The following is a 69,105-nucleotide window of genomic DNA, read 5'->3' on the forward strand; positions in this document are numbered from 1 at the left end:
ATTATGGTACTGGCACAACAGTAGACACATAGATCAACAGAACAGAATAGAAAATCCAGAAATGAACCCACAATTATATAGTCAATTAATCTTCGACAAAGCAGGAGAGACTATCCAATGGGAAAAAGACAGCCTTTTCAACAATGGTGTTGGGAAATCTGAACAGCAACATCTGAAAGGAGGAAACTGGACCACTTTCTTACACCATACATGAAAATAAATCCAAACTGGATGACATACCTAAAGGTGAGACCTGAAACCATGAAAATGCTAGAAGAGAAAACAGGCAGCGACTTCTTTGACATTGGTCATAGCAATTTCTCTCCAGGTATGTCTCCCGGGGCAAGGGAAACAAAAGCAAAAGTAAACTATTGCAACTACATAAAAATGAAAAGCTTCTGCACAGTGAAGGAAACCATCAATGAAACTAAAAGGCAACCCACAGAAGGGGGAAGATATTTGCAAATGGCATATCTGATGAAAGGTTAGTATCCAAAATATACAAAGAATGTATAGGGGTGCTGGGATGGCTCAGTCGGTTATGTCTCTAACTCTTGATTTTAGCTCAGGTCATGGTCTCACGGTTCGTTGGTTTGAGCCCCACAATAGGCTCTGCTCTGATGGTACTTGGGATTCTCTCTCTCTCCCTCTCTTTCTGCCCCTCCTCCACTCTCTCACTCTCTCTCAAAATAAACGAATAAACTAAAAAAAAGTGTCTATTCATTAAAACAAGAAATTACCACTTTTAAGAAAATAATAATTTGTAAAACCCAACACCCCAAAAGTGAATAATGTCATTTAAAAATGGGCAGAAGACATGAATAGACATTTTTCCAAAGAAGACATCCAGATGGCCAACAGACACATTAAAAGATACTCAACATCGCTCATCATCAGGAAAGGCAAATCCAAACTGCAATGACACTTCACCTCACACCTGTCCAGATGGCTAACATCAACAGTATGGAAACCATGGGTGTTGGCCAGGATGTGGAGAAAGGGGAACACTTTTACCCTGTTGGTGGGAAGGTAAACTGGCACAGCTGCTCGGGAAAACAGTGTGGAAGTTCCTCAAAAAGTTAAACATAGAACTACCTGAAGGGCACCTGGGTGGCTCAGTTGGTTGAGCGTCCGACTTCAGCTCAGGCCATGATGTCACAGTCTATGGGTTCGAGCCCTGCATCGGGCTCTGTGCTGACAGCTCGGAGCCTGGAGCTGCTTCGGATTCTGCGTCTCCCTCTCTCTCTCCCCTTTCCCGGCTCATGCTCTGTCTCTCAAAAATGAATAAATGTTAAAATTTTTAATATAAATAAAAATTAAAAATTAAAAAATAATGAAGTCCATTTTGTTGAATGTTACTGTAGGCACCCCAGGCTTCTGTGGTTACTGTTTGCACCATGTCTCTTTTTCCGTTAGTTTGCTTTCAGTCTATGTCTGTCTTTCAGTCTAAAGGGAGTCTCTTGTGACAGCATAATATTGGGTCTTGCTTTTTAACATCCAATTTGACAAGAGTGTTATTGCCTTTTTAAAATCCATTTACATTTAATGTTATTATTGGTGTAGTTGGAGTTATGTCTACGATTTTCCTTTTTGTTTTACATGTGTCTCCTGTCTTCTTTGTTCCACTATTACTCCTTCAATGTTTTCTTCTGCCCTGAAAAAATATTTTCTAACGTAGCATTTAATTTCTGTACTGATTTTCATTGTATTTTTTTTTTACAAATAGTTTATTGTCAAATTAGTTTCCACATAACACCCAGTGCTCATCCCCACAAGTGCCCTCCTCCATGCCCATCCCCCCTCCCCCCCACAGCCATCAGTCCTCAGTTTGTTCTCAGCATTCAAGAGTCTCTCATGGTTTGCCTCCCTCCCTTTCCCCCACCATTTCCGCCCTTCTTCTCCCCCTTGGTCCTCCGTCAAGTTCCTCCTAATCCTCCTATACNGTTTGCCTCCCTCCCTTTCCCCCACCATTTCCGCCCTTCTTCTCCCCCTTGGTCCTCCGTCAAGTTCCTCCTAATCCTCCTATACGTGCAAACATATGGTATTTGTCCTTCTCTGCCTTTTCATTGTATACTTTTGGGTTATTTCCTAATGGTTGCTCTGGGGCTTACCCTATGCACCTAATCAGAATCAGCTTCAGATTTATATTTACTTCCAGTGAGAGACAGGAATGCTCCTCCTGTATAGTTATCTTCCTTATCCCACCTTTTTGTGGTATGAGTTAAATACATGTTATTTCTGTTAACCTCACAAAGCCAACAACATTTTGCTGTTATTATTATCACTTCATAAAATTTTGTGTATTTTAAGGCCTAAATAACAAGAGAGAGTGATCAGGGCGCCTGGGAGGCTCAGTCAGGTGAGCGGCCGACTCCGTTTCAGTTGAGGTCGCGATCCCAGGGTTGTGGGACTGAGCCCCACCTCAGGCTCCGTGCTGAGCATGGGGTCTGCTTCAGATTCTGTGTCTCTCTCTTTCTCTGCCCCCCCCCCCCGCTCGCACTCTGTCCCTGTCTCTCTTTCTCTCTCTCTCTGAAAAATAAATAAACATTAAAAACTTCTTAATAAAAAAAAGGAAGATACTAAAGATAAGGTAGGTGGGGAAACTGACCCTACGCAGGGACAATCATAAGGAAACTTGCCCGCTTTAATGCAGAAAACTGGCGTTTTGAGTAACTAATTAACGTCTTGTAAGACATAACAATCTCCCTTCCAAGAAAGCGCCGTCCTTGCTCACACGGGTGGCTCATTTTCTCACGTATTTTCTGCTGTTATATTATAGCCTGGCTCTTCAGGACTCAGTTCACTTGTGCCAGCAACCACATCTGCAGTGAGACCCGGCGCTCGGGCAGCTTTGGAGCTGACTGGACATAGATGAACATCTTTTTCTGGGGAGTGTGGACTGGATACGTTCGCTGCTTTTCCCGGCAGCCGCTGAGCTGACATCGGAAGACAATTCCACGCTTGGCAGGGTGTCCACTTGTTAACTTTCCTTTTAAAGCCATGAGAGAGCTTGAGGCTGTTGGGGACCCACTCAGGACCCCAGAATTAGTATCAAGATTATTTTTAAAAATTTTTTAATATTTATTTAATTTGAACTACAGAGAGACAGAGTGTGAGCGGAGGAGGGGCAGAGAGAGAGGGAGATTCAGAATCTGAAGCAGCTCCAGGCTCCGAGCTGTTGGCACAGAGCCCGACTCTAACTCACAAACCACGACCTGAGCCGAAGTGCCCCTGTATGAAGATTATTTTAAAAGCAAGACATTTGGGGCCCCTGGGTGGCTTGGTCAGTTAAGCATCCGACTTTTGCTTAGGTCATGATCTCACGGTTCGTGGGTTCGAGCCCCGCGTCGGGCTCTGTGCTGACTGCCGGCTCAGAGCCTGGAGCCTGGTTCAGTCTGTGACTCCCTCTCTCTCTGACCCTCCCCAGCTCACGCTGTCTCTCTCTCTCTCTCTCCTAGAAATAAATAAAACATTAAAAAATTTTTTTTTAAATAAATAAAAGCAAGACATTTGATTCAACGGGTGTAGACAGAAGCCTCTTGCCTTGTCTCCCTACAAGCAGCAGCTTCTGGGAAAATGACTTCCCTGTGGGGTGACTTCTAATCCCAGCAGAGAGAGGAGGACTCGGCCTGTGGAAAACGCCGTCTGCGAGGGTCTCACGGCCTGAAGAAGACAGAAAGCCCGCTCATACCTGCGCAGACGAGCATTTTCCCCGACTTCCTTACCTCCTGTTCCTTTTCCTAACAACACTCGCCTTCCCTGAAGAAGCCCGTTTGTTCTTCCCGTGGAGGCCCCTCCCGCCATCTGCTGCGTCGGGCACACAGCCCTGGGGGTCTCCTCTGAACTCGCCCGCGGGAGGCGCGTTGCAGGCGGAAAGGAACTTCTCTCTCGCTCATCTGTCTTTTGTCAGGTCAACTCAGAGGCCCCAGGAAAGGCCTTTCCTTCCAACCGGGCGGATCCGAGCCTTTCGCCTCCAGAGACCTTTAGGTGCGTTTTGACCTCCTGACGGGAAAGGAACAGAAACGTTGTGAATGGGGCGGGGGTGGGGAGGGTCCCAGTTCCCCGGAGACCCTCAGTCACGCGAGCCTGCAGCTCTTACCTGCCGCCTTCTCGTTCTTCACCCCTTCCCGCCACACACTCCCGATTCCCCAGGTGGTTAGTTCTCAGCAAGCGCCCGAGGGCCACCCGCTCATCACCAGGCCCCGCGTCAGCAGCACACAACCAGAATCGCCGGCAGCGGGGGGGGGGGGGGGGGGGGGGGGGGGGGGGGGGGGGGGGGGGGGGGGGGGCTCGCACATGTTACGGGCTCTCCGGGTGAGTCTCGGATGTGCGAAAATTTAATAATTCCCCAGGCATTTGGAAAGAAGCTTAGGAATATAAAGATGAATGTGTCACGGTCCCCATCCTCAAGGAGTTCACGACATCACGTCTCAAAGAAGAAAAGACGTGCAGAATGACAGCCTGGGGCAGAATGGTGGCAAGTCCCATGGAAGAGCTCTACGGGAAAGAAAACGTAAACATGCATATTTATAACTTGTCCACAAGCCAAGATCTCGTCAGGGTCTTTCACACTGTTTTGTTTTTATTTTTTTTATTTTTATTTTTTAATATTTTTATTTATTTCTGGGAGGGAGACAGAGAGAGAGACAGCGTGAGCAGGGGAGGGTCAGAGAGAGAGGGAGTCACAGACTGAAACAGGCTCCAGGCTCCGAGCTGGCAGTCAGCACAGAGCCCGACGCGGGGCTCGAACCCACGAACCGCGAGATCATGACCTAAGCGAAAGTCGGACGCTTAACCGACTAAGCCACCCAGGCGCCCCCACACTGTTTTGTTTTTAAAGTTTATTATTTCAGAGAGAGAGAGAGCATGCGCGCACAAGCCGGGGGGGGGGGGCAGAGGGAGGGAGACACAGTCCTGTGTCGCATGGGACCTCCGGGCTGTCCATCCCAAACCACCCACGGGGGGACCTGCGGAGGCTCACAGCTCGGGTGTCTTCCCGACGGCGGAAGGGCAGGCCTGGGGGGGTCCGCGCTCTGCGTGGTTCACCCTGAGCTGGGAACACAGCGTTGTTTGAAGAGTAGAAAGGAGCCCGGGAGCGTCCTTGATGTGAAGGCTCAGTTTTTCCTTTGCTCCTGTGTGAGTCTCTCAGATGACCTCAGAGGCAGACAGGGACGAGAAGGAGGAGGGGAAGGAAGGGGAGAGAAGAACGGGTGCAGGTCCCTACGGACGAAGGGGACGGAGGTGAGAGCAAGGACGCTGCGGGGCCGGAAAGCAGATGCAGGAGTGGTGACCAGCCCCGCGGCCCCTCAGGGGACAGCAGCGGGGACCCGGAGCAGGGACCAGGTGGGCCTCGAAGTAAAGGTTCCCGGGACACGTGAAGCCTCTTCTGACCACCTCTCAGAGGAGGCCTGGGGAAGGCTTGCTGCCTGGACGGGGTCGCCGAGAAGGTCTGTCCCCGAGGGGGTTAAGTGAGCGGCCTCAGCACTGTGTCGTCCACACAAGATGTGAGACGCTTGGCAGTGAAGAGTCTCGTGTGTCCTTGAGAAACGTCCAGTTTCCAGGCGAGGGCCCGGGGCGCTTTCCCAGCCGTGCGCCCGAAGGCGAGCACGCGCTCGTAGCTGCGAAAAACCCGCCAGCCCTGCTTCGACAAGTGGACAGCCTGCAACTTCCGACCCCGGAGGAGAGCACCCAACACTGACTTCAGACCCCGGAACAAGGGGGAGAAGGACGAACATCTGGAGGAAATAGACACAATGCGGGGGAAGAAACTTAAATGTTAGATTTCATATCCTCAGAGAGAGAAGAGCAGGTATCGCAAGAAACCGGAACATTCTGAAACAAGGACAGAATGCCCGACACAGGAGCAGCTGGAAGGGGAGAAAGCTTTTGTAAAACAAAACAAAGCAAAACAAAGCAAAGCAAAGCAAAGCAAAACAAAACAAAGCAAAACAAAATAAAACAAAACAAGACAAAGCAAAACAAAACAAAACAAGACAAAGCAAAACAACCTCCAATAGCATAAATGCCAATCTCAGCAGCACAATTGTCGGAAGATGGTTTTTTTTTTAACTCTCAAAATCCGAGGGGGAAAGGGATGAGAAACAGAGACGTTAATAGGACACTCCTGGGCTTTGGTGGCCAGTGAAACGTCTAAGGAGACCGGTGTTCCAGCCGGAATGATGAACCAGACCCCCTCGGGGAGCCAGGAGCACCTCCGGAAGCTGGGGAGCCCCGGCTGCGGTGCGACATCCCCCACTACGAAAACCCTGGACGTCAGGAGATCACGCACGAGGCCCTGACACTCTGAGGGCACTTTCCATCCAGACCCCTTCACCGTCGAGACCACGGATGTGGAGGGTCTCCACGCGCTGACCTTGCACACGCTCTCTCAGGAGGCCTGTGGAGGGACGCAAGGCAAATGGGAAGCCCGGCACCCGGGATCCAGGACAGAGGAACCCAACGCAGGAGACAGGAAGCCGCATCGTGGCTCCCGGGGGGGCCCTGAGCACAGTCGTGCGGACGGGGAAGGAGGAGCGAGGCCCACGGGACCTCATCACCGAGGGGACGAGACAATGAAGGCCGGGTGTGTCTGGGCCCACGGTGCAGTTTGGGGTGAGTCCATGATGAGTGCGTGGAAGGTCGAACAACTGGAAGACCAAGGCAGTTACTCACTTTGGGGAGAAAAAAGGTAAAAGAAAGGAAATGGAGCCATAGTTTCCATGTGGATAATGTTCACACAGAGAGAAGGCAAAGAACCGAATATTTAGGAGGGAGCATGTTGAGAATTCATGGTTGGGACATGTGTGCTCGTGTGCATGTGAGCACCTGCGTGTGTGTGCGCGTGTAAACCTGTGTGTGTGCCTGTGACCCTGTGCATGTGTGCCTGTGTGTGCACGTGTGTGTCTGTGTGTGTGAAAACGCACATATGCAACAAACAGCCAAAATCCCAGCACACGAAATGAAAGTCAGTGGATAACGCCTGAAACAGAAGAAACGAGAGGTAGCGTTATAAATGGTTTTTTAGACTTGAATGGGGTGAATCGGCCTTGTTGATCCCGGCGTGGCCTGGACGTCTCCATGCTTAAAGCTCCTGGGTGATTCTATGTGCAGCCAAGATTAAGAACTCGGTTGAGGGTAGACATTTCCAATGGGCTGGGGAGGCCGAGAAGACTCCACGTGTCCACGGGCCTGGGCTTCTCTCTGATGCGCCTTCACGGGGAGGGGGAACGTCTGCATGTTCTGTGGAGGCGCCTGGCCGTGTCGACTGGGAAGGGAGAGGGCAGAGATCATCAGAAGTTACTGCCACCTGCATGGTCTGAGCCTTGCGTGGGGTGTTCTGCGCTCAGTGCTCCCGTGGAAGACACGCAGGGATGGGTGCAGGCCCTGGGTCCGCGGCTGTCCGCAGGTGCACCCTGCCCCCGAGCACTGAGGGGGGGCCTCCCAGGAAGGACGGAGGCTGTGAGTGGTTAGCGAGGGGGTGCCCGGCGCTGCCGAGCCTACAGAGAAAAGTTCTCAGAAGGGCAGACTGTGTCTTCTTGTGCGGGGTTTCCCAGCGCAGGTCTAGGGCAGGGAGGTGGAAATCAGCCCAAGAAAGATTTCGATCCAGTTAAAAATAAATACATTTCTCCCTCTTCCTCTCTCCCCGCTTCCCTCCATAACTTCGTGTGAGATGTATACACACGTATACTACACAGTCCTTGCTCAGGAAAACTATTCACACAGAGGCTTTTAGCAACGGGGAGAGGTTTAGATTCAATATGCACTGAGCTTTCCTCTGTCTCCAAAACCCTCTAATCCTCACGGCACGAAAACCTCATTAACGTGGAACCTGGTAATTTGTAGTCGGCATGCTGGGCTCAAGCTGTCGTGTGGCCTCGCGCTCATCAAAGGGCTTTCTGAAGCCAGTGATGCTACTTGAGAGCCGATCGAGGCCAAACAATGCAGCTGTTCCAGACGAACAATCTGCATGCTAATTAAAGTAATTCTTAGAAAGTTTCTGAAGAATTTTGTTCTCCTTAGCAGCCCTCTGTTAGCGTGTTTTGGTTATGTACTCGACTTCCCACTAATTCCACTGGCCTTTCCGCCATTTAGCTCCAAACTGATAGGGTTTAGGTCTATGTGGGCATCTTAACTGTAGACGCAGAGAGAAGGTTTTGCTGAGTTTCCTCTGATGGAACAAACACGGGCGAGTCTCTGAGGCGGAGAGGCCGGAGCCTCCTGAAAGCCCGGCGTCTCCCAGCCCCGCCTGCTTTTCTCGAAAAGCCGAAACTCCTTGGGATCCAAGGAGGAGCGAGGCTGACAAGCTGAAGTGATGGAGACGGCGTCCGTCAGAAGCGAGGCAGCCGCGGACGAGAGCTCCCTCACGGTGGCCGCTCCGAGCGACACGCACTGGAGGAGGCGCCGGGAGAGAGTGTGCAGCTGCGTTGACGGCAGCCTGGATGGGGGGCCGCGCGCGGCGCGTGGGGGACGGACACACTCGCACGCACGTTGCTGTGTGTTGTCCGGAGCGCACGCTCGCCCGGCTCTGGGACTCGCGTGCTGGGTCAGCCCGAGCCTGCGGCCGCGTGTGGGGGTCTCGGCCCAGCTGTTAAAAGGCTGCGACGGACGGTAGCAGGTTGAGACAGGAATGAGAAACTTGGAAACTCTGTTTGGGGGAGCCCGTGAAGGAGCCCGTGAAGGAACCAGGAACGGTTTCTGACTTGGGCAGCATTTGAGGTAAACATGATAGATAGTTTCAAATATTTGGAAGGAGGTGGAGAGAAGGACTCACCTGTGCTCCCCGGGGCGGCTCAGACTTGCGTTTGGGCCTCCCGTGTTTACCTTCCTCTCCCGCTTCGGGCGAGTGTGCAAGCGGGATTTCAGTGCCTGGGGGCTGTGCCACGAGGCCGGATGACAAGGGCCCTCCCTGACTTCCATGGAAACCTGTAAGCGATTAAGGAGTTTCGGGTGGGGGAGCGAGGAGGGGTACGGTTAAGAAGGAGGTACGTTTAGGAGAGCGGTGCCGGGGTGGCTCCGCCGGTGAAGCGTCCGACCCTCGGTTTAGGCCCAGGTCATGATTCCGCAGTTCGAGAATCTGAGCCCCAGGTTGGTCTCTGTGCTGATAGCGTGGAGCCTGCTCGGGATTCTCTCTCCCTCTCTCTCTCTGACTCTCTTCTGCTCTCTCTCACTCAAAATAAATAAATATACTTAAAAAAAAAAAGAATTACGAGAAAAAGATATTCTGAGAGGAAGGGCACAGACTAGGTACTTGCCTCACGGTTACGCACTGGCTCCCTGGCATGATGGTGCCCCGGAAGGTGTCAGGACCCGGGTGGCCGCGCGGCTGCGCTCATAGCCGCCCAACGGGACCCTGGGCATTCCAGTGGTATCGGGCATGAACCGAGGAACTAAAATAGTAATGTCCCTGAATACCCACCTCTGCCCAGGCCCCGGGGACCTCCTTGCTGCCCTGGGGCTGTTGGGCGTTTCGGCATTGGCCAGGAATTTTCTAACCACCGAGAGGGAATGTTTCCAGGGACACTACTGGCGGGAGACTGGGATGGAAGTGTAAGCTGACTTACAGAAAGAAATCACAGTTTCTTGCATGTCCATATTTACTATTAAGTAACTGTAGATTTGTTGGGGCGCCTGAGTGGCTTAGTCGGTTAAGCGTCCGACTTTCGCTTAGGTCATGATCTCGCAGTTCGTGGGTTCGAGCCCCGCGTCGGGCTCTGTGCTGACTGCCAGCTCAGGGCCTGGAGCCTGCTTCAGTCTGTGACTCCCTCTCTCTCTGACCCTCCCCTGTTCACGCTGTCTCTCTCTCTCCTAAAAATAAATAAAACATTAAAAAAATTAAAAAAAAAAAAGTAACTGTAGATTTGTATCGCTCAACGGCAGGGCGAGGGCCTGTGAGCACAGTCCCGAAACAAGAATTTTAGTTCATGCTGGAAAGAAATTTCTAACCACTGACGCTGCCCAGCAGTGGGATGGACTGAGGTGAGAAACCATGGACTCTGGTCACGGGGGGACTTGCGAGCTGTCCTTCAGGGCTCCTTTGTACCCTGATGATTGGTACAAACTAGGTTCAGTCATCCCTTCCATCCCTTCCAGATCTGGGGGTCTGCGATTTTGCGAATCCACGGGGTCCCTGGCTCCGAGTGGGAGCCAGAGGGAGAGTCCAAGTAGCTCATCAGTATTTAGAGCGGAGTCCTTGGAAAGCAGTGGCGGGACTCCTGACTGCTTGCGCTCTGCTCTGCATCACAATCGACGTGTTCTTCTTGCTCTGGCTTCTAGAGCAGGTGACAGCCCGTTTTCGGGGGAAAAGTCAGCTGTGTCAGCTTTGATTGTTCTCATAGTTGCTGTGTGTTTTGTTTCTTCCTTTATGTCCAACGAGTGTGTTTTTGTTTCCTTTGTTGTTTTTTATTTATTATGTTTTTATTTTTTCATGTTTATTTATTTATTTTGAGAGAGAAAGAGAGCAAACGAGCAACAGAGAGGCAGAGAGAGAGGGAGAATCCCAGGCAGGCTCCAAGCTGTCAGCGCAGAGCCTGACACAGGGCTCGATCTCAGGAACCGTGAGATCATGACCTGAGCCATAAACCAAGAGTTGGATGCTCAACTGACTGAGCCACCCAGGCGCCCCATTTTGTTGGTGTTTTTTTTTTAATGGTAACTATGGTAACTATCAGATTGTCCTGGACATCTGGAGAGAAGAAAGCTCTATGTGAAAACTGGAAGTTCCACTGGAAGAATATTAGGGGCAAAGGAAATGAAAGATAGAGATTGAGAGGGAGTGGAAACATTGAGAAGAAGGTGTGGAAACATTGCAAGGAGCATTTCCAAGCCAAGCCAAACGTTTCATTACAGGATGTGTCAGAGCTCCAGTGTTGGGTTTGGCTCCACCGTCCTCTGGCGACACTGCTCCGCGTCCCATGAAGTTCTCGGTGTTTGCAGAAACCTGTGTGCACACAGACTCTTCACTGCCCTCACGGGGTCCGTGTCCAGGTCTGTGGAAGCGGTCCACGCCCAGTCATCATTGTAGAAAACGCTGTTTGAGCAAGCTTGGGGAACAGAAATCAGTTCTTTAATTTTAATTACCTGTCGTTTTCTTTTTTTTTTTAATTTTTTTTAATGTTTTTATTTATTTCTAGGAGAGAGAGAGAGAGACAGCGTGAGCAGGGGAGGGTCAGAGAGAGAGGGAGTCACAGACTCTGAAACAGGCTCCAGGCTCTGAGCTGGCAGTCAGCACAGAGCCCGATGCGGGGCTCGAACCCACGAACTGCGAGATCATGACCTAAGCGAAAGTCGGACGCTTAACCGACTAAGCCACCCAGGCGCCCCTTACCTGTCGTTTTCTTGAAAACATAAAGAATTCCATCAGTTTAAATATTGATTCCAATATCAAAGTGTGGAAAAGTAACTTTTCTTTCCCAGACAAGCTTATAAAAATTGTTTTTGTCACTTGAGTGAACTACTAGAGAGTTCTGTGTGATGCTGTGCACATTAAACATGAGGAGGGCGGGTGTGCGCGAGGAACAGATCATTCTGCTTAATCGCCCTTTAAGCACAGCGCGTCAACTCAATCACAGCTATTTGAGTTCTATAATCTGGGGATACTAGGAAGTAGAGGTGACCAAAATTATTTGCCAACAACAGTGAGAAAATACTGTTTCCTCAATTTGTGAGGATTTCTGATTTTTTATTCCACATCGTTTGATGTGAGCACGCTTGCACATCAGGAAACTTGGAAAGTCTGTTTTAGGCCACGACAGAGTTGCCTCAGTTGGACAAACTCTCCTGCTAATCACAACTATGAATTCCATGTTAAATACGAAGACCAAGAGCGTGAAGGCCGCAGCGGCGAGCAGAAGCAGACAGAAACCGGGAGGACACGATCGTTGAAATGAGGGAAGGAAGCTAGTGAATGCCACTCAGCCACATTCATCTGACTTCTCCCCGATGACCGCACTTCCCAGCCCCTCAGGGCCTGTAACACTAGGGCTTGAGCAAAATGTGGCAGTTGTACCAAGACAAAGAGAGAGAATTTGGAGGTTGATGGTGTGAGAGTGGCTGCAAACTGAAAAGAAAACCCAAGAAGGGAGGGCTGCACAGACTGGACATCTCTCCTGAGTCTGTGCAAATATGCTTCACAAGAGGACACGCAGGAGAGACTCAGGAAAGAACAATGTTCATTATGCTCACGGGTCCCAGAAATGGGAGGCACGATGCCATGCGGGGCCACATAAGGAAGCACCAGGTGGTCAGGACCAAGGGGAAAGCCTCCATCAAGACCTTTACTGGGATTTTTGGAGGAAAGAAAGGCCAATGCCAGGGCAGACAGCTTAGGACTGGCCAGTTTGAATAATGCCATCGGGCCCTAAGCTGTAGGGCACGTCCCTGGCCCTGAAATGAAGACTGAGGAATACTGCCTCTTGGGGTGCAGGGCCAGTAGGGGAGGCCTGGCTCCAGGCTGGTTAGTTTGCAGATTGGAGGCATGCTTCCTAAAGAGCCTTTTGGCGTCTTTAAGAATTGGCTGGCTTTGGAAGGGGCAGTCTCTCCCCCGACAGAAAAGTTTTAAAGATGTCAAAATATACAAAGAAATTTAAATATACATGATACAAGAGGGTATACTCCGGAGCAAAGAAACCAAAGCAGACCTTTTTTTTTTTTTTTTTTTAAGTTTATTTCTTTAATTTTGAGAGAGAGAGAGAGTGTGTGTGTGTGTGGCAAAGAGAGAGGAAGATAGAGAATCCCAAGCAGGCTCTGCACTGTCATCGCAGAGCCTGTTGTGGGGTTCAAACTCAAGAATCATGAGATCATGACCTGAGCCTAAGTCAAGAGTCAGATGCTTAACCGACTGAGCCTCCCAGGTTCCCCAAAGCAGAGCTGTGCTAACAAAGATTAAAACCAGGCTTCCACAGGATCAAAGTAATCTGCCACAAATTTAACTGCCTATCAGAATAATAAGCAAATGTCAGTTCTTTATAGAGGAAGATATAAACACAATCCAGAGTTTCTACAGTGTATCATCCACAATGTCAAGTGTACAGTGAAAAACCACTAGATATGCCAAGAAATAAAAGACATAATCAAGAAAAGAGTGAATAGGAGCAGACCAACAGATGACCTAGATGTTGGAATTAGCAGATAAAGACTTTAAAACAACTATTGTAAATATAAAAAACAATTTACGAAAAAAAGTGAAAAGATGGACAGAATATGTGAGTTGATGAAATTCTCACCAGAGAAATGGGAACTATAAAAAAATTAATGGAAGGAAAGTTCTGGAGGTAAAAGAAATACAATATCTGAAATGAAAAATTCAACAGACTTAACAGCATAATGGAGACAGAAGAGAAAGGATCAGTTAGTTTGAAGATACTTCATTAGAAATTATCCAAATTAGAGAGGAAAGAATGGAAAAATAAAAGAATATCCAAGATGTGTGGAACTATAAACTGGTTAAAAATACGTGTTAATGGATCTTAGGGCTCCGTTGAAGGAACAGGGAAAAATAAAGAGAGATTATAATAAAGTATAGAACTGTCTCTTCTATATTTGAAGAGACAATGGATAAGGTTTTCTTTAACTGATGAAAGACACGAACTCATAGATCTGAGAAATTCAGTGAGTCCCAGCAGAAAAAACACAAACCACTCCTAGGTGTATGATAGATTACCAAAAAGTGTAAATCTTAAATATAGCTAGAGAAAAACTGCACATTACATTCAGGGGAATAACTATAAAGTGATAGTGGAAAAAAAATAAAATGATAGCTGATTTCTCAGAAACAATGAAAGCTGGGGCCCCTGGGTGACTCAGTGGGTTAAGCATATGACTGTAGTTCGGTTCATGGTCTTGCGCTTTGTGAGTTCGAGCCCCACATCGGGCTCTGTGCTGACAGCTCAGAGCCTGGAGCCTGCTTCGGATTCTGTGTCTCCCTCTCTCTCTCTCTCTCAAAAATAAATAAACATTTAAAAATTATAAAAAAATGAAACAATGAAAGACCTAAGACAATGTAATGGCATCTTTGAAGTTCTAAAATTCCTTACAAATTAAAAAAAAAAAAAAACTAGCAACCTAAATTCTATACCCAATGGAAATATTCTTCAAACTTAAGGAAAAATAAAGACATTTTAGAAGAAGAAAATCTCACAGAATTTTGCACCAATGGGCCTGCACTACAAGAAATGCTAAGGAAGTTCTTAAAGCTTAAGGGAAAGCATCTGAGATGGAATCTGGATTTGCGAGATGGAATGAAAGGGACCAGACATTCAATATACAGGTAAGTGAAAATATTATTTTTCCATAATTAAAAAAAATGTGTTTAAAAGACTAGTAATGGGAGTGGCTCCGTTACCTTAGAGAGGTGAAGTACCGGGGGAGCCTTTGGCCGCTCTGTGGGCCAGACATGGAAACAACATAACTGTTGAACAGTACGACTGCTTCAGTAGAGAGGTCTGTCGCCACTCTGGTAGGTTTCCCTTTGTATGTTGGGGCCCTTTTCTCCCTAGCTGCTTTCAGAATTCTCTCTTTGTCCTTATATTTTGCCATTTTCACTATGATATGTCGTGCAGAAGATGGATTCAAATTACGTCTGAGGGGAGTTCTCTATGTCTCTTGTATTTCAACGCCGTCTCTTTCTCTTCCCAAACTCCTGTGGCTCAGTGTCCTACGACTTCAGGCCTTCTCTGTTTGAGAGATGAGCGCAGGCGAAATGTACAGTGCTTCCTACTTCTCCGCCATCTTGCCTCTCCACAGTACGACTGCTTTAAATTGCTGGGAATTTCAGGAAGATAGACACTTCTGAAGCTGTTCCAAAGTTTGAAGAGATGTTTGCCTGTAGATTCACAGAAGGTGAGAAGGAGTACGAGGAATACCTGAAATGCCCTCCTGGGTCCCCTCCGATTGTTGAGGAGTGGAATAGCAGAGCTGGGGGGAACCGGGGAAAGAGAGGGGATGGGTTGCCAGGTAACAGACTGTTTAGAGGTCTAAGTGGGGGTGGCCAAGTGACAATAGATCCAGTCAGTGGCATAGACTGATCCTTAGCACAGACATGAACCTTACTACCCCCCAATATGGACACTCCGGTTACAACCAACCAGCTCCCCACAGTTACTACTGATGGAAACGTCAGCAGCTTTTAGTCAAACCGTTTACTCTGTTAGTGTGACAAGAGTTTGTGCATGTGTCTTCTGTCGGTCATAGTTTTACATCCGATTTCAGAGAGTGGATTATTAACTCTTTGGAACTTGTGACTCAAAAAACATGAGTTCTTACTAGAGATGTTGCTGGGCATAAGTATGCCCCTAAAAAGGTTGTGGATTATACTGTCTGACTTCTACCTCAGCTTCTTCTTTGTTTCATGACTTAATAGTGCTTTGTACTTGCTGTCTGTTTTCCTTGTTTGACCTCCAGGAGTTCTGTCTTTGTTTTATGTATAAATGATTTTAAAGTAGAAAATGCTTGATTTTACTTTGTAAGATAAGGAAGTATTCATATACTAGAATGTGCTCATTCCTAACTTTTTACAGAGGTTCGGTCAACTCGTGAACGCACAACTACACTTGCTGCACTGTGTTGTGCGTGACCTCAGCAATTGAAAAGTAAACCGACCACAGATTCTGCCCCTTGGTGTTATGACCCTCGCACTCTGTAATTACTCACTCCAGGTACGAGTCACCTGCACAGTCATTTTGGTCTCAAAGAGTGATGTCAAGAATAAAGCTGTAACTGGGGCGCCTGGGTGGATTAGTTGGTTGGGCGTCCGACTTTCGTTTAGGTCATGATCTCGCGGTTCGTGGATTCGAGCCCCGCATCGGGCTCTGTGCTGACTGCCAGCTCAGAGCCTGGAGCCTGTTTCAGTCTGTGACTCCCTCTCTCTCTGACCCTCCCCTGCTCACACTGTGTGTGTGTCTCTCTCTCTCCTAGAAATAAATAAAAATATTTTAAAAAAAAAGAATAAAGCTGTAACTAAGGAAGGAACTCTTCTCAGGGTCAGTGTCTAATGGTGGGCGAGTCAGAACCTCAGATGAACAGATGCACAGACAGACCAAGATATAACTCTGATGTCACGCACGCGGTGGGCATGGGTGCAGGAGACTTGACAGTCCCAGGTGGGCGGGGTGGGGGGTGGAGAGGAACAGGGGTGTGAGTGACCCACGCTCTCAGGTGTGCCACATGCTCACAGGGCTACAAGACGGCAGATGCGCCTCTGTCCCCACGGCCCCGGCGCTGACGTCTGGCAGAGATACTCGGGCTCTTCGTTCCCCTGAGCAAGCACACTGAGCTTCCCGCTGCGCCCCAGCCGGCGGGGCCCGTGTTGGTCCGGACACGCACTGGGGGCTGGGGCCGCATGCCAAGCCTTGCCGGCGTGGTACGCAGAGAGCAGCCCTTGGAAAGAATCTAGTGAGACCCCTGCCCTTTTATGCCCAATCGTTGCCCAGGCGTCACAGCTGTGAGCGCTGATGGAAATAAGGAATATCAGAGGGAGCGAGTTGTGCGGGCGCCCAGTCTTCACAGTCGGGTCCCCGTTACCTCCCTCCTCCCGGTGGTGAAGGTTTGTTGAGTGACACAAACACAAAGTTGGGCCTGTGAATCAGCTACTGTCCGTCCTTCGGGGGGCCCGCGGGTATCGGGCAGATGGCGCCCAAACCACCACAGTACCGCGTGCGGTCAGTGCGGGGGGGCAGGTGGACAGGGCAGGGCAGGGCGCTTGCCATTGCTGCAGGGCCAGGGGGAGCCTCGGCAGGGGCGGGGCCGGGATGGAGGAGAAGCCAACCAGACGCCCCGGGGAGTCCCGGCCTGAGGATCTGGGCTCGTGCTGTCCCACAGGGATGTAACACAGGCCACGTCGAATTCTGAGTGATCTGGTAACTGCTTCTCTAGAAAGTAAAAGGGGCCTGCCCGGGGGCTCAGTCGTTTGAGCGTCGGACTCTTGGTTTTGGCTCAGATCACGATCTCTCAATTCATGGCATGGAGCTCCACGTCGGGCTCTGGACTGACAGCGTGGAGCCTCCTTGGGGTCCTCTACCTCTCTCAAAATAAACTTAAAATATCTGCATATGCATGTATAACAACCTCTGGTCCAGTTTGGTGGGCGGTGCCCTGGACAGTCAGGATTAAAACACAGCCGTGTGAGGCCAGCGAGGGAGAGCAGCACGGACACAGCCCTGCTGGGAACCGCGCTGGGAGGTGCTGGGAGGTGTCTGGGAGCCTGGCCCAGCCCCCACCCCGCCTGAGCCTCGTCTTCTGGAGGCCGCCTTCGTGCCCTGCCCGTCACTTCCTCGCTTCACTCCCCGTGTTTGCTCTAAGATCCTTGGGTTGGGGTGCACGTCTCACCCTGTGACACACGATTGTTTGCTCTTCAAAAATCTACTATTTTTTAAAAAATTTTAAAATGTTTTATATATTTCTGAGAGAGAAAGAGAGACAGCATGAGCAGGGGAGGGTCAGAGAGAGAGGGAGGCACAGAATGTGAAGCAGCTCCAGACTCTGAGTTGTCAGCACAGAGCCCGACATGGGGCTCGAACTCACAAACTGTGTGATCATGACCTAAGCTGAAGTCAGACACTTAACTGACTGAGCCACCCAGGCGCCCCCAAAATCTACTATTTTGAAAGCATTGGGTGAGGCGTCTGGGTGGCTCAGTCGGTTAAGCGTCCGACCTTGGCTCAGGTCATGATCTCAGAGTTCGTGGGTTCAAGCCCCGCGTCGGGCTCTGTGCTGACAGCTCAGAGCCTGGAGCTGCTTCGGATTCTGTGCCTCCCTCTCTCTCTGCCCCTCCCCCGCTCGTGCTCTGTCTCTCTCTCTCAGAAATATATAAAACATTTAAAAACTAAAAATAAAGTAAAAGCGTAGGGATTGGTGGGTATGAGAGGCGGAGAACACAGAGCCCATTGCCGTGGGCTCTCACTCTGCGGCCCAAACCCCCGGCTGCCCGGTGTGCAGAGCTGAGCACAGTGGGTGCTGGCCCAGCACTGAGTTGGCCTGGGCTGGGTGCCCTCTGGCTCGCGGGCCTATTTCCTGACTGGCTTTGCTCCTAAGTCAACAGACAGGAAAGGTTAAGCACAAGCACATTGGCGTGAACTCCCATCTCCGGCTCTGGCCCAGCCCTTCCACAGCGGGAGGTGCGTCTACGCAGGCAGCAGCCTGATTCTGCCACCTTCAGGGAGTGCCGCCTGGGTGCTGGCTCCGTGTCCCCCTGCTTGGTCCCTGGCAGCCACATCTCTGCCAGGCAGCACCTGCCACAGGACTAGGGAACGGGGGGGGGGGGCAGGGGTGCCAGGCCCAGGGGGTGGCCCCACGTAGAGGGTCTGGCCCCACAGAATGGGAAAGCCTGACCCGACCCGGGAGCCTGGCAAGTTCAGAGTCTGACTTCTGTGCGGTGAGCACTGGGCGGGATCCGACTCGGGGTGGTTGCAGGGCAAGAGTCTGGAGGGGCTTCGGGGGGACAGATCCCACGGTAACCAGGCTCTCCGGACGCCGAGCCGAGGCCGACACACATGCTCAAGAGCGGCGTCTTTCTCGACGCCAGCGTTTCCGAGATGGATTGTTCTGGAATAGTCCAATGATATCCCGAAACCCATTAGCGGAGTTGGGGGAGCTGCTGGCAAGAGTCCAAAGAACAGGCCCGGGGGGGGGGGGGGGGGGGGGGGGGGGGGGGCTTGGGAGGCGCCCCTGGCCCGTTTGGCCCCGGGTCACCTCAGAGTCCTGGACGAGTTCGTGTTCACTCAGACTCCAAAGCGGATTTGAAAACTGGGCTGTTCGTAGTTGGAAGTGTACTGCGGCCCCTTCCCGAGACCACTCTGATGTTTGCCGCAAAGCGCTGCCTATCGTAGCAAAGAGTTTGTGGGACCGTCAGACGTGTGGGCCAGGGGTGGGATCCTGGCGTGGCCGTGGCCACGGCTGACCTGGGGCGAGTTTCCGCTCACCGGGCGGCCGAGGGCACCCACCTCCCCACCCAGGTGAGCAGCATTCGCCTCTCGGCGCTCGCGGCCCCTTGCGCTGACCTCGAGCAAGAGTGTGGCGAGAGGAACGTGGCCATCTGGCTGTCCTCCGGAGCGTGGAGGGGACACCCGCCCCCACATCCGGCTGAGAGGCGGCTCCCAGCTGCTCCACCCTCGGGACCCGCCTCCCGCCACGTGGGTCACAGCAGGAGTCACACGCCGCCCTCGCTCATCACCCTCTTGGTCTCACTCCCCAAGCCCAAGAGCCGGGAGCACACCTGCCTTCCCTTTCTGACGTTTGGTGTGGAGTCTTGCGATCGGCGCCCGCTGAGGCCTGGCACGCGCGGCTCTCCCCGGTGAGCGCGGGTTTCAGCGCAGGTGAGTGCACGTCGTGCACAGTGACTCTGTCGCTGCAAGGCGGCCGCGCGGCCCGGTGGGAGCAGAGCCCCGCGGCTTGTGGGGACCCAGAGCCGTGACCGCAGATGCGCCGGGGCGGCCCCGAGGCTTCGCTGCCACGCAGCTACGTAAGGCTAAGTGACTAATACCCACACAGAGGCTCCTTTTAGGCAAAAAGTTTGATCATCCTCCCCGGGCACGGATTCTGCTGCCTAACGTACGTTTCTTCCGTCAGAGTGGGAGCGACGGGAACGTTCACCGCAGAAGCACGATTCTGCACGGCAGGCCCGGGAAGCAGCCTACCGCGGACCGCTCGCCCCAGCTGGCCGAGGGCGCCCGAAAGCACTGCAGGGCGCCTTGGGGTGTCCTGCGCCACGGCCAGGGCTCACTTCCGCCATGAGGCTCACCCTCTGAGGAGCCCTAGTCACCGGACACCTCCAAACCGTGGAAATCGGCTCAAGAGCCGGTGACCTGTCTTCACCGCAGGTGGCTTTTCTGACTCTCCTCTGAAAGGGCCCCCGGACACCAGCAGCCTCTGGGGGGCCTGGGACACACACCTGCCCCCAGGAAGCCACACGAAGCCAGGCAAAGGGCAGGTGCCAAGGAAGGACGATCATGCAGGTGGTTGGCACCGCCCCCCGGCCGTGCGCCTCCGAGCCTCCGGGCCTCCGGGCCTCCGGGCCTCCGGGCCTCCGGGCTGGGGCACGCAGGCATGACCTTGCGGCTGACCAGCTCCTGCCAGCGGCCTTGTTTGCCCACAGCCCCTCTCCCAACGTCACACCCATTGATGCACAATGACAGGAAGGCGTTTCATACATCCCTCTGTTCACATGCTTGGTCTTGTCCCTTGCAAAGCTAGCAGATAACTCAGGTTCTGCATGACGATGCGCTCTGACGAATGACTTCATTGCCACACGTGGGAACCAAGAATCTCTGATAAGAAATCTGGCATTTAGGGGCGGCTGTGTGGCTCAGTCGGTTAAGTGTCCAACTTTGGATCAGATCATGTTTTCACGGTATGTGGGTTCGAGCCCTGTGTCGGGCTCTGTGCTGACAGCTCAGAGCCTGGAGCCTTCTTCGGATTCTGTATCTCCCTCTCTCTCTGCCCCTCCCCTGCTCTCTCTCTCTCTTTCAAAAATACGTAAACATTAAAAAAAAAAAAGGGATGCCTGGGTGACTCAGTCAGTTAAGTGTCTGACTTTAGCTCAGGTTATGATCTCACGGTTTGTGGGCTCAAGCCCCGCACTGGGCTCTGTGCTGACGGCTGGGAGCCTGGAGCTGCTTCAGAGTCTGTGTCTCCCTCTCCCCCGGCCCCTCTGTCACTCACACTCTGTCTCTTTCAAAAAATAAACATAAAAAAAAAAGAAATCTGGTATTAAATATACTTCATGACAATGAAGTATATTACTTTGTGCCGACCCAATAAAGTTTCCATATAAAATTATATTAAAGTCAGTCATTATATGAACACTTCTTGCTTTATGCCTCATGCTTTTGCGCACATGTCATAACTAGTCACCGTGAACAACCCCCACGTGGCGTAGAGGGGCCAGGGCCAAGTGGAGCTGAGTCAGCCACCACGGTACGTGCAGCAGATACTTCGCCATGGCCAAGTGTTTACTGTTTTTGGCAAATATGATTCCAAATTCGTGAGAGAACAGTAAAAATACCAAAGGCCTGTTATCTTTTTACTGATAAGATTTATAAAATCACCTCACATTTATTTTCTGACACACATGTTAATGTATTTGCTCTTCGTCAAGAGTCCTGTTTCAGGTTTCTTTCGAAGAACGGCTCCTCTCCTGTCCTATATGACCAAGCAGACTTCACTGTTGTGCATTAAACCAACATCACGTATATTGACTTTATATTATCATTACCATTTTAAAGATGTCTGTCCCCTCCATATATTGTCTATGTATAATGAGCGCATTTACAAGGCGGTGAGGTCCCATCCTGTTTATACCGCTTAGAGCCATGTGATTTGGGGGAGAAGCAAGCCTATAATCCTATGTTAGCCCCACATCACAAAGTTGTTGGGAATATTATTGATACTGGAAAGTGTAGCACTTTGTAAATGTTAACAAAAGTTGTTTAATTATTGCCTAGAGTGAGGAGCTCAAGAAAGGATAGTGTGTGTCTGAAGCCAAGGATTGGTTGGACTTACCTAACTGTTGGATTTTTAAGGAGGAGCCGGCCACATAGGCTGAGGGCGATGGGGTGGGGGGGTCTGAGGGTGGGTACGGGCAACCGAGGGAGGGGAAGGCCGTGAGCAGGGCTCTGCGGGCTGTCCCGTGGTTCAGAGGTGACTGTGGCCACAGAGTACTGATTATCCCAGAGACTTTCTGTGCAAGTGCCACCAACACATAGCAGGCATGCTTATCTAACCTCCCGACAACACAAAAATGGCCATTATAGTTAATAACCGAGAGAATCATGATTCAAAATTATTTTTGACATCAGAACATAGAAGTTTATGTAACAACAATAGGACTTGTTGAAAGGGTCCGAGAAGGTGACAGAGAAGCAGAATAGCTAATGCTCAAGAACAGAAATGCTGGGCCAGGCCATCTGGGTTCAAACCCAACTCTGCCACCCGTTAGCTGTTTAACCACGGGCTAGTAAGCAGCCTTGCTGTGCCTCGGTTTCCCCACCCACCTTGCGGGGTTGTAGGAAGTGAGTTAATATGTAGCTAAGTGCTTTGAGCAGTGCTTGGCACATGGTCACACCTACATAGGTTTGCCACGACATGAGGTCCCCCGTTACCCCAGGGCGCGGCCACACTGTTGAAGAAGCTACAGTAGTAAGTGTCCAGATACGCCACCCTCCTCAACCTTCTCCTCAGTCAGATGCCAGGGGCCCTGACGTCCCTGAGGCACTTTGTGGGGCTAGCTGCAACCCTCTGCCTCAGATCTGGCTTTTTCCTCTCCGCGCCGTGTTCCTGGGATTTAGCAAGTCCTTTTTCTGCAGTCGGCGGGGGCGTCAGGGCGCAGGCCGCCCCTGGCACAGCTCTGTGAGGATAGATCTGCTTACACGGAGAAGACAGGAGTTTTTGACTTTCAGAAATGCTCAGTATGACACATCTGAAATCATGCAGGTGGGCATTTTACAATGGAGTGGAAATGTCAGCCCGGCATTGAGAAAGAAGGCGGATTGGAAATGTCTGTTTCTTCAGAGGAATCGATGCAAGGCAACCAGCGGGGGTGGGGGTGGACCCTACAAGAGAGACTTCAGGGAGGAAGAGCAAGGGTGGGGGCGGGGTGGGGAGGCCGGCCCCAGGCAGGGCGGGGGGAGGGGGGGGACCGGCCCCAGGCTGGCCGGGGGGGGGGGGGGGGGGGGGGGGGGGGGGGGGGCAGCAGGTAAGTCAGCAGACAGCCGGGAATGGAGGCAGAGGGTTTTGAGCAGATGGGAGGGGGAAAGTGAGGGGCAGCTGACGCCAGTGGGGGGAGGGGGAGCCCAGGAGGCAGGGATCAGACACCCGTGGAACCTCTGACGGGGGGGGGGAGGGAGATTGGTCCCCCCACCCCGCTGAGAACTCTGGGGCCACGTTACTCATTCACTAAGATTTCGCTGCATTCACGCGTCCAGAGTCCGTGTGGGCCACGACCCCAGGGCCCTGAGTCCTTCGGGACCCGAGAGACCCTCCCGCCCCCCGCGAGGCCGCCCCGGACCCCCGAGAACCTCCGAGGTGCAGGGCCCTGGGGCCCCTCGAGACTCCAGACGCCCCGAGTCCTGGAGTTCCCCGCACCCCCGAGATCCCCAAGACCCTGAGACCTTGCGAGTCCTCCGGGGCCCCCGAGAACCCCCGAGTTCCTGGGCCCCAGGGCTCCCTAGACCCCCGGAGTTCTCCGGAACCCCAAGCCCCTCTACTCGGTGGGATGGAAACAGCACACCCCCTGGGCGGCCGGTCGGGGCCTCCTCCTCCCCTCGCCGCCCCACCCCCACCCCAGCAGGTCCCAGCCACCTCCTCAGCGGGGACCTCCGGCCGCGCGGGGGCGCCACGCTGCGCGGCAGCCGTGCGGGGATGGGGGCGGGGCTGCAGGGAGGAGCCGGAAGCGACGCGCCGCCGGCGGAGATCCCGCCCGCGCCGGCGGAAGTCCCACCCTCCTGCCCGCATGCTCTCGTGTGTGTGCGGCCGCAAGCATGGCGCACTACAACTTCAAGAAGATCACGGTGGTGCCGTCCGCCAAGGTAGGCGGCCCGAGGGCTCGTCCGCGCTCGTCCCTCCCCTTGCCGCGCAAGCCCGGAGGGACCTCTGGGTGGGACAGGGGTCGCTTCCTCCGGCCGGGCCCTCCTCCTGGGTCACGTTCTGTCCGGATGTGGGCCCTGCGGGGTTAGGGTTTTCCTGGGCAGCGACGGTCCTTCTTCAGGCTCCTGTCTCAGACGCGAGGGTCCTCCCTCAGGCGTCAGGGTCCTCCCTAAGGGGTCAGGGTCCTTCCTCGGACATTGAGGGTCTTCCTCAGAGCCGTCAGCGTCCTGCTTCTGAGGTTAGGGTCCTTCCTCAGAGTCGTCAGGGTACCTCCTCCGGGGTGAGAGTCCTCCCTCAGGGGTCAGGGTCCCTCCTCAGAGCTGTCAGGGTCCTGCCTCAGGGGTCAGGGTCCCTCCTCAGGGGTCAGGGTCCCTCCTCAGAGCTGTCAGGGTCCTGCCTCAGGGGTCAGGGTCCCTCCTCAGGAGTCAGGGTCCCTCCTTAGAGCTGTCAGGGTCCCGCCTCAGGGGTCAGGGTCCCTCCCCAGAGGGTCAGGGTCCTGCCTCAGGGGTCAGGGTCCCTCCTCAGAGGGTCAGGGTCCTTCCTCAGAGTTCATGGTTTTCCTTGAGCGTCAGATCAGACCTTGGGATCCTTCTCAGAGAGGAGAGGTTTCCCTTGAGAGTGACCTGACTGAAGCCTCAGAGGGTTCTAGGTACTTGGAAATAAAGGTAACGTTGAGAAAGTGTGGGATGAGGCCTCTGGGGGCTCAGTCAGTTGAACCTCTGACTCTTGATTTCAGCGCAGGTCATGATCTCACTGTTTATGGGATCGAGACCTGCATCAGGCTCTGCGCTGACGGTGCAGAGCCTGTTTGGGATTTCTCCCTCTCTCTCGCTGCTCCTCCCCTGCTCACTGGTGCCCTCCCTGTCTCTCTCTCTCTCTCTCTCTCTCTCTCTCTCAAAATAAACATTTTTTATAAGAAGCATGGGATAAAATTTAGCTGGAAAAAGTGTTTGTAGTTTATATGGTACTGTTAATTGTTAGTCTTTTGACGTTTCAGATAAGTGGATAGAAAATAAACATTTTTGGTGTACTGTCTCTTATTTAATTGCAGGACTTCATTGACCTGACATTATCGAAGACTCAACGGAAGACTCCAACGGTTATCCATAAACATTACCAAATTCATCGCATTAGACATTTTTACATGAGGAAAGTCAAATTTACTCAACAAAATTACCATGACAGACTCTCACAGATTCTAACAGATTTCCCCAAACTGGATGTAAGTGACTCTGGGGGACACATATTGTAATATAAACATGAGCCTTCAGATACTTGGTATTTGTAGCCCGTTTCTGTACTTACCTGACAGACAGTGAAGGAAAAAAATTATTCACTTGTCAGCTTGGTGAGTTGGTGGCAAAGCTGGGAACAGAATACAGGTTTTTTGATTCCTTACTGTTCTTCCTGTCCCCCAACCAAGCTCTGTACGAGAGGGCCTGACGCGGTCTCCTCGGGCTTGCTTTGTGGCTGATAGGCTTGTAGGTACCAACCCAAGCTCTCTCAGAGCTGCGGGCTGTGAACCTGGCGGCTCACCGGCCTGTACGGGCTTCCTCTCGTTCCTCTTTCCAACGCTCCTCTGCCTCTGGCCTCAAGTTGCAGCAGTGGCCTGACGTCCACCAGTGTTTATGTTCCTGTCGCTTCATCACAGTGATGGTCACTTCAGCACTGACCTCTGTTGACTGGTGGGAAGAAATTGCCTGGGGGAGCTATGACTTCTGCACTAAGCTAAAAAGTGAAGTCTTCGCTCTCTGACATCGTACAGTTTGCCTGTTTATCAAGCCGTGGAAAGCAAGAGCAGACGCTGCTTAGAATAAAGTCCCTGTGTAGGAGCACACAGCGGCAGAGTTACCTGGTGGGGTCAGCAGTGCAGGGTGAGAGCCTAGATTGGCCACTGTCCCAAGATAGTATGTAAAGCTAGGTTCAGCCAGAGGGGAAAAGTTGGTTTACGCGACAAGAGTTTCTTTTATATTTAAGGTAATAGTAGTTTGTTTTAAAAAGAGTAGAGACATCTGCTAGTGGACAGGAACGAACTTCACACGTGTCTCCCAGGTGTGCTACAGGGGCTCAGTAGAGGCTCGTTGGATGGGTGGATAGTTTCTTGGGGAAGGGGGGGTACCCTAGAAATTACCTGGAGGAAACAGAAGAATGAGATTATTGGAAATGGGTGTGATATTTGGAAACACCTGATCGGAGCACACAAAATGCTTTGATCTAATTAGTGCCAGCTTTTTGTGGTTCTTTGTAAGAAGTTTTATCTTTTTTATCCTTGGTATCATTTTTAATGCAATACAGGTTTAAATTGTGAACACTCTATTCCTTGTTTTTTAAACCAAAGCTAGCTCTCTGAGAAGAATTTTAGAGCGGAAGGTTGGTATAGTTACGTTCATGGAATCATTGGTGTGTCTCGGGTACTGTTCTAGGCTCTGGAAACAGCAGTAAGAAGTCCTTGTCCTTGTCTAGTGAGGGGAAATCTCTGGTGTGTTGAACGAGAAAGAGTTTGCGGCAGGGACCTGAAGGAAACGAGGTAGTGGGCCGCGGGGCTGCCTCGAGAGAAGCACTGTAGGCACAGAAACAGCAGGTGCAGAGGCTCAGAGGTACAGAGCGTGAGGCCTCGAACCGGCAGACCCAGGAGGTGGAGCTGGGTGTGTGAGGGGAGGGTCCCGGAAAGGAGTGTGAGATGATGTGCCAGTGAGCCGCCTGGTGCGGGGCTCGAGTTCTGTTGTCCGGGAAGCCGTCCAAGTTGAGTGTGGGACGTGCCAAGCCGTGACTTACCAGTTAGGGGATGCGTGGCCTCTGGGGGCAAGAGCCTGCTTGAAGGCTGACGCGCTGTCGTAAGCAGCTGGTGGTGGTTGGAAGAGCTGATGGATTTGCTCGTGGCATCTTGGGCAGTGCAGTTGCCATCCGTCCGGACAGGGAAGCAGGGCGGGTTTGAGGACCAGGAGGAGGGTGGTTCGGATGCTTTGATGGGAGATTTCAGGAAGACATCTTGAGCAGAAGTGCGAGCAGTCTGGAGCTCTGTGACAGGCGTGGCCTAGAGATGTGTGGTGGGACTCAGGAACACGTCCGTGCCTTTAGATCCACATGACATCACCTAGGAGCTGAGCGTGGAGAGAGAAGTGCTCCCAGGAACTCTGATGTTGAGTGTTGGGTGGGAGCACAGGCCGGCAAGGGAGTCTGGGGAGCGGCGGGGGCGAGAGAAGAGCCAGTCAGTCAGTCCAGAGGCCAGTTGAATGGAGAGCGCAGGAAGCGTGAGTGGCCAGCTGCCTGGTGCTGTACAGGGAGCACCCTGGTGAGGTGAAAGTGGGGAGGGGGCTGTTGTGATGAGCTGCTCTGATGGACTGGTGGACGCGATTCTGACTACACCGGGTTCCAGGAAAGAAGAGGCAGTACCTCTCTTCGTGACGTTCCCTCAGAAGGACCGAAGGAACGGAACGGTTGTGGGTTCACGGAGCTTTCCGACTGTTAGAGCTGGGGGGGAATGACACCATGTTTGCAGGCCTGGATTCAGGTCTTGCGTAGGAGCGGGGAGACTGGTGCACAAATGGAGACCCACGGGTGGGGGTGAAGGGGGCCCAGGCCAGGTGGGCAGGCAGAAGTGACCCCTGAGCTCTAGACAGTCCTCAGTCAGGAGAGGACCAGGGAGGAGGCGATGGGATTTAAGGAGAGAAAAAGTCGGGCAGTATTTCCCTACAGAATTATTTTTCAGGTATCACTGACACGTTGGGATGAGAAATGTGCCAGAATGACGGCCTTGTTTCTATTGTAGGATATCCATCCATTTTATGCTGATTTGATGAACATTCTCTATGACAAGGATCATTACAAGTTGGCCTTGGGACAAATAAATATTGCCAAAAACTTGGTGGACAAGTAAGGTATCTTCTTAATAGAGTATCTTTTAAATTATTGTCTGATTTGAAAGGTACCTCATATCTTTTTACTTCTTTAAGTGTGGCTAAGGATTATGTGCGACTTATGAAATACGGAGACTCCCTGTACCGCTGCAAGCAGCTGAAGCGAGCCGCCCTCGGCCGGATGTGTACGATCATCAAAAGACAGAAGCAGAGTTTGGAGTATTTGGAACAAGGTACCTGTTGTACATAAGCAAGGACAGGGTTTAGTGTGTGCTGTTAAGGTACTTGATTCTTGTCAAGACTTCTTTCTGGAGTGCTCTTTTGTTTTATTTTAGACTTAACAGAATCAAAATACTTTTTCCTACCGACCCTTTAAGAAACTGCAACAGGCTAGTTATTACTGAAAAAGCAGGTAGAACTTAAAATGCTTATGAGTTATTAGTACTACATTTTAAAATGTTTACTTTTGAGAGAGAGAGAGAGCGAGAGCGAGCATGAGTAGGGCAGGGGGAGAGAGAGGGAGACACAGAATCCAAAGCAGGCTCTAAGCTCTTAACTGTCGGCACAGAGCCCGACACAGGGCTCGAACCTTGAGCTGTGAGATCATGACCTGAGCCAAAGTCAGAGGCCTAACCAACTGAGCCACCCAGACGCCCCATGAATTGTCAGTTCTATTAAGAGAACATGGGGTGCCTGGTGGCTCAGTCGGTTAAGTGTCCAACTCTTGGTTTCAGCTCAGGTCAAGATCTGGCAGTTAGTGGGATCGAGCCCCATGTTCGGCTCTGTGCTGACAGGGTGGAGCCTGCTTGGGAGTGACTCTCTCTGCCCTGCCGTGTTTGTACTCTTTCGGTCTCTCAGAAATAAACAAACATTAAAAAATACATTTTAAAAAAACGTTAAATTTTTTTTAAAGTTTTGTAATATCTGGGGTGCCTGGGTAGCTCAGTTGATTATCTGATTGTTGCTTTTGGCTCAGGTCATTTCATGGCTGTGGGATCAAGTCCCACATGGGGCTTCGCACTGAGCATGAAACCTGCTTAAGATTCTGTCTGTCCCTCTGCCCCTTCCCCACTTACATATTCGCTCGCTCTCTCCCCCTCCCCTCCCCCCCTTCTCTCTCTCAAATTAAATAGGAGCACCTGGGTGACTTGGTTAAGCGTCTGACCCTTGATTTTGGTTCACGTCATGATCTTGTAGTTCATGAGCTCGAGCCCCACGTCAGGCTCTCTGCTGATAGTGCGGATCCTACTTGGGAGTCACTCTCTCTCTCTCTCTCTCTCTCTCTCTCTCTCTCTCCCCCCCTCTCCCCCTCTCCCCCTCTCTCCCTCTCTCCCTCTCTCTCCCCCTCCATCCCTCCCTCTCCCCCCGGCCCTGTCCCACATGTGCATGTGTGCGTGTGCACTCTCTAAAATAAACTTTATAAATAAATGAAAGCTTTGCAATATGTGTGTATGTGTTAGTGTGAAATTGGTACTCCAGCTTTGGTACATGATTATTTTAAGAGGACTGTTCAAAATTAATGTAGTATTTTTAATGAAACAGTTACTTGCCTGTACATATAATTTATACACTGTAAATGTTCTCAAGTCCTTTGGTTTTGTTTCCCCTTTTCCTGGCATCTTACAGATAATTTGCGACAAGGTTGGAGTACCTGACTGCTTTGCCAGTGCTTCCAGCGATCTGTTTGTTTGGTCTTGAGGGTGGCCTCGTGGCGTCCCTGCCTTGCAGACGACCCATTTGGCGTTGCGTGGAAATAGCCCAGTGCCTCAACAGGAAGTGGTGGCACGCACACTTGCTTCAAAAATGCTTCCCAAATATCCCATTAAGAGTGGTGTGGGCACTGCTTAGACTTGTATCTGGCCTCACTTTTGACCTATTGAATAGGATTGTGGGTACAGCCAGATTTGGGAAGTACGTTTCTATTATGGTGCATCTGCAGCTAATCCATTTTCTATTCATGTTTTTTCTGTCACTCATACTATAAATGTTGGAAGAGGGTTAATATAATCTTGGGCCAGGAGTACAACTAAGTGAAACAGATCTTTGAGTTTCTTAATTGCTCTTAAGAAGTTAAGCACATGTTATGTAAACTTCCCGCAGTGCGTCAGCATCTGTCCCGTCTGCCAACTATTGACCCGAATACGAGGACCCTGCTCCTGTGTGGGTACCCGAATGTCGGCAAGTCCAGCTTCATCAATAAGGTTAGTTTGTCTGATGACAACGCAAGTGACAGAGGACCTGAAACCTGACAGCTACTGTGTCCTGCCCTGTAGGTTGGAGGGTGGCCAGCCAGTTAGTCTGACAGCACTAGCCCTGCTCTAGGCTTAAATAGTCATTTACTTAAAGAGAGGACTGACTGTGTGAATCTAGATTTCTGTTACTGTTTCTATTCTAGTATCTGTTCCTTAGGTTTCTGAGGGATTTGAGATGTTGGGCCTGGTTTTGTTCACACCCGGAGTGAACACACGGTCTCAGCCTCGTCTGGGGGTGGCAGTGCCAGGGACGCTGGGGTCTGCCGTGACGGGCTGCACTTGCTGAAGCAGGCTTCCTGAGGCACTCTGTGAACGTCATTGGTTGGTGTGTCACTGCTCACATCAAGTATTCAGTCCACGTAGTGGGAAGTGGCTGAGTTGCTCTTGATTTGAGTAAGTTCATTAATTGGACTTGAGGGCACTATTTATTTAGTAATAATGGTGCCTCAAGACAGCTTGGCTGAGTTTGAGAGACCTGAACAGGGTCACCTGGGTGGCTCAGTCAGTTAAGCGTCCGACTTCAGCTCAGGCCATGATCTCACAGTTCGTGGGTTCAAGCCCTGCGTCGGGCTCTGTGCTGACAGCTAGCTCGAAGCCTGGAGCCTGTTTCAGATTTTGTGTCTCTTTCTCTGATCCCTGCTCATCCTGTCTCTCTCTCTTTCTCTCAGAAATAAATAAAACGTTAAAAAAAAATTTTTTTTTTTTAAAAGAGAGACCTGAACAGTATAGAAACTGCATGTAAAATGTCGGTTCATAAATAAGTAGATAAAATAAAATGTCAGTTGACAACCAGCAACAGCTCAGGTGCCAGACAACAACGGTTACATGTGTGTGGCGCTTGCTGACAGGAATACTTCCTCTTGAAGCCCATATGCAGGCTCCTACCGTGTCCCCGAGTTGTGCTGATGTGACAGACAAGCTGACGCTCTGCAGTGTCTGGGCCCGTGTCTCAGATGCTTGTGAGCCAATGCTGCGGGGCTAATCAATTAAAATTAACAAACAGTTCAGTTCATCAGTTGCACTGATCACATCTCAAGGTTACATGGTGACGTGTGGCTGGAGGGCCCTGCATTAGCAGTGTAGATAGAGCAAGTCTGTTCTCACAGCAAGTTCTGTGGGGCGTTACTGAGACTGGGCTGGAGCAGAAGCTGACGGATACCTTCCAAGTGCTGGGCCATCCTCACGTCCCAATGCTGTATTTGAACTGTTGTGTCCTGGCCCTGCCTGGTGGCATGAGGAAGTGGAGCCTGTGTGCCTGCGAGAGGGCGCCAGCCTCTGACCTCAAGAGTGTAATCATGGGAGCTCTCTCGCTCGCTCTGTGTTCTGTTGTTTTGTCTTAATACCAAAATTGTTAGTCTCCGTGATGTATAGGTGCCACATTTACCTTCTGTGACAGGGAATAAGGTGCGGAGCTTGTGTGATTGTGGAAGTTTTCGTTTTGTTTCAGGTGACGAGAGCTGACGTGGACGTCCAGCCCTATGCGTTCACGACTAAGTCCCTGTTTGTGGGGCACATGGACTACAAGTACCTGCGCTGGCAGGTGAGAGTTCCCGCCATTCAACACAGGGCTCACGTCTGGGTGGTTTTGTGAACGGGGTTAGATTTCGGTGGTCCCCAAAACACAAGAATGTCTCCCCAGGTCCCAGTGCACTTACAGGGAGACTCCAAAGGGGTGGGACAGGTTCTTGGGGTCCCCGGGAACATCTTCGTGAAGAAAACTCCCGAGCTTCGCAGCTGCCTGAGCGCAGTGCGGGAGGCCAGCAGCTATCAGAGCAGACGGGTGCATCACGTTAGCAGTGCTGCTTCTCATGAGACCAGAGTCTCATTGTCATTTCTGACCCTGTCATCAGGAAGGACATGGATTAGCCACCTAAAAGCATGGGGCAGTTTCCACAGTTGAATTTTATTTTATAAATGATGAAGTCATTCCTAACACCGGGGAGCATTTGCCAGTTCTGTTCTGCTCTGTCGGGGCGCCTGGTGGGCTCAGTCAGTAGAGCAGGCAACTCCTGATCTCCAGGTCATGAGTTTAAGGCCTACGTTTGGCATAGAGCTTATGTTAAAAAAAAGGGGGGGGTCCTTTTCTCAAGGTCATTGGCTGGTTCTTCAGTGAGCTCTGCAGGGTCCACTCATCCCCCTTTTAATATTTAAAGTCTGTGTACTGTTCCGTCATTGCCTTATTTCATTACATCAGTTGGGAGACCTACGTTTTATTGACTAGTATTGTGAGGGCTGGCTTGGGTATGTGAGTCACCTCCAGGATATTCTGGACAAGAAATTTGTGGGTGTGTGCGCTCTGGAGTAACAGACCCGATGCTTAGGTTGTCGATACTCCCGGGATTTTGGACCACCCTTTGGAGGATCGCAACACCATTGAGATGCAGGCCATCACGGCCCTGGCTCACCTACGCGCCGCGGTCCTGTACGTGATGGATCTGTCCGAGCAGTGTGGGCACGGGCTGAAGGAGCAGCTGGAGCTATTCCAGAACATCAAACCTCTCTTTGTCAACAAGGTATGGTGGGGACCGGCGTTTGCGGTTCACAGCCTATACTACGAGGGTAATCATTTCATTGTCTTTCTTCCCTGCTCCAGCCTCTCATAGTTGTAGCAAACAAATGTGATGTGAAGAGGATAGCTGAACTTTCTGAAGACGATCAGGTAAACCCTCTGAATGTTTTACGTCTTACTTAGTCATTGCAAATTTCATTGCAGACAAGCGAAGTTGAAAAGGAACTTTAGCAATACTAGTCCAGATTTTTATTCCCTAGTTTAGATCATCCCCTCAGCGGTTTGTTAGTGGCAGCCTACACCTGACATTTCCCGACCTCTGCTCTTGGAGGACCCGTGCATTTGGCAGGATGGCACGTTTAGCCCTGGAAAGGATCTATGGACTGTTCTATGACCTCGGTGCCTGGAGGTTGCAAAGCGCCTTCAGACGGGCTTTGCCCCTTCAGGCCTCAGGTGGCTGGTTCGCCGGAGCTGTGCTCGTAGAGGTTTCTAGGTAGGAGGGTTCTGCGGGGGTCACATGCCTGCTGCCCACATTTGTGAGTAAACGAGTTTGGGAAATAAGTAGAGAGAGAATGATGAAGAAGGAGTGCCTGTAAACCGGGCAGAACTGTGAGTAGATGGTGTTCGCTGTTTTCCACGAGGCAGGTAAGGTTGTTAGCCCTCATCTTCCGCCCAGACTTGGCCTTGCAACTCTCTACAATAGGCACTTCCAGGATAACTACCTGGAGAAGGTTGGCAGTAGAAACAGAGGGTCTCAGATTCTTGGGCACGTCCAGGCTGACAGGGCCAATCTGGGAGGCACCCTGCGTGGTGGGTCACAGTTGAGTTTTAAGAACTATTGCACTAGAGTAATCTCAATGTGTCCTCATTGCCTGGAGCACGTGTCACTGACCAGCTCCATGTAGAGGGTCTCTTCACGGTGCCTCTGTCTTGTGCTGGTTGGACATCTGATACGTGGTTAGAGGGTTTTAAACAGCTGCACTGCTTTAATGGGCACTGTGCATGTTCATTAAGTTACTAAGTAACTGCTGATATCATAATTTGCTTGTTTGAGAGGACCCAGATTCCTATTAGTAATCTCTGTTTTTTAGGCTAATTGCTTTGGAGAGTGCAGATGAGGGTCAGGTAGTGAAGTCAAAGGTTAGGGGGTGTGTGGCACCAGGTGCTCAGGTGTCGAGGTGAGACATGTCTGGGTTTCACCGTCTGCTAGCCGTGATGGGTGAGGTCCCCACCCTGGGGTGGCTAGTGGTAACTGCTGCATCCCTGCGTTGTCTGTCAGTGGTGTCTTCAGGCAGATCAAATGAAATCTGAAAGCCAATGGGTGGCGGATGCCATTGGGACATGACTGTTGGGCTAACGCGAGGGTGTGGCCTATGGTCTACGCTGTGTGCACTGGTGCTCTGACCGTGGGCGTAGCACTGCATGATGAACGGGGTCACGGCCAGCTCAGGTAGAGGCACAGTGCCTCAGATCACATGCTAGTTGGTGGTGGAGTTGGCTCTCAGACCCCGCCTTTCCCCAGGACCACTGCTGTTTCCAGGAGAGGAGGAAGTCCAACTGGTAAGTGGGAGCCTGTAGTAAAGGTGTTTGACCTTGTTCATGACAAGCTTACTTGTCACGGGATTGGCCCCCTGCATCTGAATGAGGCAGTTAGTGAAGAACCATGCAAGTGAAGCCTCTCCTTTGGAGTCAAGTGATTTATTCATTTTTTGTGTTGTTTTCTAAGGAATTGTCTTAGGCTGAAGACCACGCATTTTATTTAAAAATAGTATTGAAAACATCCTAAAGAAAAGTTTTGTATTTTGATCTTGCCAAGCTCCTTTTTAGGTAATCTCACAGAATGTTTCAGATAGCCTCTGGTTTGCTTCTGTAGTCTGGTTTGATCCTCCCAGCAGTATTTTTTTTATCACAGAAGAATATTGGAGGGGGGGGTCGGAAATCAACATTTTGGGGAAACATCCTTTAGAAGAATTCAAAAACGAGCTACGGCCGGGCTAATTAGTAGTTCTGATCACCATGTGAAGAACAGTAAGAATTGTTTGTAGGGAAGTAGAAAGTAATAATGGCCCTCCTGTTTTTCTTCTGTCTTTGCAGAAAATATTTGCAGATTTGCAGGCCGCAGGATTCCCTGTGGTTGAGACTAGCACCTTGACGGAGGAAGGGGTTATTCAGGTGAAAACCGAGGTCAGTGCTCCGTCCATACCTTTGCCACCTTTCTCATGAGATGTGTCTGCCGTGGAAGGGCTTTCCGTCTAGGTTGGGGACGGTGTGCACCACACTGAGCCCTGGTCCCCCCTGCCCCGTCCAGACGAGGGGTTTGGAGAGATGACCTGACTCCTTCTGCAGGGGACTTGAATTTCATGTACAGCCTGCTATCCTTGACCTGCCGGGATGTCTGTGCCAGCTATACTCTTATGGAACTTCTTCAGAAGCAGAAGGAAAAAAAAAGCATGGAAGAGACATTTCCTGTTAGATCTCACTTGTGATTCTGATCATTTTTGCATCCTTGTTATTTTTACCTGAAATGAAAAGAAATGGCAGGTCCGATGCTGTCAGTTGGCTTGGCTTTATTGCTCCAGTGACCCTGGCTAGGGAGCCTGGCACGAGGGTCACTGGTGGTGGAAGCAAGCCCAGGTGGGATGTGGGATGTTGCCCCAGCCTGGGCCTGGCCTAGGAAGGAAGAGGCCTGCTCCCTCTGAGTATGTGGTCTGCCCCCAGAGTCACCGGGACCTTGGGGTGATCCCCAAGACGGCACCAGCGGATGTGACTCCTGAGGCAAAGCGTAGAGCGGGGCTCGAAGCTTGGAACAGAGTCTGCTGGTTACCGTGGAGTCTGGTTCCTCTCCCACACCCCCATATCCAGCCCTGAAGGTGGGTGCCCTGTGAACCATATCCGGTTTTCTCACCTTCTCAGGCTTGTGACAGGCTTCTGGCTCATCGGGTTGAAACCAAAATGAAAGGAAATAAAGTGAACGAGGTGCTGAACAGGCTGCATCTGGCCATGCCGAACAAGAGAGACGACAAGGTGAGACTGCCCTTCCCAGGAGCTCGGGAGTGAGACACCTGTGCCATCTGTCGACACAGGCCAGCACCCGCTTCACGTGGGGCTCATGGGCAGGGTCCACGGGTGCCATGTGCACACACGCCCATGCCCGCCCACGTGGCTGTCACAGTGAGCTTGAGTTTCTCTTCCAGAGTAAAGGTTGTGTCCTGAAGTATAAAAGTGCCGAGGTAACCCTGTTCACTCCACCAGACGTGGTTACTGGTAACTGTCTTGTTGATCCCATAAGTCCTTCTGATGTGTGAGCGTAGTTTTACAAATTTTTAAACGTAGACGTGTATTATATTCTTTAAAATAGTTCTGTATTCTATTACAAACCATGCTCAGCTGCGTGTCTTTGTTCATCATAAGTCTTTATCTGCAGAGTGAGTTTTCAGTAAGACATTGAGAGAGCATTGTCCCCAGAAGTGCCTTCCTGGGATATGCTGCACGTCCCCCCATCAGTAGCTGCTGTCAGTCTAATCGGTGATTTTCCACTGCTGGAATTTCTTTTTTTTTTTTTTTAATGTTTTATTTATTTTTGAGAGAAAGACAGCATGAGCAGGAGAGTGTCAGAAAGAGAGGGAAACACAGAGTCCAAAGACAGGCTTCAGGCTCTGAGCTAGCTGTCGGCACAGAGCCCGACGCGGGGCTTGAACCCACAAACTGCGAGATCATGACCTGAGCCGAAGCTGGATGCTTAACTGACAGAGCCCCCCAGGTACCCCTGGAATTTTTTTTTCTTTTTAAAAACAAATTTTTTTTTAATGTCTTTATTTTGAGAGACTGAGAGTAAGCGGGGAGGGGCAGAGAGAGAGGAGACACAGAATCTGAAGCAGCTCCAGGCTCTGAGCTGTCGGCACAGAGCCCAAGGGGGGCCTGAACCCACAGACTGTGAGATCATGACCTGAGCCGAAGTCGGACACTTAACCAACTGAGCCAACCAGGTGTCCCTGGAATTTCTTTAATGATCGGTTTAGGCAAGCATTTTTTTAATTTTTGAACAATTTATTTTTGAGTAATCTCTACACCCAATGTGGGGCTCGAACTGACAACCCTGAGATCAAGAATTGCAGCGAGCCAGCCAGGTGCCCTGCCAAGCCTGCATTTTTCATGTGCTGATTAGCCTATTAGTTCTTCAGGTCATTTATCTTTTCCTCGTTTAATTTATGATTTTTATGTTAAGGAAATCAGACTCTCATGTGTTCTTTTTTAAAATAGGCTCCATGCCCAGATTGGGTCCCATTGTGGGGCTCAAACTCACAACCCTGATACCAAGACCTGAGCTGAGAGTGAGTTGGATACTTGACTAAGCCACTCAGGCACCTCCAGACTCTTCTGTGTTCTGTGGGGTGTGTTTTTTTTTTTTTGATCATTTGCTTTTTGATTTCGGTTTTCTTTCTCTGCTTCAAAGAAATTTTACATTTTTAATACAGGATATTTAATATTTAACAATTTTAATATATGCTGTTCACTAATGTTAATATTTTTTACAACAACTGGGTTTGTGTTCTGCATAGGAAATATTTTTTTCCTATACTAGGATGGTTTGATTATCTTAATTTTTCCTGTTTTGAACAGAAGTTTTTGCTCAGACTTCGCATTTGAATTGTTTTTAAGAAGCACATGGAGCACGGGGCGCCTGGGTGGCTTAGTCGGTTAAGCGTCCGACTTTCACTTAGGTCATGATCTCGCGGTTCGTGGGTTCGAGCCCCGCGTCGGGGTCTGTGCTGACTGCCAGCTCGGAGCCTGGAGCTTATTTCAGAGTCTGTGTCTCCCTCTCTCTCTCTGACCCTCCCGTGCTCACGCTGTCTCTCTCGCCTAGAAATAAATAAAAATATTAAAAAAAAAAAAAAAAAAGAAACACATGGAGCAGCTACTGAGCTCAGTTTGCCTGGCTAGTCCTTAATCTCAGGACTGGTGATCGAATACTGTATGTTTCCATTGAATTCTCATATGGACTGGCTTCGTGTCTAGATTTCTGTGGTCTCCTTTTTTTTTTTATTTTTTCTTTTTTTTTTTTGGTTTTATTTATTTTTGAGACAGAGCACAAGTGGGGGAGGGGTAGAGAGAGAGGGAGACACAGAATCTGAAACAGGCTCCAGGCTCTGAGCTGTCAGCATAGAGCCCGATGCGGGGCTTGAACCCACAAACCGTGTGACCATGACCTGAGCTGAAGCCGGATGCTCAACCGATTGAGCCACCCAGGCGCCCCTCCTTTATTTTCTCTTGTATCACTTTTTTGTTCATAATTTTTCTCGAGAATCATGGTATTTATTTTTTCTAGATAAACTTCAGATCAGCTGTGGAGTGCTTCTGGTTTCCGTGCCCAGCTGGCCCTCTCCACCCTAGGGTCTGTTCGTTCTGAGTTGGTCTGGCTTCGCCTTGCCCTTGCAGACGGAGAGTGTGCCTCTGGCTTTTTACTTTCCTGTTTCTTTTGCATCCGGCAAGGCATTTCATGTCATTCTTTCCGGTGATGTGTCCTCAGGAGAGGCCCCCCTTCATCCCCGAGGGAGTGGTGGCACGCAGGAAGAGAATGGACACTGGGGAGCCCAGGAAGAAGCGGGTAGGTCTGCTCCAGGGGGCGCATAAGTCCAGGTGTGCACCGAGGGTGTCCTGGCCTGTGTCCTCAGGCTCTGGGACCACGGCTGTGACCGACGAAGGCCCCTCACCTCATGGGTGGGAGGGAGGTGACCGTGAACACCGCGCAGATGGGAGCAGCGGGTGTGCCGGGAATGGGAGCTGGGCCGCACAGGCCTTAGAGTGATGGGCTCTCGGCCTGGAGCAGAGGCTTCTCCCAGGGCTTGGGGGGCCCGGCCTTCGTGCACCTGGAAGGCCGGCAGGAGCTCATGAGAGTTGTCTGCTCTTTGGTTGCAGGAACGAGACCTTGAAGTGGAGCTAGGAGACGACTATATCTTGGACCTTCAGAGTAAGGGCCGGCGACCCCGTCAAGACGCTGTGGGGGGTTCAGGGCCCGCTCGCCCTGTGGTTGCGCCCTTGTCTCTTTCTCAGAGATGAGGCCGCGTGCGGGTGCTGCTGTGGCCTCAGGAGGAGGGTGGTTTGTAGCATGTGTGGCACAGGTGCTGAGTCCACTGCTGCCTTTGTCCCCCCTTCCCCCCCCCCACTCGGCCTGCGGTCCCGAGGCGCTGGGCAACCCCGGGGGTATTTGGAGTCCCTCTTCCGAACTGTCTCTTTGCTGAGGTGTTAGGTGCAAACACTCTATCTTCTTCATGGAGAGATGTGTGTAAGAACGCGTTTTGGCACATGGCGCTTGATGGTATTACAAAGTGCAGGGAACATAACTTTTTTTTTTAACCTCAGAGTACTGGGATCTCATGAACTCTTCTGAGAAGCACGATAAGATACCCGAGATCTGGGAAGGCCACAATATAGCTGATTACATTGACCCCGATATCATGCAGGTTTGTGTCTCCTGTTCCATTGTGATTTGTATTCCTTCTGCCTGCTCGTCCCTCGTCCCTTCTGCTCCCCGTGCCGTCTCGGCCACAACCGATGTGGGGCAGGTGCGCTCCGGCAGCCACGGCCCCCATCCTCCTCTCCTGGAGCTTTGCTCCTCCGTGGCTGCCTCCTGTTCACTGTGACTCAGCCTGTAGTGCCCGTGGATCCCTCCACTTGAAAAACAAAACCCTTCTTAAGCCCCAGCTCCTCTTTTCGTTGCTCTGCTGCCTTTCTCCCCCTCAGCGAAGCCTTTTGAAAAACACAGTGTTTCCTGTCCGCGCTCGCTCGTTTCCTGCTCCTTCCCACATGCTGCCCTGGCTGTGCAGCTTCAGGCTGCGGGTCTCCAGGGAGGAAACCCTGCACGAACCTCCTCCTCCTCCCTGTTCCTCCTTCCCTTGAATTCTCTGCTCTCTGTGGCCTGCTTCTCCTCCTCACCTGTGCTCTGCTCACGCACGGTGCACGTCCCAGCGCAGGGGCCCGGTCACGGCTGGCTTCACGCTCTGCTTGTGCCTCGTCGTTGCTCTGAGCGTGTGGGTTCACGGCCTGCGATTGGCCTGCCCGTCCCTGCCCACCTCCCTCCCCCCGTGCTTTTCCCATCAGCTGAGGCATGGCCGCATCTGCCGCGTTGCCATCGGGGTTTCTTCGGTTACGGTGTGCATACGTGCATACGTAATTCGCCTCTAATGTCGTTTTCTAGATTTTAGTTTTTTAAGTAATCTCTAAAACCAGTGAGGGGCCTGAACATAGAACCCCGATATCAAGAGTCACACAGTCCACTTGCTGGGCCAGCTGGGCACCCTGTAACTTCTTTTTATTAGCTCTTCAGTCAGCAGTGGTGTTGGCTTGTGTTTGAGTCATCATTGAGTTTAATTATAATTCTTTTTCAAGAAATTGGAAGAGTTAGAAAAAGAAGAGGAGCTGAGAACAGCGGCAGGCGAGTACGACAGCGAATCTGACAGTGAAGACGAGGAGATGGTGGAGATCCGCCAGCTGGCAAAGCAAATTCGGGAGAAAAAGAAGCTGAAAATTCTGCAGTCCAAGGAGAAAAACACGCAGGGGCCCAGGATGCCTCGGACTGCTAAGAAGGTAAGTTCTGTGCTTCCAGAGTGGCAGGACCGGTTTCTGCGGCATTGGTTGCTTGCACAGCCCTGCTAAATGTAGCACATCTGCCCAGACCTGGCTGTGGGATAGCACGTATTTGGTTTGGTGACACGTACTGACTTTTGAGGTTGGTCGAACCCTGATCTTTTGATTTTGCTGATGGCACTGTCACGTCAGCAAGAGCTGACATCCAGGCTCAGTACTGGAGGGTTCAGCCTCTCTGCAGTTGTACAGATTGAGGTTGTGAGTCATGATTTGTGGCAGTAAAGCCGTCGCTTAACGTGTTCCTATTCTTTAGCTTCTTTAGTATATTTTGCCATTTATAGAAACTTTTAAGCTGAGCAGCTTAAATCCTCGGGCAGCATATGAGGCAGCTCCTGTGACTAGGACAGGGAGAGTCGCACTTCAGCCACAAATGGGTCAAATGATGTCAGAATTCGTTCAGTCTCTGCTCTGTCTTTGTAGGTCTTTCTGTCCTGCCCCCTGCTTTTGTCAGGGTGGCAGGTAAGGCCAGGTGTCACCCTCAAACCACAGGATGTGACAGAAAGTGGGGGGAAGCTTCCCAAAGATAGGATGACGGTCAGGGCAGCTAAAATATAATGGGAGAGGAAGGAAAATAATGGCATTCCAGATACCTCTCGTATTAATGTGTCTGAAGTACTATTTTCACGTGATGGCAGACGAGTGGTTCTTAGTAGATAAGACCTCCATCTGTCTGCCCAGTAGTGCTCAGTGGGTTTGGGAGAAGATGCTGTCTCTGGAGTCTTGGGGCATGTCATGCGACCTCAGTGTCAGTGACCCTTGCATGCAGAGACCCCTGCAGGGTAGTGGAGAATTCAAGGGCATGAAGTGTATGTCGTCTTGCATGTAGCCACGGCCTGGGATATACTGGTTTCCATGAGCTTCAGTGAACCGTCCAAAAACATGAACGTTGGGCCTAGTTAAAAGACACCATTTCTAAAAGAAATGTATCATAGATCATTGTAAAAGGTACACTTTCCTTTTACAATTTTTTTAAGCATTTTATGAAACTAATTTTGCCTATAACAGATACCTTTTCCCTTGTGTTCAGGTTCAGCGGAAAGTGCTAGAGAGTGAGATGCGTAGTCTTGGCGTTGACATGGATGACAAGGACAACGTAAGTGCACGCACACGGTCTCAGTTAGAAAACGAGACTCGTAGAAACCTGGGAGGCTGCAGACATGATCAAAGAAGAGATGTGGACTTTGAGTATGTCTGTTGAGCATCACTGGAAGTGGCTGGCTGAGAATGGAACGTGTTTGTCCCACTGCTGTCCATGTGCCCCATGGGATGGCTCAGGACTGTCAGCTCAAGGGACTGTGCGCTAATGCAGGGGCTGTCTTCAGACTCCGTTCCTGTTCACCACATGAGAATTTAGGAACGCTTTGCACACTCCCATCACTTTGCATTAAAACTTATCCCTGAGCATGGAACGGCTTCCGGGCATTACTCTGATGTGTCAGTAATAACATCAGTGATGTGAGATGGCCTTAGTGCATCTGTCTTTTTTAATATTTCATTATATATACATCGTGTTCCGTTTCAGGTTAGTATATGAAAAATAGAATACTATTAGTATATAGAAAAATAGAAACTAGAAAGGAAGAAAGAAATCACTTGTGTTCACAGTGCACAAAAATAATCTAGGTTAACATGCAGCGTATACCTTTTCCAATTTTCATGCAGACGCCTTACTTAAATCTTTAAGATGTAACTATAACCCTATTCTATATATTGTGTCTATATTTTCATTGAGGCATAAGCCATTTTTTTGTTGTTTATTAAAGTTTATTTTTTTGGGGAGAGAGTGTTTGAGCAGGGGAGGGGAAAAGAGGGAGAGAGTCCCAAGCAGGCTTCATGCGACAGAGCCCATCTCTGGGCTCGAACTCAAAACTGTAAGATCATGACCTGAGCGGAAATCAAGAGTTGGACGCTTAACCAACTGAGCCAAATAGGCGCCCCAAGCATTTTTTATTTTTGGATAATTTTTCACATTTTTTTTGAGTAAAAAATTTTAGTTTCTTTTAGACCTCAGTTTGGTTGCAGTTCAAAAATTCATTTGCTGTTAGAACATAAGGTGGTGTGTAAGAAATATACAGTAAATTAAGAGAATTCGTGTCTGGTGAGCATACAAATTGCAATAGAATATCAGAAAACAAGACATAAACTTATTTTAAAAATGTTTTACTCGAACTTTAATTTTGGTGACTGAAGTCTTCATGGAGCATCTTAGCTTCAGTTTAGTGACCAGAAACCTGAGGGTTTGTTGAGTCAACACGAGAGGGGCTCGGGTTGTAAATAGTTCAGCACTGTTTTCCTGGAAGCCCAAAGATTAGAAGGGGTTTCAGATAACTCAGAATTCCGATCTTTTTTCTTGATGAATTAATGCTGGAGCATATACATTTTTGTGTGAAATAATTTTCTCATATTCTGGATTATTTCAGCAAAACATTCCTAGAATTGGAATAATCAAAATCAAAAGATAAGATTCATCGTGTTAAAGCTCCTTTCTGAAGGGGTTATACTAATTTGGATTTTTAGTAGCCACGTATTAGGCCTATGCTGCTTGCCTGGAGCATTATTTTAACAAACATCCGTTAGCGTCTGGCTTCTGACCATTGGTGCAGACTGCCCACGCTCCTGTCCAGGTGTGGTGGTGTTCTTTGGACAGGACATGGGTGAGCGAGGCGCCCACCAGCGGGAGCACTGTGGCCTCACCGAGGGGCAGTCAGCATGGCTTTGCTTCGCTTCAGCTTCCTGAGGGCTGTCCCCTGTGTTCAGGTAGATGGCCCCAGAGCTGGGAAGAGAGGACACATTACAGTGAAAATAGCAGTTAGGATGCCAATCTCGTGACCTAGGGGAAGGGACAGCATTGGGGAATGGCCAGTTTTAAGTAAATGCTTTCTAATGGAGTTACAATCATTTACGTAAAGCAGCCGCATTGAGTGGAAAAGAATATTTGACTGATAACGTGAAGTTATCTATGTGTGTGTGTGTGTATATATATACATATACGTTGTGTATTTTTTTTTAATGAGTATTAGGCAGAACTTAATTAGAATATAAGAGAACATCAGGAAAGAAAAATAGTATGAAATCTCTCTTTACAGAGAGGGGACATTTGAAAGTGAATGCCCCAACTATGTATATTTTTAAAGAGCTTTAGTTTGTTTTTTGTTTTTAACTTTTTATTTATTTTTGAGAGAGACAGCATGAGCAGGGGAGGGTCAGAGAGAGAGGGAGACACAGAATCTGAAACAGGCTCCAGGCTCTGAGCTGGCAGTCAGTACAGACCCCGATGTGGGGTTCGAACCCACGAACCGTGAGATCATGACCTGAGCTGAAGTCGGACGCTTAACCAGCTGAGCCACCCAGGCGCCCCAAGAGCTTTAGTTTATTTGATAATGGCATTAAAAACTATGTGTCCTGTCTCCCTGTCAGTATGATTTCGTGTTTGTGATTCCTTGTAAGCCTGGGGGCTGGGCTGGGGTCCTACAGAACTGAATTTGCTCTTTGTGCTTTCCAGGCCCATTATGCAGTCCAGGCCAGAAGGTCCCGGAGCACTACTAAGAAGAGAAAACGGGATGACTCTGTTCCGCCCACGTCTGTAACCCGGAGCCGCAGCTGCTCTCGGACTCCACGGGACGTCTCTGGCCTTCGGGACGTCAAGGTTAGTCCCCTGTGATGTGCAATAAAAAACAGTGATCTCTACTGTTAATGACTCCAGGGTTCAGGGAACATACCCACAGCTACCATTTAGAAGGCGGGGACTGCAGGTGGGTGCTGGATATTCTAGACCCTTCCCTAGGTGCACCATTCCCTACCAATGTCGTTTCTTGGGGATGGACAGAATCATGGTGTCATAGGGCACCAGGTGATGTGAGCCCCAAGCCAGCCTTGCAGGAGTAAGCCAGAAAGCATCCCTATTCAGCACCTGGAGGCCCGAGCCCCTACCAACAACCAGATCCTTCAGGGAACCAGCCCAGAGGGAGCTGTTTGGGTTAGTCTTTTGGGAAAGACATTTTGGACGTACACAGCCTCTTTTGCTGAAACTTTTAAAATTAAATGAACACAAAAATTGGTACTTTTGGCATTTTGACAATTCAGGTATAAGAAAAAGTTTGTATATAAACTGGCCAACAGTCTACGTGATGGAAGCCTGGGATTTGCATTCTACCATGCCATCTCTTTCTAGAAATCTGAATTTTAATCCTGGCATTATAATTTGTCAGATGGGAGTATAGTTTCATGGGCTGGTTCTCTGTTTTCTTTTGTGTCTAAGAGGGAATTGCAACAGATGTCCCCTAATCCTCCAGGATCTTGCAGACACAGAGCTTGTCTAGAAATAACATTCATTCCCATCTTCATTCTCATCATGCAGACAGTTGAGTTCCTACAGACACAGTGGGTCCTAGAGTGACTTGTTGGCACTTCTCACAGAGTAGATCTGGACCCTTAAGACCTACTCTTTTTTTTTTTTTTTTTTACAAATACTTTATTGTCAAATTAGTTTCCACATAACACTCAGTGCTCATCCCCATAAGTGCCCTCCTCCATGCCCATCCCTCCTCCCCCCCACATCCATCAGTCCTCAGTTTTTGTCAGCATTCAAGAGTCTCTCATGGTTTGCCTCTCTCCCTTTCCCCCACCATTTCCCCCCTTCTTCTCCCCCTTGTTCCTCCGTCAAGTTCCTCCTAATCCTCCTATATGTGCAAACATATATTTGTCCTTCTCTGCCTGACTTATTTCGCTCAGCATAACACCCTCAAGGTCCATCCATGTTGCTACACGTGGCCAGATTTCATTGTTTCTCATTGCCATGTAGTATTCCATGGTATAGATAAACCACATCTTCTTGATCCATTCATCTGTTGATGGACACTTAGGCTCTTTCCATGTTTTAGCTATTGTGGAGAGTGCTGCTATGAACATTGGGGTACATGTGCTCCTATGCCTCAGCATTTCTGTATCCCTTGGGTAAATTCCTAGCAGTGCTATTGCTGGGTCATAAGGGAGTTCTATTGTTAGTTTCCTGAGGAACCTCCACACTGTTTTCCAGAGGGGCTGTACCAGTTTACATTCCCACCAACAGTGTAGGAGGGTGCCCGTTTCTCCACATCCTCGCCAGCATCTAGAGTTCTCTGATTTGCTCATTTTAGCCACTCTGACTGGCGTGAGGTGGTATCTCAGTGTGGTTTTGATTTGTATTTCCCTGATGAGGAGGGATGCTGAGCATCGTTTCATGTGTCTGTTGGCCATCTGGATGTCCTCTTTGGAGAAGTGTCTGTTCATATCTTCTGCCGATTTCTTCACTGGGTTGTTTGTTTTTCGGGCGTGTAGTTTGGTGCGTTCCTTATAGATTCTGGATATTAACCCTTTATCTGATATGTCATTTGCAACTATCTTTTCCCATTCCGTTGGTTGCCTATTAGTTTTCTGGGTTGTTTCCTTGGCTGTGCAGAAGCTTTTAATCTTGATGAGGTCCCAACAGTTTATTTTTGCTCTTGATTCCCTTGCCTTAAGACCTACTCTTAACCAAATAATGAAAAGGCACATGGACACTCAGTAGCTAACATGTTTTATGTGTCCTTTTGCTTTCCAGATGGTTAAAAAAGCCAAGACCATGATGAAGAATGCTCAGAAGAAGATGAACCGCCTGGGGAAGAAAGGAGAAGCAGACAGACATGTGTTTGATATGAAGCCCAAGCACTTACTCTCCGGAAAGAGGAAAGCTGGGAAAAAGGACAGGAGGTAGAGTCCTCTGCAGCTGAGATGGTTTGGCCAGACCGTTTGTTTCCTGGTCTGGTCCAGTTTCACCAAACAGGAGTCCTGACCTATAAACTGAAAATTGCAACAACATAACCTGATGCGCTTGTTGCTTTGCTGTACGTCAGGGTGTGCAGGTGTGGGAGATGTTTACCACTGCGTAAATAGTACAAGTACCTGAGCAGACTGGTTTCTGCGTCTGGTGGGGTTGTGATCACTTCACGTCTGCAGAACTGGAAATATTGAGTGATGGAAATACTTGTTCTGATGGAGAAGAATCTTACTCTCTTCTGTAAGAGGGAACTTTGGTGCGTGCACGCGTATAGTCTCTCAAAGAAAGCATCTCCTTGCAGCTGTGGGCAGAAGGCTGGCAGCCCTGTCCTGGAGATGTAAGAGTGAATACCAGTGCTAGATTATTTTCTAGTTTTTTTGTACAACGTGTGCATCGTTGCAATCTATTTTCAACGAGTTTATCTAAAATAAACTTCTGAAAGAAAGTGGTTTTGATTTAGTTTGTTGTTTGGGGTTTTTTTTGTTTTTGTTTTGTTCTTGTTTTTTTGTTTAGTTACAAACCCCTGTCAATGTGGCCAAATGGAAAGGGAGAAAAATAAATTATTTTGTTTTTCAAAACAAAACACTTTTTTGTGGGGTAAAACATTGTTTAGGCACCAGAGCAGTTGAGCTAGGCATCCCCTGCTGAGGGAACCCAGAACTGCATGTGTTCAGAGAAGCAGACACCCTAACATTCCTGCAGAACCCCCTCCTGGACTATGTTTTCAGTTACTCTGAGTTGAAGTTGTGCTGTACATGTCAGCTCAGAACCCCCACGCACAGTGCGATGTAGGAAGTTAGCATATCAAAGTATTAAGTGTTTAAAATATCACTTTTTAGGGGCGCCTGGGTGGCTTAGTCGGTTAAGCGTCCGACTTTTACTTAGGGCACGGTATCGTGGTTCGTGGGTTCGAGCCCCGCGTCGGGCTCTGTGCTGACTGCCAGCTCAGAGCCTGGAGCCTGTTTCAGTCTGTGACTCCCTCTCTCTCTGACCCTCCCCTGCTCACGCTGTCTCTCTCTCTCCTAGAAATAAATAAAAATATTTAAAAAAATGTTTAAAAAAAAAAAAATAAAATATCACTTTTTGACCTTAAAACAGTGGTGGTGTTACCACCACTTAACGCACAGTCTCCAGCGGAGCGCGCCTCCTGGGGCTGAATGCTTGTCAAGTGTGCACTGTGGGACGGGCTTTTGTGTTCTGTAATGTGATGTGATTTTCTTCTTACAGCACAGGTAAGTCTAAGAGCTGCTGCATTTTGGGAATACAAAGTAAGATTATCATGTTATGTGTGCTGAAAAGATTCGTTAAGAGTTCAGAAGGGGAGAGAAACACTGTGGTGTTGGGGAGGCCCAGGGAGCCCATCCCTTTGCAGGGATCGTGGTTGCACTGGTGCTCAGAGAATCTGCCTGCGGTAAGTGTTTTAGAAGTTGAGTCTCTCTGGAGGTTCGTGTCTTGTAGGGAAGAGCTTGGTTGGCAAATCCATTAATTTTAATTTTGGTTCGTTTTAGCCCTTATGGCTTAATGTTCACCTATCCCCACACCTACTTTAAAATAAAAAGAAAAGGTGGACCAAAAATCATAAAATATCCAGGCGTAAACCTAACCAAAGAGGTGAAAAGTCTATACACTGAAAACTATAGAAAGCTTATGAAAGAAATTGAAGAAGATACATAAAAAAGTGGGAAAACATTTCACGTTCGTGGATTGGTAGAACAAATATTGTTAAAATGTCAATGCTACCCAAAGCAATCTACATATTCAATGCAATCCCTATCAAAGTAACACCAGCATTCTTCACAGAACTAGAACAAACAGTTCTGAAATTTGTATGGCACCAGAAAAGACCCTGAATAGCCAGAGCAATCCTGAAAAAGGAGACCAAAGCTGGAGGCATCACAATTCCAGACTTCAAGCTGTATTACACAGCTGTAATGAAAGTGCGCCACTGGCACAAAAATAGACACACAGATTAATGGACCAGAATAGAGAACCTAGAAATGGACCTACAAACAGAGGGCCAGCTGATCTTTGACGAAGCAGGAAAGATAATCCAATGGAAAGAAGACCGTCTCTTCAGCAAATGGTGTTGAGAAGACTCTACAGCGATGTGCAGAAGAATGAAACTGGATCACATTCTTACACTATATACTCAAAATGGATGAAAAACCTTAAGTTGAGACAGGAAGCCAATTCCTAGAGGAGAAACCAGGTAACAACCTCTTGGACCTCGGCTGCAGCAACTTCTTATTTGACATGTCTTTGGAGGCAAGGGAAACAAAAACAAAAATGAACTACTGGGACTTTATCAAGATAAAAGGCTGTTGCACAGCCAAGGAAACAATCATCAAAACTAAAAGGCAAAAGACAGAATGGGAGAAGATATTTGCAAATGACATATCAGGTAAAGGGTTAGTATTCAAAATGTATAGAGAACTTACCAAACTCACCCAAGAAACAATCCAGTGAAGAAATAGGCAGAAGACATGAATAGACACTTTCCCAAAGAAGACATCCAGCTGGCAAACTGATATGTGGAAAGATGCTCAACATCGCTCATCAGGGAAATACAAATCAAAACCACAATGAGGTACCACCTCATACCCATCAGAGTGGCTAAAATTAACAACTTAGGCAACAACAGATGTTGGCAAGAATGTGGAGAAAGGAACCCTTTTCCGTTAGTGGTGGGAATGCAAACTGGTGCAGCCATTCTGGAGAACAGTGTGGAAGATCCTCAAAAAGTTAAAAATAGAACGACCCTACAACCCAGCAATTGCACTACTAGGAATTTATCCAAAGGGGATAAAAAGCTGATTCAAAGGGGCACATGCACCCCAATGTTTATAGTAGAATGATCAATAATAGCCAAATTATGGAAAGAGCCCAAATGGCCAGCAACTGATGAATGGATAAGCAAGATGTGGTGTATACGTATATACACAATGGAATACTACTAAGCAATCAAAAAGAACAAAATCTTGCCATTTGCAACAACCTGGGTGGAACTAGAGTGCATTATGCTAAGCAAAATAAGTTAGGGGCGGCTGGGTGGCTTGGTCGGTTAAGCGTCTGACTTCGGCTCAGGTGATGATCTTGTGGTTCGTGGGTTCGAGCCCCACATCGGGCTCTGCTGACAGCTCAGAGCCTGGAGCTGCTTCAGATTCTGTGTCTCCCTCTCTCTGCCCCTCCCCTGCTCATGCTGTCTCTCTTTCTCAAAAAAAAAAAAAAAAAAAAAACATTAAAAAAATTTTTTTAATTCAAAATAAGTTAGTGAAAGGCAGATACAGGATTTCACTCAAAATGGAATTTAATAAAACAGAAGAACATAGGGGAAGGGCAGTACAAATAAGATAAATACAGGAGACAAACCATAAGAGACTCAAACACGGGGAACAAACAAGGTTGCTGGTGGAGGGACGGGTGGAGGGACGGGCGAAATGGGGGATGGGCATTAAGGAGGAGGGCGCTTGCTGGGAGGAGCACTAGGTGTCATACGTAAGTGATGAATCACTAAATTCTATTCCTAAAATCGTTATTACACTATGTTAACTAACTTGGATCTAAAAAAAAAAAAAAAAAAAAAAACGGTACCCCTGGGGGTCTCAGTCAGTTGAGCATCCAACTTTGGCTCAGGTCATGATCTCACGGTTTGTAAGTTCAAGTCCTGCGTTGGGTTCTCTACAGTCGCTGTGGAGCTTGCTTCAGATCCTCTGTCCTACCCTCTGTACCTCCCTGGCCCATGCTCTCTTTCAAAAATAAACATTAGGAAAAAAAATAAAAAGGCAGGAAACTTGGAACAGTTATCCAAAGAAGGTACACAATCAACCACGCACATGAGAAGATGCAGAAAATCAGTACTATAGAGAAATGAAATGAAACCCATGATGAGCTCACTCCCACTAGGACAGACACAGGAGAAATAGCAGGTGCTGCCTAGGTTGCAGAGAAAAGGAGCCCTTGTGCACCATTGGTGGGAACGCAGACTGGTGCAGATGCTCTCGAATACGGTATGGAGGCTCTTCAAAAGTTAGAATCATCATGAGCCAGCAATCTCTTCAAGGTATAAATCCAAAGGAATTTGAAGTAGGTTCCCAAAGAGATGGGCACCCTCAAGTCTCTTGCAAAATTGCAGTATCCACTAGGAGAAAGCAGAAGTCCGTGGGGGGATGGATGGATGGATGGATACAGAAAATGGCAAGTGTACACAGAGGAGTATTGTGCAGTCTTTAAAAGATAGGAAGCCCTAACACATGTGAAGTATGGATGGACTGTGAGGACCCTGCCGAGTGAGAGGAGCCATTCACAAAAGGACGAATGTCCAGAATCTACCCTGAAGTATCCAAACTAGTCAAAAACCTAGCAAGAGGGAATTAAAGAGTGGGAACTAGGGGAGGAGGAGGAGTTAGTGCTTACTGGGGACAGAGTTTCAGTTTTGCAAGACGTAAAGGTTCTAGTGATCTGTTGAACAGCAATGTGAATATACTTAACTGGTATTACACAATTAAAAATGGGTTAAGATGCATATTTAGAGGCACCTGGGGGCTCAGTCAGTTAAGCGTCCGACTTCGGCCCAGGTCATGATCTCATGGTTCATGGGTTCGAGCCCCGTGTCGGGCTCTGTGCTGACAGCTCAGAGCCTGGAGCCTGTTTCAGATTCTGTATCTCCCTCGGGGGCCCTCCCCTGCTCGCTCGCTCTCTCTCTCTCTTTCTCAGAAATAAATAAAACATTTTTTTTAAATGCATATTTAATGTTTAGGATTTTTTTACCATTAAAAAAACAAAAACTCCCAGCAAAGGAAAACCCTGGATCAGGTGGCTTCACCCGTGAATCCTACCAAATATTTAAAAGAAGAACTAACATCAGTCCTTAAACTTTCAAAATGAAGAGAAGCATATACATCCTAATTCATTCCATGAGGCCAGCATTGCCCTGACATTGAGGCCAAAGACACCACAAGAAAACTGGGGACCAATATCCCTCATGAATATTAACACAAAAGTCCTCAACAAAAAGCTAGCCAGCCACAGTGAGCAGCACATTGAAAGGAATATGCAGCATGATCACTTGAAGTTCCTGGAAGTCAAGGATGGGTCTGCCTGCAGAAGTGACTGATGTAGCCCATTAACACAGTGAGGGACAAGAACCACATGACCCTCTCAGTTGATGCAGGGAGAGCGTTTGACGAAATTCAATACCCTTTCATGATAAAGGCACTCAAAGAAAACCTAAGAATAAAAGAAAACTACTTCAGCATAATACACCTCACCTCTGGAGAAACCCCAACCAACATCATGCTCTGGAGAAAGACTGAAAGCTTCCTCTGGTATCAGGAACAAGCAAGCACGCCCTCTCTGGCCACTCCTATTCAACAGTGCTGAAGTCCTAGCCAGAGCAGCTAGACGAGAAAAGGGGGTGGGGGTGGGGAAGGCATATAAATTGGGAAGGATAAAATTAAATCATCTCTGTTCACAGATATTATTTTATATATAATAAACCCTAAGTATTTTGTACAAAAAAAAAGCTCAGGAAAGTTTGCAGGATATAAAATCAAGCTACAAAAATCAGTTATGTTTTAGGGTAGCCTGGGAAGTTCAGTTGGTTAAGAATCCAACTCTTGATTTTGGCGTAGGTCATGATTTCACGGTTTGTGAGATTGAGCCCCACGTCGGGCTCTGCGCTGGTTCTGTGTGGCCTCTTGCAATTCTGTCTCCCTTGCTCTCTGACCCTCCTCCACTTTGTCTCTCTCAAAACTAAATAAATAACAAAAATTTTTGAAAAATCAGTGTCTTTAAAAAAATATTTGTTTATTTTGAGAGAGAGAGAGAGAGGGGAGGGGCAGAGAGATAGAGAGTATCCTAAGCAGGCCCCACACTGTCAGCACAGAGCCCAACGTAGGGCTCAATCTCACAAACCGTGATATCATGACCTGAGCTAAAGTCAAGAGTCACAATCAACCAACTGAACCACCCAGCTGCCTGAGAAGTCAGTTATGTTTCTATACACTAACAATAAACAACCCAGGAACTAAATTAAAATAATTCCACTTCTAATAGGATGAAAAAGAATAAAATTTTTAGGCATCAACCAAGGAGGTGAGAGATGTGTACACAGAAAAGCATAAAACATTGCTGAAAGAAATGCAAAGACAAACCTGGAAAGACCTGTGTTCGTGCGCTGGAGGATGTGAGGTCACTAAGATGTCAGTGCTGCCCGCAGTGATGGCCAGACTGAGGGCAACCCCTATCAAAATCCCAGCAACGCTTTTGCAGAAATAAAAACAGTCCATCCTAAAGTTTATATGGCGTCTCAAGGAATAGCCGAAATAATCCTGAAAAAGAGTAGAAGCGGAGGACTCGCACTTGGTCATTGCACAACTTGCCGCAAGGCTACAGCAATCTAAGGGGTGCGGCTGTGGCTCGAGGCGGCCGTGGGCGCCCGTGGGGCAGGAGGGCCCGGGCAGGCTGGCAAGCCGGGTTGTGCGGCATGCCAGGAGCTCTCTCCGTTGCAGGAAGGGCCTACAGATGACGGGGAACCGGGAGAAAGGCCGCAGAATGGAGATGGGATTAGAGCGGGAATTGGAGTCACTCCATGTGGAGGCAGCCCAGGGGGAGGTTCACCACAGCAGCAATCTTCAAAGACCTTCTCCGGTGGGGCAGGAACTGGCCGTCTGGTCCGGGCCTGGTGCAGGCCTCCCAGCCTCAGAGAAGTGCTCTGAGGTCCCGGGGGACCCCAGCCCTGCTCTGCTGGCAGGAGCCTGAGTCCCCCCGCCTGCCGGCCGGCCGCACACCTGCAAGCCTGGAGGTCTGGGTGACACAGCTCCTGCCCCGGCTCCTGTAAGCGTGCTCCATGCTGCCTGCCGCTGGCCCACTTGGGAACTCCTCCCTCGCCTAGAAAATCTGACATCACCTGTATTTGTGCTGAACTTCTGTCCCTGTCCAGGCTCTCCCTAGCCTTCTCCAAGGTATCAAAGATAAATTTAATCTTACTGATTCACTTAACAACTTAAACCTCACTTAAAGCACACCCTCACGATTGTTTCTCTGCCTGATGCTCTCGCAGGAGAACCTCCGCTTGGGGTTTCAGCCTCTCACCCTCTGTGTTGTGTGTGTGGTAAAGTACACATAAAACCAGCCGTTTCCAAGTGGACGTGCAGAGGCATGAAGCATATTCACGTGCTAGACTTGATTTTAAAAGCACTCTTATTTTGTGCTTTTAATTTGTCCTTGTGTATATTTATCGCTGTTCTGTCTTGCCTTCCTTTGAAAGGATTATTTTGTATCTTACATCAGTTTTACTGATTTGAAAGTAATATAAAGTGTACATGTTACTCTAGAAATTATGATAGATATGTGTGTATGTATATATATTTAATTACAAAACTCTAATATTAATTAATAAAGTTAGCCTCTACATTAGATCCCACATTTCTCCATCTGAATTTATATGCAGTTGAACTCTATCCCGATCAGGAGGCCTTTAAGGCAAATCATTTCCAAGATTAAATAAAAACACCTAGTTTTAACAATAATTTAAAAAGAAATGCAGCCCATATACATTAATATGGCCTCTTTTTTATTTATTTTCAATTTTTTTTTAATGTTTTATTTATTTCTAGGAGAGAGAGAGACAGTGTGAGCAGGGGAGGGTCAGAGAGAGAGAGAGTCACAGAATCTGAAACAGGCTCCAGGCTCTGAGCTGGCAGTCAGCACAGAGCCCGACGCGGGGCTCGAACCCACGAACCGCGAGATCATGACCTAAGCGAAAGTCGGACGCTTAACCGACTAAGCCACCCAGGCGCCCCTATTTATTTTTAATGTTTATTTATTTTTGACAGAGAGGGAGACACAGAATGTGAAGCAGCTCCAGGCTCTGAGCTCTCAGCACAGAGCCCGATGTGGGGGTCAAAGCCACGAACCGTGAACTCATGACCTGAGCCAAGCTGCTTAACCAACTGAGCCACCCAGGCGCCCCTTATGGCCTCTTTTTTAAAGACTCACAAGATAAGGGTTTTTGTTTGTTTGTTTGTTTTAATGTTTATTTTTGAGAGAGAGAGAGAGAGACAGCATGAGCAGGGGAGGGTCAGAGAGAGAGGGAGACACAGAATCGGAAGCAGCTCTGGGCTCTGAGCTGTCAGCACAGAGCTTGACACTCGGACCCAGCAACCGTGAGATCATGACCTTAACCGAAGTTGGTCACTTAACCAATGGAGCCACCCAGGTGCCCCTGGCCTCTCAGTTTAAAAACAAATCAGAGGGGCTCCTGGGTGGCTCCGTTGATTAAGTGTTTCCCTCTTAGTTTCGGCTCGGCTCATGGGCTCGCAGTTCGTGAGCTGTGGGGCTCACTATGTGGGGCTATGTGCTGACAGCACGGAGCCCGCTTTGGATTCGGTCTCCTCTCTCTGTCCCTCTGTGGTATCTTATCTGTGATCAGTTGAAAGTGTTGCAGCACACGTGTGTGTGGCAAACTTCACAGTTGACACATCTGTGTCAAAGGTATATGGGGACTTGTTACACTGTCCTTGCAATTTTTCTGTAGGTTTGAAATTTGAGAATAGTTGGAATAATAAGTCCCTGCTGTCACAGAGCTCACATCCCTGGTGGACAGACAATAAGGACATTACATGCTATACATTACGAGGTGGTAAGTGAAGAAAAAGAAACCAGGAACGGAGGGTAATGGTCAGATTGGGCATCTCTGAGGTGGCCCATATTGAGTGGTTTTGAACAAAGAGTGAGTCATTCATGGATATGTCTGGAAACAAATTTTCAAGGAGGAAGTAGTTTAAAGATGTTAAGTGGGAGCATACCTGGTGCACCCAAGAGCAGTAAGAGGGCCTCAGGGCCTGCGCAGAGTGGACTCTGAGGGGAGTCGTGAGCACAGTGGTGCCGGGCACATCACGGGGGGCCGGCCACCGCCGGGTTTCCTCTTGCTGCTTGCTGAGCAGATGTCGGGCACACTCCTAGCTGTTGTGTTGGCAACAGGTGTCAGGAAGCCAGAGCAGAAGCAGGCCAGTCAGGACGCAGTCCAGGGACTGTCTGCGTTCCAAGTAGTAGGAAAAGTGAATCAAAGTTCAATTGTGGGTTTAGTCAAAGGATTTACTGACTAATTGGATACAGGTTATGAGGGGAAAGGGAATTTAGAGTGACTCCAAAGTATTTCGCCTGAGTGATGGGAAGGGTGGAGTTGCCGTTCCCAGAGGTGTGGTGCAGGTCAGGACGGAAACATGAGACCCTGTTTAAATATAGGGGAAGACGGGGCACCTGGCTGGCTGCCAGTGGAGCCTGTGACTTATGACCTCAGGCTGGTGGGTTTGAGTCCATGTTAGGTATGGGGATTACTTAAAATCCTTAAACATAGAGTTGTCACATAGCCGGCCATCTGAATATGAAATAGAATTCCGTAGATTTAAATCTGGGAGTCTAAAGCATGTAGATTGAAGGTTAGTGTGTGAAACATAGAAAGTTCTTTGTCAGTGTATTTAAACGCGCACAAATACAGTCTCAAGTTCACTTGTGCAAACGTGGGGAGAAGTCCAGGAAGGACCCAGCTGAGGAGTGAGGAAGAGGGGCACTGAAATACAAGCACCCCGTCCCTGGGAAGGTCCCCCAGGTCAGAATGAAACCATCCAGCGAGCGTGCGCGGGAGAGCGGATGGAGGACAACTCCCTCCCCCACCCCGAGAATGGTAGGAGGTGCAGCCCAGGGGCTTGTTGTCCCAAAGCCACTTGACTGGCCCTGTCATCCGTGCCTGTCCCCTGTGGGGGCCAAGCAGCAGAACACGTGCTCTCGCCCTAACGCGTCTTGCTTTTCGTTCTTGTTCTCTGGCCAATATAGGTTTGAGGGCAAAATAATCAATTTTATAGAAGACTACTGCTGACCCTTAAAGTGGCTGTCAGTTATGTATTTTGGAGACTATAACTTTTAAAGTTTAAGATAAAAATTTACGTTTCAGGGCGCCTGGGTGGCTCAGTCGGTTGAGCATCTGACTTTGGCTCAGGTCATGATCTTGCAGTTTGTGGGTTTGAGCCCCGTGTTGGGCTCTCTGCTGACAGTGAGGAACTTGCTTGGGATTTTCCGTTTCCCTCTCTCTCTCTCTCTCAAAATAGAGAAAAACTTTTTTAAAAATTAAAAAATTTAAGCTTCATTGCCTTTAAAAAGCTGAGGAGTCCATCAGGTCAAAGAACATTCATACTGCTGTGTTTCAGAGAGAACAGCAGCAACGTCTAACACTTGCTGAGCATTTAGTGCGTGGTTCGGGTCCACTACCGATGCAGCAGCCAGGAGCCACTACTTACACACGGACGGCAGCCTCCTAACATTTTCCAGAGAAGTAAAGAACTAGAAATCATTATAAATGCATTTTGAAGCTATATGATATTTATCATATTTAAGCTACCATAAGTGGGTTAACCTATTATGGTACTGACATTTTAACAAACCAGACAACAAAATCAAAATGTGCTAATTTTTATTGTTTTTGCTTTTCCATAAAATTAACTTGCCACATGGTCTTGCCTGAAGTTCTAAGTTAACTGTTCAGGATTAACAAGAAATGGAGCTTTCTACTAAATTTACCAAATACTTAGCGTTGTTAAATAACTTTTCATCTTTTTCTTCATTATGTATTACACAGCATGAGGATAATACAGCCGTCTTAAGATACCAAACTGAGAAGTCTGTGGCAAGAGTTTTAGAAAGTGCATTAAAGTACAATTTATTAATTTACACATATTCCACAACCCAAATCTATTAACATGGACATTCGTCTATGAATTTCCCCTACAATATGGCCGGACTTTGATAGAACAGTGGTTTTCAGCTGGGACAACTGTGCCCTCCAGGAGACATTGGCATCTGATATCATTGTGACTGTCACGGGGCAGGGGTGTTAATGGCTTTTAGTGGGTAGAACCCAGGGATGCTGCTAAACACCCCATAACACACAGGATGAACCCTCATAACAAAGAATTATCCAACCCAAATGTCAACAGTGTCAAGGTTAGGAGATCCTGTAGAGTATTACTCAACTGACCCAATTTCCACTTTACAGAGAGCCTGTCTGTCCACTGCAAAGCTGCAAACTCTACCCCCAACATGACTCTGAGATCAAGAGTTGCATGCTTGGGGCACCTGGGTGGCTCAGTCGGTTTAGCGTCCGACTTCGGCTCAGGTCATGATCCCACGTTCGTGGGTTTGAGCCCCACGTCGGGCTCTGTGCTGACAGCTCAGAGCCTGGAGCCTGCTTCTGATTCTGTGTCTTCCTCTCTCTCTGACCCTACCCTGCTTACACTGTCTCTCACTCTAACAGACATAAATAAAACATTAAAAAAAAAGTTGCATTCTTGACCAATTGCAGGGGTACTTGCACCCCTGTCCATGGTAATTCTGAAAGCACACTTTTAACCAATATCATTACCAAAAGCAATGCTCAGCTTTAATTTCCCTTGAACCTGCTCTACTAGTTTAATCTGCTCACACGGAAAGTTAATTTGGACTGTTCTGAAGTAGCTAAGCAAACAGTTCCCACTGCAGGTTTCTAGACTATGATAAAAATTTAATGATTTATAAAGCATTTGGCAAAGAGCAAAGTTTTCTGTAAGTGTGCTGACAATGTTTATCACAACATATCAAAAATGAAGAGCTTCACTTAATTTGTTCTAGTATGTTAGCACTGTGATTAGACAAGTTAAAATAATTTGCCCTTTTTTTACAGTAACCTCTTATAAATGTCTTTTACAAATAGCAATACGCACATATGGGGTATGTGATACCAAATTAAAAAGTTGGTTGTATTTTCCACACAAATACTGATCGTAAAATATCAGTGTTTCAGGTGAGAGTTCTTAAGGGAACCAAATTTTAAAAAATCAAGTTAAGTTTAAAAGTAGAGACACATTTCAGTATTTTACTAACCCTTCATCTCCACATTCACATTCTGTGTATTTTCTCATGGTCAACAAACTGACTCAAATGATTTAAGTTATCCCACCACTTAAAAAGAAAAGCTTCCACAATAATTTGAAACCATGGAGTTATCTTAATTTCACCACTGGCTGCTTTTTTCAGAAGTTCTTTTAGCTCTTCCTTTGTCACATAACAATAGCTCTTAATCTCATTGGGATCTGGATTCAAGGTTACATTCTTCCTCACAAACAAAATGTAGTCAATTTCATGTTCCCCCCAGATACCATCTGATTGAGCCTTGTAGTGAATTCGTGTTAGATAATTAATTTCTTCTGGAGGAACCTAGGATAAAAATAAAACAATAGTTGATTTTATTGAAATAATCATATATTTTTTAAAAAGTGCAGTCACTCAAACCAGATGTGTCACATTCTCCTTCACATCTTGATAGTACTTTTTGAGGAAAAAAGTACTTACCATTTTAACTGGATGAGATATACTTTATTTATTCAGGTATTATTTAAAAGTGACAATTCCAGGGAAAAAAAGTTATTTCAATTTACTGAATCAGATTTGTAGTTCATATTCCTAAGGATTACCACAAGAAACCAAGCCTCTTTGAACTCATCAATTATAAAAATAACCGACTTTAACTTTATTTATTTTGAGAGAAGAGAGTGCATGCAAGTGGGGGGGAGGCACAGAAAGTGTGGGAGAGGGGAGAGGGGGAGGGGAGAGGGGAGAGGGAGAATCCTAAGTGGGCTTTGAGCTGTCAGTGTGGAGCCCGATTCCGGACTCCAACTGACCAACCGCGAGATCATGGCCAAAATCAAGAGCCCGACTGAGCCACCCAGGTGCCTCCAATAATAAACTTTATATACTGGTTAATAGATGAATCTATTTCAGCACTGAGCTACATTCTGACAAGTAATACAAGGAAATCAAAATTTAAGTAATTTTTAATGAAGGTGCTTTCTGGGGCCAATAACTCACAAGTTTACAAAGCAGAGAACTAACTTAAATTTAAAATTTTATTAAAAATGTTTTAACGTTTTTCAATTTCTAAACAAGATTTCAGAGGTATGGTAGTGCAGTAAAATCGGTTACCTCTTCCATGGGGATCCCTAATTCAGCCTTTAAACGCCTCTGGGCTGCTCGCCTTACTCCAATCGCATCGTTTTCTTCGAGCTCTCCTGGATTACTTAATGGATGACTACAGCAAGTATTGGTAAAACAACCTGGAACATATTAACACAGATGTAGATTGACTTTCTTCCAAGTAAATCTCAAAGATCAAGAAAACTTATTAGAGTTTTAAAAACAATGGAAAAATAAGTGGCCGAGAATTTCTAAATCGTTGTAATGAGCTATCAGTAATCATTTTGTGAAACAGACATGTTTAGGTAAGTTCTTTATTAAGGTCTTCTTAACCAGAAAGATCAAAATGTATAAATACAAACTTAAAACATATATAATAAAAATATATATTAAGGGGCGCCTGGGTGGCTCAGTCAGTTAAGCGTCCAACTCTTGATTTCAGCTCCAGTTATGACCCAAACATTTGTGAGATGGAACCACGATGACCAAGAGGAGCCTGCTTGGTTCTCCCTCTCACTCTGCCCCTCCCCCACATGCAAACTCTCTCTCAAAATAAACTTTAAATATATATATGTGTGTGTATATATATAAAAAGATGTATATGCATATACATAGCAGTTTTTAATCTTTATTGTTTTATTAGGTTGCAGTCAATGCATAAACTTCTTTTATGCAAAATATGAAGTTAAGTCTTTCACAGGGTTTCCCTTTTCACCTGGTTCCCAAGAATTCTGCGTGACAGAGTCAAGTTAAAGTTCCCAACAAGATACTGTACATTAAAGGCACAGGCACCTGGGAAGGTGATTTTAGCATCTGATCTTTGTTGTAGCAGAAGCTTATTTTCAGTGTTGAATAAGAAGACACTAAAAGCTCGATGCAATAATCCTGAAAGCCAAAGAGATACAATAATTTAGATTGAAAATACCAGTTATTCGCCCCATTCTCAGCTTGGGATCCGAAATACTAGTTAACTTGCTCCCATTTTTGTTTTTTTTCCATAGTCTCCTAGTTAGTGAGTCTGCACGGCCACGACACCCCGGCCACCAGGGAAAGGAGACGGCGAGCAGGGGCCAGCAGACGTGGCCACACGACCCGTCAGGGACACGGAGCCCAGGGCCGCGGAGCCGGGGTGACAGGGGCTCCCCCTGCGGCCAGACCACAGGTGGCGCGCGACAGGGTCAGAAACCACGGGGCCGGCCTGACCGCGGGCAGGGCGCTGGGACACGGCACCTTTCTCTATGTTCTCGTTCAGATGGCAGTTCCTCTTGGTGTCGGCCCCGATCTTACGGTCATTCTCGTCGATGAGGATGCACATCTCCGCCAGCAGCCGCACCTGCTGCTCGTCCAGGCCGGCGGTGTCTAACTCGGGCATGGCGGCGGCCCGCCGGACCCGGCCCGCGACCCTGGCGCGAACACGGGGCCCCCCGAGCCGTCAGTCCGCGTCCCCCCGCCCCGCCCCGGGCCTCCTCCCAGCCTCCGCGCCCCACTGGTCAGCCCTCCGCAGCCCCTGCAGGCCGGCGGGCCCCGGGCCTTCCCTCAGCCTCCACCTGCCAAGGAAGGTCCCCAGGGAGCGCGGAGGCGGCTTCGCGAGCAGAACGTAGCGCGACGCGGCGGCGCGGTCGCCCTCAGTCCCCGGGCCCCGGGCCACCTCCACCCGCCTACCTCAGGCGCCGGCAGCCGGGGACCCGGGGCGGCGCCGAGCTAGCCTCCCGCAGGCCCCGCCCCCAGGCCTGGGGCCCGCCCCTCGGCGCCCGCCGGCCAACCACCAGCGCTCGCGCCAGAGCATGCCACATGCTCGCCGGCCAATCGCACGCCGGCCGCGCCTGACGTCAGGGTCGTGCGATGGCGCGTGCAGGCCCTCCGGCCGCCGCCCCGGCTCCGCTGATGGCCGCGCCCTCCGAGGGCGGCTGTGAGGAGCCCGCTGTGCTGCGGCACAACTTTATCGACCGTGGTGGGCGAGTGGCCCGACCGCCCCGGCCAGTCGGCGGGCCCCGGGCGCTCTGTCAGGGGCCGGCAAAAGTCAGCGGTCCCCGCAGGCTCGCGCTCGGAGACGTCGTGACGTCTGTGCGCCGGCTTCTGCGCAGTGAGCGACCTCCGGGGCTGAGACCGGTTGGCCTCTGTGGGGGAGGCGCCCTGGCGGCCGAGGTCGGGCTGGAGCCGGGCCGACACGTTCCCTGGGAATGGGGACCGACGCGACGTCCCTGTTGGTGTGTCCGTCCGGCCGGCTGCGCGGCACCCCCCCACCCCCGACGGCCCCTCAGAACAACCACATCCTCACACGCCCCTCCCGCACATTCCACACCCTCACCCCCCAAAGCACACCCCGCGTGCCGTCATCCCCAAACAGCCCCCTCACCCTGTTTATAACCTTTGGCCAATACACTCTGTACATAAAGAACTAGAAGATGAGAACACCGTGCGCACAGCAAGCTAGCCTCACCCTTGCAAGGTAAGCTCTCAGGAACTGTGCCAGAAAGTTCGGCAGGAAGCCCGAGGCGAGCACAGTAACTGCGCTGTCTGCCTCCGAGGCCTACGCGCCACATAGGCCACAGTTGTATCTTAGAGAAACAGGACCCGGTCACGCAGATGCCTGGGAACCTCGTCCTGCCTGAGAAGCTCTAGAATAGCAGCTCCGCCCTGCCGCTCTTCGGGGCTGCTCCCCAGCTGCCCAGCGCCGAGTAAAGAAGCCTGTGGCGCCAGTTTGGGTTCCGTGTTCTGTTCACTGATCTCGGCCCGGGGGGCTACAACAGCCCCCCATGTCACACCCCACACCCCCAAGAGTCCCCCAGATCACACCCACACACCTTCATTCCCACCCAGCCCCCATGTCACACCCCACACCCCCAACAGTCCCCCAGATCACACCCACACCCCACGTACCTTCATTCCCACCCAGCCCCCATGTCACACCCCACACCAACAGTCCCCCAGATCACATCCACACCCCATGTACCTTCATTCCCACCCAGGCCTCCATGTCACACCCCCCAAATCCTCCAATCACACCCAGCCTACACCCACACCCCACGTGCCCACATCCCTGCACATCCCCCCACCCACGCACCCCCATACATCCACCCCCACATGCATTACATCTACCATGCACCACATCTGCATTCCCCCACAGACATCACACCCCAACACACCCACACACCCAATTCCCCCACAGCCCCCCCACACCTCCTACGTATCCCTCCCCCCACATCACACTGATCCTCACCCCCGCTGCACATCCCTCAACACAGGACTCTGCACACACCACAAAACCCCGACCTTGCACTCACCCCCCCATACACCCACACCCCACAGCCCCCCACATCACACCCACCGTAACCCCCCTTCAAAACCTTCTGCCACACACCACATCCCTACACCATATCTCCCCACAGACGCCTCCACACATGCCCCCCCACACCCACCACACTCTACAGAAACCCCCTTTGGCCGTACACTCCCCCCACCCAACACCCCACCACACCCACACCACACCCCCCCCACCACATCACACTACCAGACTCATCCCCCATGCACATCACACCCTCACCACACACCATGCTACATACACCCCCACGCACACACATACATTACCTTGTGTGCAATCTTTGAAGTTTGTCTCCAGTGAGGAAGTTCTATACATTCTAAAGTGGTAATTTCCCCAAGAAGGGTCATTTAGCAAAGTTGCTTGAGGTAGAAGATAGGTTAAGGGACTTTCCGCACTTGGATAGGATTGATTTGTCATTCAATATTAAATTTATTAATGTGTTAACTTTTAAAATTTTGTTTATCTGTTAAAAATTTTAAATTATTAAAATTACTAAATTTGCCATCAAGTGACATTCACTTATTCAAATAAATTGAATAAAGCGTAGTTATATATTAGAAGTATTAAAAATTTTTATTAGAGAGAGAGAGTGTGAGAGAGGGGCAGGGAAGAGAGAAAATATCAAGCAGGCTCCACGCTCAGTGCGGAGCCCAAGGCGGGGCTCCATCCCACCACCCTGGGATCATGACCTGAGCCAAAATCAAGAGTCTAATACTCAACCAGCTGAGCCACCCAGGCGCCCCAGGAGTATCTTAATTCAGATTACATGTGAAATTATTTTTCCATTTAAAAATAATTGTAAAATGTCTATGTAGTCGAAATTCCTTCCTCTCTGCCTGTGAAATTTAAATTAATTGCAATATTGAAGTATCTTTAAAGGATCACAGCTAAGCAAATTGCAGTGCAGGAGTCCTTAAACTTTTTGGTCTCAGGACACTTTTATAGTCTTAAAATTTATTGAGAAACTTAAAGAGCTTTTCCTTACTGTTTGTATCTATCCCTGTTTACTTTAGTAGAAATATTAAAACATATATTAAAATATTTAATTCATTTAAATATTTGTTAATTCACTTAAAGATAATGATAAGTACACCGTATACAGAAAATAGCATTCTAATAAAAAATAATTATGTTTTCCAAACAAAATGTCAGAAGAGGTTTGTGGGAGATTTTGTTGGCATTTTTGCAAGTTTCTTTAATGTCTGACAATAGGAGACTGCTGTTACATGTTGCGTTGGCTGAAATATATAAAGGAAATCTTGCCTCCCACAGAGAATGCCCGAAAATTGGGAAGTATTTTATTAGCCTTTTCAGATGATCATGGCTGTTCTTTTCTGATAATACACCAAAACACCACAAGCAGTGTTTTTTTTTTAAAGGATATTTGTTCTTTGGAATCTGAAACCAAATAAATGAACACTTTATACTCTGCTACATTAACATTCATTGCTTTTGACTGAAACTTGAATGTATATTTTCCCACGCATGATTTTGTAATATTGGGCCACTTGGAAAATACTGCTTCACTGAATTAAGCAGATCTTACAAATGTTGGCACATTTCATGATTCCATACCAATCACCTTTGTTAATAACATCAGTAATTTCATCAGAAAAGTCTTTAAGCATTGGGAAACTGTCAAGCCCTTGGTGGCAGATACATGTTTTTTTAAAGTTGAATTTTTGCGTGATTATTCAAATCTATTTTTGGCAAAAAATACTAGCAGTTATCTTCTTTGTAGTGACAGGTGCACTCAGTATTTTTTTTTAATGTGTTATTTATTTCTGAGAGAGAGAGAGGCAGTGTGAGCAAGGGAGGGTCAGAGAGAGAGGGAGACAAAGAATCCGAAACGGGCTCCAGGCTCTGAACTAGCTGTCAACACAGAGCCTGACGTGGGGCTCAAACCCACAAACCATGTGATCATGACTTGAGCTGAAGTCGGACGCTTAACAGACTGAGCCACCCAGGCTTAGATTTTTTTTTTTTTTTTTTTTAGAAAATGTCTGCCGAATACCCTGCTCTTAATAACATTAATGTTACTCATTTTTCCCAGTAAAAATAGGGTTCTATGAAAAAAGTTCAGCACGCAACCCATCCTCAAAGGAGCTTTTCCTCAAGACAACCATCATAATTCAGGATGTCGCCAAAGTGCTTTATGTGTACTCCCCATCTTGTTACATGGAGTATTAGGTAAATACTAAAGAGTTCAGATTATTATTATTTAAAAAAATTTTTTTTATAGTTTATTTATTTTGAGACAGACAGAGACAGAGCGTGAGTGGGGGAGGGGCAGAGAGAGAGGGAGACACAGAATCTGAAGCAGGCTCCAGGCTCTGAGCTGTCAGCACAGAGCCCGACGCGGGGCTCAAACCCACAAACTGTGAGATCATGACCTGAGCCGTAGTTGGACGCTTAACCGACTGAGCCACCCAGGCGCCCCTTAAGAGTTCAGATTATTAAAATTAATATTTGTTACTGCTTCATCAAGGACACTGTTAAGTGCAGTTGGTTTTTTACTGCATGTGCATGGCAGCCAAGAGTACAGGGACGACTAGGAATGCATGGCCTTGGTAAGTGACAAGGCGCTAGTACTTTTATCTCTCCTCCTTCCCCAAAAGCTTGCTTTTGCACCATCAATGTAAATATCAACACAGTGAAGATGGTAAATGACTTTTAGTATTATTATGAAAATAATTTTCTTAAAAGTCTCGGAGGGGTGCCTGGATGGCTCAGTTGGTTGAGTGTCCGACTTCGGCTCAGGTCATGATCTCATGGTCAGTGAGTTCGAGCCCCGCGTTGGGCTCTGTGCTCACAGCTCGGAGCCTGGAGCCTGCTTTGGATTCTGTCTCCCTCTTTCTCTGCCCCTCCCTGGCTTATGTTCTGTTCTGTCTCTCAAAATGAATAAACGTTAAAAAAAAATAAAGTCTTGGAAACCCTGGGGGATCTGTGAGCCACACTTTGAGAACCATAGCCCTACCTCTGCTACCTTAGAAAGTCCTAGGGGTGCCTGGGTGGCTCATTCGGTTAAAGGTCCGACTTCAGCCATGTCATGATCTTGCGGTTTGTGGGTTCAAGCCCCGCGTTGGGCTCTGTGCTGACAGCTCAGAGTCTGGAGCCTATCATCGGATTCTGTGTCTCCTTCTCTCTCTGACCCTCCCCTGCTCTCTCTCTCTCTCTCTCAAAAATAAATAAAAAACATTAAAAAAAAAAAGTCCTAGCAGACATAATGGTGCACAAGCACACATTCCATCAGCCTTAGAGAATGATGTCATCACACATCGTATAGTCTCTAGGAAAACTGCTGTGTGCTCAGAAGAGCATGAGGGTGAAAAAGGCAAGTCACATCCTAGTACTAGGCTGAAGTGCCTGGTGTCCTAATGGAGCCTGGAGGGTTTGGGGAGCCACGGGGGTCCGTGGCCCACCGAATGAGAACTGCTGGTGCATTGGAAAGCCCCCTGATCTCAGAAGACTTCAGTCCCTACCCAGGTTCTATTACTTGCTCAGTAATACTGCACTAGAATCTCTGGCCTTCTCACCTTTATCTATGATTGAAGGCTAGATAGTCTTTATGTTCCCTTCTAGTTGAGATTTGCATTAGATACTCTGCTGTGTGCTTTTTACCTTTAGTACTTCACTTTATCCTTACAGAAATTCTACATGGTGTTATCCCTACTTATATGAAGAAACTGAAGTTCAGAGATTATGTACTTTTTTTTTGGTTCCCTTTTTATAACATGATGAATGATGTGACCAAACTTGCCAGATTTACTAACATGGCACAGTATTTGCATTTCACCACTCTAACTTTGAAGATGCCAAGTTACGCAAAATAATGACATCAGACTGGGGACAATGATGTCCCTGTCAGGAAATCTTTATATATAAACTTAATAGACACAAAGAGCTGTTGTACAATATACAGCAAAGGGAGCCCATAGTTCATTGTAAATGTTTAGGCCTATTTATTAAGATCATATAGTTCTGCTTTTTAGTAGAGTTCACTGTAGAGCTGTTTAAGTATTGGGTTCCTTACATTGTTAATATTTTTTAAAAGTTTTTTTTTACATTTATTTATTTTTGAGAGACAGAGAATGAGTGGAGGAAGGGCAGAGAGATAAGGAGACGCAGAATCCGAAGCAGGCTCCAGGCTCTGAGCAAATGTTCAACACAGAGCCCGATGCGGGGGCTTGAACTCACGAACCGTAAGATCATGACCTTAGCCGAAGTCAGATGCTCAACTGACTAAGCCACCCAGGCGCCCCTTTACATCGTTAATATTAACAAAAAAAGAGCTCAGGGCTGTTTGCTAAATATATTAGAGCCCCTCTTCCTGAAAATATAAATAACAATGCCTCAGTCAATGGCTGGGCACTGCTATTTTTAATAATGTGAATGTTCTTGGGTTGCAAATTATGTAGTATTGAGAAAGAAAAAAAAAGGATATCATCTATATGACTTAGAGACTGGTACAGAGCTACTCACAAGATTTGCTCATTTATATGCACCTTTGATCAACAGAGGTATAGTTTTCTAACCTCATTTGGAACAAGTTTACAGTACATGTTTGGTTGTTCATTAAGTAGAGTTTCCTAACATTTTTTACTCCAAATAATTCCCCCATTTTGTAAGAATCTGGGTTTCGTGATGAGAACAATGCAGATTTGTTTTATTCAAAACCATGAGAACTGGGTGGTTGGCTGACTCAGTCAGTGGGTGGACTATGATCTTGGGGTGCTAAGTTCAAGCCCCACATCGGGTGTAGCAATTACATAAAAATTTTTTAAAAACCCAAAAAACAAAAAGCTTGAGAAAACTTTTCTTGACAAACTTTTCTAAAAACAGCTTGAAGACCAAAAATACAGTCACTGTGAGATTAGAACAGGCGTTCCTTTTCTTTTAGCACATGGACAGTGTGCAAGGTAACAAGCTCTACTGAAAAATTCGGTAGAGAAACAATGGCAAGTGTGTCCTGGGTGAGAACTAATACAGACTGCAAGGTTCTGAATTGAGAAACAGGTCAGTACCTGTTTAGGGTGTCATGGATGAAGTACAGCAAGTCAGTACTGGTGAAGGTCCATTGTGTGGACTGGACCATTTGGTCCATGAAGCTGTGAATTCACTTTCCTCTTCTCCTAGTGAGGGCAGGTATGGGTAGGAGAAAGGGACTGAGTAGTTGTTCAGGGGATTATATTCACATTCCAGCTGATGTTTTTCTCCTTTTTCTTGTACAGAACTGCATGCATCTGATAGATGAAAGGAATTGACCTTTTGGCAATTGACCTATCAATGGCAAATTGACCTTTGCCATTCAGGAGTCTATATATTTAAGAAAATACCCTTTGGCAAACTTTGCGAGTGAGTGTGTGTGTGTGTGTGTGTGTGTGTGTGTGTGCGCGCGCGCATACTATGTGCCAAACATTTTTCCAAGTCATGGGATTGTAACAGTGAACAAGATAGAAAAAAGTGGCTTTTAGGATTTACATTCAAGTAGGAAAAACAGTAAACAAACAAACAATGTCAAGAGGAGGTAAGTACCATGAAGAAAAATAAAGTACCGTTAAGGGATGGACATGTAACTATCTAAAAATAAATGATAAAGAAAACATCTCCAGGGGCGCCTGGGTGGCTTAGTCGGTTAAGCGTCCGACTTTCGCTTAGGTCATGATCTCACGGTCCGTGGGTTCGAGCCCCGCGTCGGGCTCTGTGCTGACTGCCAGCTCAGAGCCTGGAGCCTGTTTCGGAATCTGTGTCTCCCTCTCTCTCTGACCCTCTCCTGCTCACGCTGTCTCTCTCTCTCTCTCCTAGAAATAAATAAAAAATATTAAAAAAAAAGAAAAGAAAAGAAAACATCTCCAGGGTAGTGATGTTTGAGCAGAAATCTGAATGAAGTGCTAAATATGGTGTTCCTCAAGAAAAACCTTATTATATATATCACATATAACACATATAGGAAACAATTTGGTAATGATTACGAAGTAACATTACTCAACTAGCTCATAACCCTATAGTATAAACACCTAGGCATTTGAGGCACAGATAAAATAATCTGGGATTAAATACATGGCCTAATACCCAACAAATTTCATCCAACTGTTCTTTAGCTTCACACTCAGCACACAGAGCCTAACACTGAGCTTGGACTCATGACCCTGAGATCAAGACCTGAGCTTAAGTGATGGAGCTACCCAGGTGCCCCTTTTCAGCTCTCTCGTGATGGGGGTAAATCATGTGCACCTTGCATGGATGGGCTTGGGGCAAGACAGAGACTTGGTTTATGGGAAGGGTACTTTCTACAGCTTCTCCAGGAGTGGGTAATTAGATAACGGGATTGTAGACACAACCTTTTGCAATTTAGGCTGGCTGGCTTTGTTCCTTTTTAATCACATGCAGAGTTATTTCAGGAGGCAGTGTGTTACGGGTCGATTGTATCCCAAATCCCCAAATGCATTATGTTGAAGTTCTAACTCCCAGAACCACAGAAAGTGATCTTATTTGGAAAAAACATTGTTAAAAATGCAATTCATTAAGGTGAAGTCATAGTGGTGAGGAGGGGCCCTTAATAATGACATTATAGAAAGAACGCCCATTGAGGAGACAGATCCTCCACAGGGAGAATGCCAGGTGAGGACCGCGGTGACGGCTGCCACAGGCTAAGGGACACCAGATTGCTGGCAAACCACCAGAAGCTAGGAGAGAGGCATGAATAGATTTCATCTCCCAGCTCTCAGAAGGAAACCACCCTGACGACACCATGATCTTGGACTTGGAGCCTCCAGACCGGAGACAATACATTTCTATTGTTTAAGCCACCTAGTTTGTGGTAATTTGGTACAGCAGCCTCATCAGAGGAATATATGGTAGAGATATGAGCTCTCATGTGGACCTGGCTTTTAATCTTTGTTCCACCAAATACCAGCTTTTTGACCTCTGACAAGTAATTTTAACAATTTCATGCTTACTTAGAATTCAAGCTAGAATAATTTTTATTTTACTGTTTTGAGGATTAAATAAATTATCAAATATGTGAAGTGCCTGAGGCACAGTAGGGCCAAAGTGTTGATTCCTTTCCATTGTTAGTTTTGTGACACCTCATTAATGTACTCATTTAGATATAGTGACTTTTATGGAATCCTAAATATATCACAGAAAAAAAA

The 69,105-nt window shown here is 48.3% G+C and overlaps 2 protein-coding genes and 1 pseudogene across 2 annotated transcripts; 2 read left to right on the top strand and 1 right to left on the bottom strand.

Annotated features, from left to right (window-relative positions):
• The first annotated feature begins 6,176 nt into the window (after positions 1-6,176).
• LOC120238052 lies at positions 6,177-15,103 on the top strand (annotated as a pseudogene).
• An 8,321-nt stretch (positions 15,104-23,424) lies between these two features.
• GTPBP4 (GTP binding protein 4) lies at positions 23,425-46,082 on the top strand. The gene is made up of 17 exons (XM_039241642.1): positions 23,425-23,513; positions 24,623-24,793; positions 27,341-27,444; positions 27,525-27,661; positions 29,529-29,629; positions 31,128-31,220; positions 32,002-32,193; positions 32,274-32,339; positions 34,284-34,373; positions 35,103-35,213; positions 37,717-37,794; positions 38,106-38,157; positions 38,550-38,650; positions 39,576-39,773; positions 40,861-40,926; positions 43,336-43,479; positions 45,412-46,082. Exons 1-17 carry the CDS (start codon positions 23,466-23,468, stop codon positions 45,562-45,564), a joined length of 1,905 nt encoding a protein of 634 aa, XP_039097573.1. The 5' UTR covers positions 23,425-23,465; the 3' UTR covers positions 45,565-46,082.
• Positions 46,083-56,912: 10,830 nt separating this feature from the next.
• On the bottom strand, positions 56,913-60,635 carry IDI1 (isopentenyl-diphosphate delta isomerase 1). The gene is made up of 5 exons (XM_039241646.1): positions 60,292-60,635; positions 59,860-60,032; positions 59,422-59,514; positions 58,639-58,769; positions 56,913-57,873 (listed from the first exon to the last, which is right to left on the bottom strand). The coding sequence occupies exons 1-5, from the start codon at positions 60,420-60,422 to the stop codon at positions 57,556-57,558; spliced, it is 846 nt and encodes a 281-aa protein (XP_039097577.1). The 5' UTR covers positions 60,423-60,635; the 3' UTR covers positions 56,913-57,555.
• Positions 60,636-69,105: the final 8,470 nt, after the last annotated feature.

The sequence above is a fragment of the Hyaena hyaena genome, unplaced genomic scaffold (assembly GCF_003009895.1).
Source record: "Hyaena hyaena isolate Hyena2069 unplaced genomic scaffold, ASM300989v1 scaffold_197, whole genome shotgun sequence".
NCBI classification, from domain to species: Eukaryota; Metazoa; Chordata; class Mammalia; order Carnivora; family Hyaenidae; genus Hyaena; species Hyaena hyaena.

Bases quoted from the DNA above. Each gene is read 5' to 3' on its own strand.
- GTPBP4 (XM_039241642.1), top strand. From the start codon at position 23,466: ATGGCGCACTACAACTTCAAGAAGATCACGGTGGTGCCGTCCGCCAAG. The intron at 23,514-24,622 runs GTAGGCGGCCCG...ATTTAATTGCAG, and splicing joins CGGTGGTGCCGTCCGCCAAG to GACTTCATTGACCTGACATT. The intron at 31,221-32,001 runs GTGAGAGTTCCC...CCCGATGCTTAG, and splicing joins ACAAGTACCTGCGCTGGCAG to GTTGTCGATACTCCCGGGAT.
- IDI1 (XM_039241646.1), bottom strand. From the start codon at position 60,422: ATGTGGCATGCTCTGGCGCGAGCGCTGGTGGTTGGCCGGCGGGCGCCG. The intron at 60,033-60,291 runs GTAGGCGGGTGG...TGTTCGCGCCAG, and splicing joins CCCGGCTGCCGGCGCCTGAG to GGTCGCGGGCCGGGTCCGGC. The intron at 57,874-58,638 runs GTAACCGATTTT...TTTTTATCCTAG, and splicing joins TAGGGATCCCCATGGAAGAG to GTTCCTCCAGAAGAAATTAA.